Raw genomic sequence first — 72,089 nt, forward strand, 5'->3', positions numbered from 1 at the left:
TCATAAGTATTTTAAATTATTAATTATTATAAATTATAATATTTTTACATAATTTTATTATAAAAACCTTAAAGAATTTATAATTGAATACACTATCAAATTAAAAAAATTAACATTTGAACTGTAACATGAATTGGGACAGAAAAGAAAAAGTAGTAAATAAGAAAAAATTAAATTAAAATCAAAGTTTCTATTTATAAATATATGCTTGCGTTTACTCAAATCACCTTAGGATTTCTTCCTTTCACATTTGCCATTTTCACTCTCTTCAAATTTCTTCAACGTTCTCTCTCTAGAATGCCTCAGGTTGATTTAGAAACTCTAGTTTCAGCCTGTGCCGGCGGCGGAAATGACCGAAAAGTAGTATGTGAAACTTTGGCTGACAACGTCGGCGCCGGCGAAAAACCGGTGAAAGATGATTTAAACGCCGAGGAGAAGGAACCAGAAGTTCCGCCGGATTTTCCACCGGAATCATTCTGGCTTTCAAAAGATGCTGAGTTCGATTGGTTTGATCGGAACGCTTTTTTGGAACGTAAACAGTCCATGAAAGGTATCGGTCCAAATCCGACGAACTTAAATATTCCAGGTTCCAATTCGAATTCGCAGAGATTTTCGACGACTTTGAAAACTAAGGCTTCGATTATTGGACTACCGAAGACTCAGAAGGCTAGTTTCGTCGATTCGAAACGCCGAACTTGTAAACCGGCGAATATACGGCTTTTTCCGGCGAAGCGGTCTGAATCCACATTGAAATCAGCTTCAGTTACTGAACCATCGTCGCCGAAAGTATCTTGTATGGGAAGAGTAAGATCGAAACGAAGTCGCCGGCGATCATCTGAAAAAAAATCAAAAAAAAGGGAAAAATCACTCGAGAGATCACGAAGCAGTAGTGAGAAACGCAAAACCGGATTCTGTTCCAGATTACTATCGATATTTCGGTCTGGCCGGAATCACAAAAAACCGGCTAGGTCTAGTACGGAGAAAGCACTGGGTTCAAGGATTGAAGAACCGGTAAAACCTCTAAGAAAAAGCAAGAGCGTGGGCGTAGGGAAAACGCGCGGAGCTCCAGTTGGTGTTGAACCGGTTTCGGAGCTGGCCGGTTTAGGAGGGATGAAACGGTTCGCGTCGGGCCGGAGATCGGAATCATGGGGAGGCGACGAAATCAACGCAGTTGTTTAAAGTGTGGGTCCCAATGGAAGAAATTTGAAAAAGGCTAGCACGAAAAGTCAAGTTTTATATGGTAGTAGTTGGAAATTTTTTCGGAATATGGCGGTAAAATCAACGGCTTTTTCACTTACTCCGTTAAAATTAGTTTTTTTTTTTTTGAAATCCTTTTTTCCTTTTTTTCAAATTTAGAAATGTTTCCCTTTCTCCTTGCTTTTTGATTTTTGACCTTTTCAATACTAGGATAATGAATAGGTTTATATATTGTAAATAGATTTGGTTTTGGAGTGAAGGCTTGTAAATTTTACTATTTCTGGTAGTTAGGTTATAATGGATGATTTGGGAATATTATTACTCTGCTAGACCTCACTTGTGAGAAATTATTGCGTTTGTTGTTGTTATTTGGAAATAATATTTTCTTTGTCCTCACTTTATTGTCTTCTACTTACATTTTTAAATCCGTAAACATCGAACATGGCCAAGTTTGTCACGTGCCCGTCTATATTTCAAAACTCACAATCAAAAAAAAGTTATTTTTTTTGGTTTTCCACGCGGTATTCATATCGACTAAATCCAAAGTCACTCAGGAATCCGATATTGGGGTAAAACGTTTGCTAATAAAGACGACTTTATACCCATGACTCAAACCCAAAATCCTTAATTAAGAATAAAAGAGTACTTACCACTTCACCAAATCTTTATTTGTTTGGTTCAAATATACAATAAAGACACCTTCACTAATTTGATTTTCTTATAATTTTTACACATATCTTGTTTACTCACCGAAGAAATGAGGTTCAAATTTGCTCTTATATCATCTGAAATTATCTAATTTTGTCCGTAGTTAAATTTTTGATATATATATATATATATATATATATATATATATATTATATTATATTAAAAGTGAAAAGCCCTTAACTTAAAAGTCAAATTACATAAATACCCCTCTAAATAACTTAAATATTCTATTTATAAAAATAAAATTTAATTATAAAATTTATTAAGAAGAAAAAAAACTAATTTTATTTGACGTGTCCTTTCTAGAAGGTTGTGTGTAACTAAACGTCCTTTTTCAAATCTATTTAACCTCTAATTTAGTAGAAAATTATACTCCTATTTAAACATAAAGGTGCACATTCCCGTATAGAAGAGATAATTGGTTAATGAATTTATTCTCTTCAGTGAAGGTACATGCGTTTGTAATGCGTTAAAATGGTTAGACAACTACTATGCTTAATTCTTTTGTTATTACTAATTTTCTTGCTCATACCAAACTTTTTTTCGGTCTTTTATGTCATTTCTGGTTTGATTAATAGATATTTAATCATTTAATTTTTAAAGTGACATTATACTTTTTATCTTTTTCGCTAGAAAAACCCTTCCGCTATCACGATTATAGACACTATTCTGAAGACGTATTGATTTAATTGGGTTTGCTGGTTGATTTTCTATTAGTTATGATCTATCAGATTCATTATCGATTATATGATTTTCACATTATTTGAAGCGCTAGAGAGAAGATAATATTTTCCCTCCTTTTTTATTGGTTATGAATTGTTCTATGTGCATTTTAATTCGGGGAAAGGTCATGTCAAAAGATATGCTAAATTCTAAAATTTCATTCCTAATTTTTTATACTATATTAAAAGTTAAATTACTAAAATAACCTTTTCATAAAATTTATTTATATTTCGCAATAATAATTAAAAAAATACCTGAGAGATATTGATTTACATATTGTATCTTTTCTAAATAGTTGTGTTCTTTCATCAATAATTAACTTTAACGAAATTATTTGTCTAGAAGGGAAAAACTATAGTACTTATTATTAAAAACAACATAACTGATGTCTTGATTCGAAGGGTTGTGTTCCTTCATATTAGAATATATTTTCAAATATTTTACTTCACATTTATTTTATCGCGCGTGATAGTTGTTATTATTCTGTATTGCTGTAATAAACAAATAAACTTTCTGAAAAAACAAAACAGAAAGTTAGCAATACTTGTTTAACGAAATAAATTCTGGAAAATAAAAAATAGTATAGGAATAAATCGAGCCTACTGAATACACAGTGTGTCCTTAAGAAAATTATTCCCCTCAAGTACCCGAGGTACTAGAATATATCCTCCCAGGATAGAACGATTTAACTGACCAGTGTATTGGTACCAAAACTCTGATGAACTGCGAACCACTCAATGGTCGTAAAACACACTGAAAAATATTGTGCAGAAGAAGAAGAAGAAGAAGCTCAGAAAATTTCGTAAGGAAAGATTCTAAAATTCAAACTCTATTTATAGAGTTGCTGGCATTGTTTCTGAAAAGGTTTGCAACCTTTCAGAAACAGCCATGGCTGTTGGAAAAGGGGTGTTTGAAATATTGCGGGAAAAATATATTTAAAATAATCCGGAAAAGAAAACGGGCCTGACCGAACCGGGTTGCGGGTCATGGGTTATTTCGGATTGAATTTTTCGTTAATTATTTAATTAATTAATTAAATAATTAAAAAAAATTTTGTCCAAAAAAATTAATCAATCAATCGATCTTTGACCGAATCCGAATTCGAAGCCGAAGCCGAAGCCGAAGCAGAGCCGAGCGAACGACGACGGCGCGAGGCTTGCCTTTTTCTTAACTCTTTAAGAGCTAGAAGAAGAGCAATTATATATATACCCATCAAAAGCCTTTTCTTTCTCCGATATGGGATAATGTCCCTTTCCCAAGGGAAACTCAAATATTTTATTTTCCCTCCATTTCTCATTCACCTTCTTTAAGCTACACAAGCTTAAAATCCCAACAATTCCCCACATGAATGGGGAATGGCTATAAAATAAAGGAATGCACGTACGCGTGTGTGTTTTACATGCAAGAATTAATTGCATCTGGATAAGTAGGTTTCCCTTTGAACTTTCGGTAGTGAACTTATATCGGATATACTCGGTCGATCGGTAGATTTGATATCTTTGAACCGTCGAGCTTTGTTGTATACCTAGACAACATAAGTCACACAATCAATCCTTAACCATCTATGGTTCTCACGGTTGTGTTCGTTTCAGCCATGAACACCGCCTGGTTTCATGAGTGCTTTAGAGAATGGGCCTTTACTTTCATTCCCCTTGAAGCGGCTTACACTTCACACTCACATATGTGATTTATAAATGTGTAATCCTATAGACACACTATCTGGTCATATTCTACCAGACTTAGTAAATCATTAAAAAACCTTTAAGCTTTGTTGACTCATTAAAAAATCTTTAAGCTTTACCTCGATTTCTGAACATTGTCTTCATCACGAGAATGGGTTGAGTTATTTGACAATGTTGAACCGTCATTCATAAGTTAGTTTGATCTCCTTGAACCTAGCTCGTGGGATCCCCAGTCTGCTAGGTAGAGTTACCGTCATGATGACTTGTCCTAGACCTTAACCCCATTTCCTTTGATGATCTTTCAACTGCCTCTCTAGATAGGCCTTTTGTAAGTGGATCCGACACGTTATCTCTTGACTTTATGTAGTCAATTGTGATAACACCACTAGAGAGTAGTTGTCTAACGGTATTGTGTCTCCGTCGTATATGACGAGATTTTCCGTTATACATAACGCTCCCTGCCCTGCCTATTGCCGCTTGACTATCACAATGTATACAAATAGGTGCCAAAGGTTTGGGCCAAAATGGAATATCTTTCAAGAAATTCCGGAGCCATTCAGCTTCTTCATCGGCCTTATCTAAAGCTATGAATTCAGATTCCATTGTAGAACGGGCGATGCACGTTTGTTTGGATGATTTCCAAGACACTACTCCACCCCCAATTGTGAAAACATATCCACTCGTGGATTTAACTTCAGATGATCCAGTGATCCAATTTGCATCACTATATCCCTCGATCACGGAGGGATATTTGTTATAATGCAAAGCGTAATTTTGGGTATGTTTGAGATACCTCAAAACTCGTTTCATTGCCATCCAATATATGCGATTGGGATTACTTGTAAACCAACTCAGTTTACTAATAGCACATGCTATATCTGGTCGTGTACAATTCATGATATACATCAAACTTCCCAATACTCTTGCATAATCTAATTGTGAGTCACTTTCACCTTCATTCTTTTGAAGTGCATAACTCACGTCAATTGGAGTCTTGGCAATTTTGAAATCCAAATACTTGAACTTGTCAAGTACCTTTTCAATGTAGTGAGACTGTGATAATGCTAGACCTTGTGGAATCTTGTGAATTCTGATTCCTAAGATCACATCAGCCACTCCTAAGTCTTTCATATCGAATTTGCTAGCTAACATGTGCTTAGTAGAATTTATATCTGCCATGTTTTTGCTCATTATCAACATGTCATCAACATATAAACAAACAATGACTTCATGACCTGGAGTGTTTTTAATGTAAACACATTTGTCGCACTCGTTGATTTTAAACCCACTTGCCAACATTGTTTGGTCAAATTTGGCATGCCATTATTTGGGTGCTTGTTTAAGTCCATAAAGTGACTTAACAAGTTTGCACACTTTCTTTTCTTTACCAGTTACCACAAAACCCTCAGGTTGTTCCATGTAAATCTCTTTCTCTAATTCTCCATTTAAGAAAGCTGTTTTAACATCCATTTGATGGATTTCAAGACCATACACGGCCGCTATTGCCACTAACACCCTAATAGATGTTATCCTCGTTACTGGCGAGTAAGTGTCAAAGTAATCAAGGCCTTCCTTTTGTCTATAACCTTTGACAACAAGTCTTGCCTTATATTTGTCAATAGTGCCATCAGCTTTCACTTTCCGTTTAAAGATCCATTTCGAACCTAAAGGCTTATTTCCTGGAGGAAGATCTACCAATTCCCATGTATGGTTATCCAAAATTGATTGAATCTCACTATTGACTGCCTCTTTCCAAAATGCTGAATCAGAAGATGACATAGCTGCTTTAAAAGTTTGAGGCTCATTTTCAAGCAAGAATGTCATAAAATCTGGTCCAAAGGAAGTAGATGTTCTTTGACGTTTGCTACGCCTTGGATCTTCTATACTTGAAGTATTTTCCTTTGGTTCTTCCCGAGGCCGTTTAGGTCTTTCACTTAACGACTCATATTTAGTTTTATACAGATAGATGCTTTCAAAGAATTCAGCATTATCTGATTCCATTACCGTATTAATGTGAATTTTGGGATTATCAAATTTATGAACCAAAAACCGACATGCTTTACTGTTTGTAGCATATCCAATGAAAATGCAATCAATAATTTTTGGTCCGATTTTAACCCTTTTAGGTAAAGGAACTTGTACCTTTGCTAGACACCTCCACACTTTGAAATATTTCAAGTTGGGTTTTCTTCCTTTCCATTTTTCATATGGAATAGATTGCGTTTTGCTGTGGGGTACTCTGTTGAGTATTCGGTTAGCTGTAAGGATAGCTTCGCCCCACAAAATCTGCGGTAATCCAGAACTTATTAATAAAAAATTCATCATTTCCTTTAATGTCCGATTTTTCCTTTCCGCAATTCCATTGGATTGAGGTGTATAAGGTGCAGTAGTTTGATGGATAATTCCATATTCCGAATATATTTCTGCAAATGGAAATTCATATTCTCCACCCCTATCACTTCTAATCATTTTGATCTTTTTATTCAATTGATTCTCCACTTCATTCTTGTATTGCTTAAATGCTTCAATTGCTTAATCCTTACTATTAAGCAAATAAAAATAACAATATCGAGTGCAGTCGTTAATAAAAGTAATAAAATACTTTTTCCCACCTCGAGATGGTGTCGACTTCATATCACAAATGTCGGTATGAATTAAGTCTAAAGGATTTGAATTCCTTTCAATAGACTTATAAGGATGTTTTACAAACTTAAACTCAACACATATTTGATATTTTGATTTATTATACTCGAATTTAGGCAACACTTCTAAATTAATTAACTTCCGCAAGGTTTTATAATTGACATGTCCTAAACGAATTTGCCATAAATCATTTGACTCCAATAAATAAGAAGAAGCTGCAATTTTATTCATACTGTCAACAACCATTACATTTAGTTTGAAGAGGCCCTCTTTGAGGTAGCCCTTTCCAACATACATTTCATTCTTGCTTACAACAACTTTATCAGAAACAAATACACACTTGAATCCGTTCTTAACAAGCAAAGAAGTAGAAACTAAATTCTTCCTAATAGTAGGAACATGAAGAATGTTGTTGAGCGTTAACACTTTGCCGGAAGTCATTTTCAGGAATATCTTCCCATAACCTTCAATCTTGGCTGTTGCAGTATTTCCCATGGAAAGCTCTTCTTCGGGACCAGTAGTAGAGTAAGTCGCAAATGCTTCCTTGACAGCACAAACATGTCGAGTAGCGCCAGAGTCAATCCATCACTCATTCGGATTTCCAACTAGGTTGCATTCCGAAATTATTGCACACAAATCATCAATGTCATAATTCTTCTCCACTATGTTGGCCTATCCTTTCTTCTTATACTTTTTCGGGAGACGACAATCAGGGGCTTTGTGATCGATTTTTCTACAATTGTAGCAGCTGCCCTTGAATTTCTTTTTGTTCTGCTCCTTAGTCTGTCCAGAAGACCTCTTTCTCTTCTTACTTTTTGGAGCAGTCTGCTCAACGATATTAGCTCCCATGATCGTTGAATTTCCACGAGACTTCTTCTCGGCTATTTTGTTGTCTTCCTCAATCTTAAGACGAATCACAAGATCTTCCAACTTCATTTCTTTGCACTCGTGCTTAAGATAGTTCTTGAAATCTCTCCACGAAGGAGGCAATTTTTCAATTATTGCAGCCACTTGAAATGCTTCATTCACGACCATACCTTCAGCAATAAGGTCATGAAAAATAAGTTGAAGCTCCTGAACTTGGGTTCCAACAGTTTTACTGTCTATCATTTTATAGTCTAGAAACTTGGCAATCACGAACTTCTTCAAGCATGCATCTTCAGTCTTGTACTTCTTCTCAAGTGCGTCCCCATAATTCTTTCGAAGTATTCATCGCATTGTACACATTGTACAAGTCATCCTCTAAAGTGCTTAAGATATAGCCTTTGCAAAGAAAATCTGCCTGCTTCCACGCCTCAAAAATCATGAATTTTTCATTGTCCGGCATGTCTGCAGCAGGCACTGGAGGTTCTTCACTAGTGAATTTCTGCATACCAAGTGTGGTAAGCTAGAACAATACCCTTTGCTGCCATCCTTTGAAGTTGGCTCCGGAAAATTTCCCCGATTTCTCTGCCGGTGGAACATCAGTCCGGCTGGACGAGGCTATCGTCGTTGCCGCAATAGTCGCAGAAGAATTTCCGTTATCAATTGTCATTTCTCACTGTAAACAACAGAAGAGTTCAATTAATGGCAAAATCAGAACAGTACACAATACTGTTATTAACAAAAAAACAGTATGTATAATAAATAAAACCGAAGTTTTTATATACTGTTTTACAGAAAAACGATGAAGTTTTTATATTCTTCAAATCGTCTTACGAATTTCAATTCTTTGATGAAGTTTTTATATCTTCAAATCAGAATAGTAAATTTCAAAAGGAGTAGAAAACCACACAGGTTTTAATCTCCACAAATAAAATACAGAATATAAAAAAAAAATATTAATTTCCTTAAGATTGTTATTATTCTGTATTGCTGTAATAAACAATTAAACTTTCTGAAAAAATAAAACAGAAAGTTAGTAATACTTATTTAACGAAATAGATTTTGGAAAACAAAAAATAGTATAGGAATAAATCGAGCCCACTGAATACACAGTGTGTCCTTAAGAAAATTATTCCCCTCAAGTACCCGAGGTGCTGGAATATATCCTCCCAGGATAGAACGATTTAACTCACCAGTGTATTGGTACCAAAACTCTGATAACTGCGAACCACTAAATGGTCGTAAAACACACTGGAAAATATTGTGCAGAAGAAGAAGAAGAAGAAGCTTAAAAAATTTCGTAAGGAAAGATTCTGGGATTCAAACTCTATTTATAGAGTTGCTGGCATTGTTTCTGAAAAGGTTTGCAACCTTTCAGAAACAGCCATGGTTGTTGGAAAAAGGGTGTTTGAAATATTGTGGAAAAAATATATTTAAAATAATTCGGGAAAGAAAACGGGCCTGACCGAACCGGGTCGCGGGTCATGAGTTATTCCGGATTGAATTTTTCGTTAATTATTTAATTAATTAATTAAATAATTGAAAGGAATTTTGTTCAAAAAGATTAATCAATCCGGAGCCGAGCCGAGCGACGACGACGACGACGCGAGACTTGCCTTTTTTTTTAATTCTTTAAGAGTTAGAAGAAGAACAATTATATATATACCCATCAAAAGTTTTTTCTTTCTCCGATATGGGTCAATGTCCCTTTCCCAAGTGAAACTTAAATATTTCATTTTCTCTCCATTTCTCATTCACCTTCTTTAAGCTACATAAGCTTAAAATCCCAACAATAGTAACAATCTAAAATGAAAAATAAATACTTGAATCAATTATTAGATTGATTTCCTTGTGCTGATCTTTTTTCTTTCATTTGCACACGGATAGGTATGAATTTTTTTTACTACTTAACTGTCTGCAGCTTTTAACTCTCTTCTATGAAAAAAATGTGTATCCACAGACCACAATATTGGTACAATTGATATCATCGCAGACATTAATATGTAAACTGAAGGATACTACTGATTTTTAGCCTTCAGAACTAGCAATCAACACTCTGATGTTATAATTGTATTTACTTTAATAATTTAATTCACATTTGTTCAACCATTGCTGGATGATTAATTTTTATTTAAAGGCTTTCACTTGAAGTAAATAAAAGATATGAGAAAAATACTTCTTCTTAAAACACATTTTGTAATTCTTCATTCTACCAATGTTGAAGAATATCTTCATTCCTTTTTTTTAAATCTTTACTTCAATTCCATTTTTTTTCCTTGAGTTCTTGTGGTAGAAGAAATTAGTAAAGAATAGAAATTTAATTTTTTTGGTAGGAGTGGTAGAACCTGGTGAACCGGGCGTACTATTTCCCAACCTTCTGTGAACTTTTCTTCTCTTATGATTTTTGCTACTTTCTTTTTGATAGTATTGGTCTCGTTTAGAGTATCAGTCTAGTCACTCAACTAATCCACTCGTGGAGTGCGTTTGGTATAGTAGTAGTCTGGTAGTTGAGACTTCGCCCCTTCTTCTTCAGTAAAGCCGAGTAGGCATTATATCATGAGTATCGAATTTCTATTAAACTATTTTGCACATTGTAGAAATTGCTAACCTCAAAATAGTTTCATTGGAAAAGGTGTTGCCTACATTCCTTTAACATTTTAATTAAATTTTTTTGCACACTTTTACTTTTAGATAATTTTTAATATTTTTACAATATGCAAGTGGTGGTGAAAATATGGATATCGTTTTAATAGCCACATGTTGATAATGTTATCCACTAACCACTGCTCTTTTAATTCGGAAGAGGCATTACAACTTACGGAAGAAATATTTTATCTATATTTATAACTTTAAAAGTAATATACCTTTATTGACTTGATAAATAACTTTAAAGGCGAGTCATAAATTTATTTGTCCAAGTTGAAGGGGAGTGCGGCAATTCAATAGTCTTTAAATTTATTTATTTTTTTGGTCTTTTTTTGCCACAGAAATTTTGAATAATTAATTACTTGACAATATCTAGCATAATTTTATGGGTTCTATCTTTTGGGACAATATTTGATTAAAGTTTAAAAAATCAGTACCTGAAATTAAAGTTGAAGTTAAAAAGAAGTTTATAGTTTTGTTTGATATAAATTTCACTTGAATAGAAGTTAAACTTTTGTGAGTGATACGTTACTTCTTTTGAGATAATGAAACAAAATCTTTAGCTTCAAAATTTTCTATTTAAAAGTGAACCTAAAATAATAGATAAAATTTAGATATATATAGATTTGCAATTAATGTGTGTTCAAATACCTTTATAAATCAAATAAAAATTCTTAAAGTCTGCAATTTTACAATGATATGAGACACGTTCAGAGAGACTAATATATATAAAAGTATTTCTTACATCAAATTCCGACTGATTGAATAAAAAAGAACTAAGGAAAACACATCGCGAGAAAGAGACTTGGCACATGAGTTTGCTTCAGAAGCGCTGCTTCCACGTCGGTTTATTATTCTCCAAATAAATAATCAGTTAAAGTACTAATTGGAGATATATAGTATCTATGTAACTCATCTGAATTATTGGACAAATAATATTTATTGGAGTTAGATACAACTTGAGAATCAACTCAACTAATGTGATTCTTATTATTTTATTTGCCAAGCAAGCAATGGTTTCATCTCCCATATATGAAGTAATCCGAGGAACAAAATATTACTCGTATTAAATATTTATATTAAATCAATAAAAGGAAAGTAATATTTTCACGGAATTTAACATTTGGGACTTCGAAAAAATTGAGTTTTTATTCGTTTACTTGTATGAGCCAACACAAGAAGAATTTAAAAAAAAGGAGATAAAACAAGATTAACTTATTGGATAATAAAAGTTTGATGACCAAGAAATGTTGTTACAATAAAAGGACTTGGAGTTATTGGTAGATTTGATATAGAAGAAGAAAACAAGAAGCAAAGACAATTATTTAGTCGTACAAGCTTTTGACATAGACATTAAGTGATGATTAATGTCAAAAGCTTGTACAATTATCTAGTCCGCATAGATGGTTGAAATAACAAGTCTTACTCTTCTCAAATATTCTTGCATTTAATTGCTCTTTTCTCAATTTTTTTTTTTTTGGGTTTATTTAAAAATTATTTCAAGCATCTTGAAATTCTACTACATGCAATTATCTTCATGGAAAACTCTATTATTTCCTTTTCGGTCTTTCGTTTTCTTTCTCCTTCTTTTTAAGTAGGCGTTTGGACATAAGAATTGTAAAATTCAAAAAAATGATGAAAATATTTTTCAAGTAAAAATGATATTTGAAATTTAGAGTTAGTGTTTGAACATAAATTTTAGTTTAGGTTGTTTTTGAAGTTTTGTGAGTGATTTGAGTGAATTTTGAAAAACAGTTTTTTTGCAGTTTTTCAAATTTTCAAAAATTTCCAAAATGCATCTTCAAGTGAAAATTTTATGAACAAACACTGATTTCGAAAAAAAGTAAATTTTTTTTGAAAAAATCTTCAACCAGATTTTATGTCCAAACGGGCCCTAAGAGTATGCGCTTCAATTCACATTTTCCTTTACAGGGATTGGCCATATGATAAAACACAACCAGTGTTAGGGGTTGTTTGGTTACAGGGATTAGGGGTTATCCCAATATAAATTTGGGATTAAATTTGATCGTGAGTATTAGCTAAAATCAAAATAAAATTTATAACAAAATCATGGGATTATCTATCCCATATCGAATGTGGGATTATCTATCCTGGTTAGGATAACCTAGTTTTGAACCAAATGACGTATTGTACCTTTGTCTTTCTTGAGCTAATGCTTCATAGAAGTATGTGTTTATGTAATTAGGATTAGAATTTAGATAGAGAACTTAATTAACGAGCTTTTCATCGGGGGAATATATATAGAGAGAGATACATATATAAAATTATTGTTTCCCCTAGACATATAAAAAAACTAATTAACATTTGCTTGGACTTCATACATCTGAATTTGCCTTCCATTCAAGGGCTGTACTGGTCTTGCATTTCTCTTGCACCTCGAATCCAATGGAGCTCTCAAAGCTTCTACTTGCTCTCTTGATATTGATCTCACCTGCATTCACATTTTTTCCATCATTACATGAATACATTATTAGTGTAAATTAATTTGACAATGTGCACATGTAATTATTAAAAATTAGTTCTTCTTAACAACATCGGAAACAATCTCTCTGCCTTCCCAGGGTAGGGGTAAGACTGCGTACATCATACCCTCCACAGACCCAGTTGTGGGATTATACTGGGCGGTGGTTGATTGGTTAGTTCTTCTTAACTACGAACTATCTAGCTGTTCTTAATAACAACATACTCAGTGTGATCACAGAAGTAGGGTTTGGGAAGGATGGGGTGTATGTAGATCTTACCCTTACTTCATGTAAGGTAGAAGAGTTGTTTCCGATAGCCTATCTACCTTACACAATCTCATTAAAATATAATTTGTGTATTCTTACCTATAAAACTGTAACATGTTCAACCATCATGCCATTTCCTTGTGGTCTTGGTTCAACATTTTTCAATCAGTCCATATTTGATCTTATTCACTAATTCGGGTATGTTAAAAATAGCCATTTTTTATTCTTGTAATCATAAAATAGTCAGAGATTCAAAAGTTATTGAAAAACGGTCAATTTCTGAAATCCCATAAAAGTGTTACGGATTTCGAAAATCAGGACATTATCTTGAACTTTTTACTTGTTTAAGCTCGAAATTCATGACACTATCATGGTATTTCCGAATTAAAAGTGGCTACTTTTCAACCAATTTTTGGACACCGGCTATGTTAATAATCGATTCTAAAAGTGGCTAGTCCGTACAATCAGGCCTAAGATGTAGGGGCGGATCCAACGCATTATGTACGGGTTCACCAGAACATAATAGTTTTTCTCATACTTTATATATATATATATATATTAAATATCTATACATATTAAACACAGTGGCGGATCCAAGATTTTGTGCACGCGGGTTCAATCTTAAAAATACATAACTTTAGTCGTAAAATAATAATTGTCAAGTGGGTTCAAATAAAATATTTTTACAAAATTTATGCTGCTTTAATCGTAATTTATTCATATACACAGTATTATTTTTTGGTGAAGCGGGTTCAGCTGCACCACGTGCGTCCGCTACTGTTAAACTATATTTGAACCTAATTATCATTGTATATTAACTTGAGATCATTGTAAGTACCATATATAAACTTTAAATTCTAAATCTGTCTCTGCTAAGACGTGACACAATAATAACTTTGCTCATGTTACTAATTATTTACACTAACAAATGAAGCTCCAGTCTTTCAAGAAATAAAAAGAGAAAGGAAAATGTAGAAAGATAACTATACCTTGCCAAGGATGTGCCAAGAGACATTTTCAGAGCATGGAGGAGTAGTTAAAGAACCAGTATATGAGTAATATTTGTGTGTGTGTTTCCTTATTTCATGTGTGTCTATACTTCCCAGCTGAATCTGTGTTTCTTTCTGTGATGCCACGTCCCTTGCCAGCTCATTCAGTTTGTTTTGAAGCTAAACATAAATAGAAACAAACTCAACATATTAATCTTTTCTTTTTATTGTTTCCAATAGCATATATATTATTATGTATTTAAATATTTTAAACCATTAATTATTATGACTTATAATACTTTTAACATAATTTTTACTATATAAATTTTATTTTAAAAAATTTAACAATCCTGCATTCAAATAATAGTAGTCAAAATTATAAAATTTAAATCTCGAAAAATAAAAAGTATCACATAAATTAAAACAAATGAAATATTATATATGTTGTAGTACCTTGGTCATTAGGGGATCAGGATGGCCAATATGGAAGAGGGTTGCCAATACTGCTATACTATTATCTTCAGCAAAATGAACTAGATGAAGCTCCGCAGCATATCTGTAAAAACAATTTAACCTATTATTAAGATATATACTTCAGTCGACATATAATACTCCTTGAATTGCTATTGCACACACAAGACATCAAGCATCTTATTTTTTATATTTTATAAATTTAATTAGTGGTGTCGAGCCGTTTGACCTATAGGTCATATGTTCGGGCCGTGTAAGCAGCCACTAATGCTTACATTATGGTAGACTGTCTACATTATATTCTTTGGGTGCGGGACCGGTGATCCTTCTCTGGACCCTTTAATTAGTGGTGTCAAGGTCAAATTGTATGCGCCTTGACTATTCTACCGAATATTTACTACCTTTCACTAGTATATATATCGGATAACTCCGTCCACACTCAATTTTTTTTATCTTGATTGGGATTTTAACACCAATTTTCCAAATTTTTAACCACTTCATTAATCGTGAGGCCACACTCTTAATGCTTAATAACAAGAGAAAAAGTGCCTACTGAATCCCATCAAGTCGGTGTTCGGAAGGAGAATGCCAGTGCATTTGCTTCAAGTTGTAAGTTTTACCATCCACAACCAAAGTTCCTGCATTTTCCCCATATTTTATCTGCAACCATTGGTATCAATATCAGTCTCATAAGAAATTAGTAATAATGGAAAAAATTATCATGTCAATTATCCTAATAAGCACAAAAGATCAAAGATAGAAATAAAAGTAAAGAAAAACTAAAGAACATAGGGAAAAAAGTTCAAGGAAAAGAAGGGTAATTTCCTAATGAGACCTAAAAAAATGAACAAAAAGAAAAACAAGTTTCCTTTTTTGTTAGAGAAAAAGTGCTTTTAAATACTTATTTTTAAGCTAAAATGACAAAAACAAGGCAAAAGCCAAAAGTTAAAATTTCTAACTTATGACTTAAAAGTTATTTTGTCTTAAAAGTAATTTAAAATAAGGTTGTGCAAACAGGCTATTAGAAAACTAACCCCAACATTATAGCCATTATCAACCAAAGTAGCAACTTCAGAATGATTATATTGCATAATCAAGGGCTTCAAATTTTTGTTAATAACAAGATTAGCACTGTCAATATTTATTGGGGACTGAGATTTGCCAGTTGAGCAGGCCGAAAATGTTGGGTTCAACCTTCCCCAATTATTTGGGCCTATTGGGCCTGTGTAACCAAAATTGATTCTCAAAGCATCACCTAACCAAAAAAGAAAATTGTGTAAATTAATTAATACTAGAAGATTGCGCGACGGAAATGTTAAAAATAAAGCTCATATATTCTACGCAAAATACTAGTCCTTCGTCTTAATTTATGTGACATTGTTCGGATTTCGAGAATCAAACGAGTTTTTCATTGACCGTGAGCTTTTTCATATGATTTTTAAATATTTTTTGAATTGTTAAGTATTGTAACTTATAGTACTTATTACGTAGTTTTCAAATATGTAAATTTTATTTTAAAATATTTAAAGATTCTATGTCCGCATTCACAGTCAAAATTAAAAAGTTTAACTATCGAAAACCAAATTGTATCATATAAATTGGGACGACAGAGGGAGTAATTATGAAGAAATCAATAATCTTAATAGACCATGGTAGATTAATTATCAAAGAATGAGTATATATCAAAGATAAGGTGTCATTTAATTGTTTTTCAAGAATTGATTGGCCTTCATCTAAATTATGTACAATTCTTGGGGTCGCAGTATAAATGTTTTTGTCTAAATATTCTAAATATACAAGCAAAATTCTGTTATGGTAGAGGACAAAAACCTAAAGCAACGCTTTAGACAACTATGTCGTTTTGTTCTTTTAAAAGCATATCCTCATCACAAATTCGTCAAAGATTTTTCAACGATTAAAGCAAATAATAGTTTCCGAATAGGATGGTTTTATTACGTGTACTTCACTAATCTTTACTAAAATTTTAACAATACGGGAAATAGAAAGAAAAACAATCCTCAAGAAAATTAAGCACTTTATTTGATACTTTACTAGTTTAATAAAGCGGGGAAAAAACCCATTTTTATGAAGAATATATCCTACAAACTCTTTCTCCCTTGCTATCTCCTGAGTATTAAGAGTATCACTGTTAGCCTGTTTGATCAAGTTTCTCCAACGCCAAAACTAAAAAAATATTTTTTTATTTTTAAGTTGAAGTATTTATCTAAGTTTTTAAAAGAAAAAAAGTGTTTTTGATTAGTAGTAGAAGCAATTTTGGAGAAGCAGAAAAAGTAGCTGCTCCCCAAAAGCATTTTTTGAAAAACACTTTTGAGAAAAATACACTTAGAAGCATTTTTAAAAAGTTTGGCCAAATACACAATTGATGCTCAGAAATACTTTTCAAATTAACTAGTCAACAAATTATTTCTCACCAAAAGTACTTTTGAGAAAAAACACTTCTCAAAATAAACTGATTTTAGAAGTTTGGCCAAACGGGTTATATATATATATATATATATATATATATATATATATATCAAAAAGTGCAGTAAGACTTCTGTTTAAGAGCCGAGCTACATAGTCGTAAAGGGATTCAATTGAACCTCTTTTTACTTCAAAATTGTGCAAATATATAGGGCAAAAATGAATCTTTCTATGCATACAGATTGTTGAATACATAAGAAAAACTTTTAGTGTAATGATAATACATGTGGTTCAAAAATCAGTTTAAGTCAGAGTTCTGAAACTTTTAGTGAAGTGTATATTCTGGAGAGAAGACATGCATGCATATTGCATAAAGGGTTCAAGGAAGCACACATGAAAACCATCAAATATTAAAAACACAGAATACATTAAACGCCTCAAAAACTTGTCAAAAACTTTGATTTAAATACTTTAACTAAGGACCTGACCTATTGAACATTTCATCTACTACAAAAACAACAATAATATACTGTAGTACGATCTGGAAAAGGTATGCGGACCTTATTTTTATTTGGTGGAGTTAAAGAGACTATTTCCTATATACTCTCGACTCAAAAAAATATATTTTAAAGTAGGGTTAAAAAAGTGGCCATGTTGAAAGAAGTACAGTGAACTCTTATAGTAATATTTTTCTCTTCAAGAAAGAAGTACAGTGGACTTACCAGATGCAGTAGAGAATAGATTGAGCAGAAGAATTGCACATATATTGACCACCCAAACTAAAATTCCACCAACAGCAGCCATTGCTAATACAAAATTAAAAGACTTCTCTAAGATCAATTTCCTGAAAACCCAAAAACGAAGAATTTGAATGAAAAACCAAATCAAGAAAATTTTGTATGATTAAAGAGTTTTTTTGTAAGTTTCAAAGTGATTGCTTACAGAGTATGTCTGAGGCTAGAGATAACTCAATGTCTGTCCTTATTTATAAGCTCTACACAAACCTTTTACTATATCAGTAGTAGCCCATTATTTGCTTTTGCCTTTTTTGTTTGGAAATTCTTTTGTTTTTATTGAGGATATTATATTTCAACAAGTAAAAGCTTGACCTATTTTAACAAGTCATTTTAGAGTAGAATTTCTTGGATTATATCTTATCTTACTTTCGAAAACAACCTCTCTACCTTTATTGGGTAGGGTTAATGCTGCGTATACACTATTCTCCCAGACCCGTGGGTTTGCTGTTGTACTTGTATATCTTATCTGACTTAAATTACTCCATTTTTATCACCATTAACTAATTACATGATTATAGTTCGTTTCCTTCATCTCCTTCAACTAATAATAAATAAATAAATAATATGAAAAATCTTGGCGTAGCATGCAACATGGGCGAAGCTAGAAGACGGAAAGAGTTTCATCTGAAATCACTTTTTCGTAAAATTAGATGGTGTATATAAGGTCAAATCTGTTTTATGTATATATATTAGATATTAAATTCTCTTAGATTCTTCGTGTGTTTATTTTATTTATTTTTTAAATTTTTTTGGTAAAAATTCTGATATGCAATTGGCCAAACACCTAATATCACTTTGAAGAAGAGGGTCAACAAACCAATATTATCACAATCTTCAAGGGATTTTGTAAATTATTGAGAGGTGCATTTATCACTACTTGATTTGGAAATGTATATTAGAAGAAGGAATAAGAAATTTGTAAATTTCTGAGTTTTTATTTTTTTGGTAAATACAAGTATTGTTTTCTGAAAATTTGTTATCCATGACCCGTGACATTGAGCCAGTGAATTTTAAAACGGTATGTCTTTGGATAAAGAGAAATATTTTATTATTGTTACTGAGACAAACATTTCGAAAAAAATGTACATGTGATATCCCAATTGGCACTAATTAATATTGAATTTAATTTAAATATACTGATATTGTAAGAAATTTTTTCATATCAATATTTAACATGTAGCAAAACGTAACTTGCTTTATTTTTAAATTTACCAATCTCACTTTTAAGGACAATTACCAAATATGTAACCTTTTAGTATAAAATTTATTTATGTTGTCAATGTATAGACATTAAACTCATTAATAATTTGGTCGCCGACTTTCTTGGTTTACAAATACAACTAGAAAGAAAAAAAGGGAACGACGGAAAAGATGGATAAGGCGAGTGTTTTCGAAGAGAAAATCGTGAAGGAATATGATACGCGTATTATGATTTGAGTCTTGAAAATTATTTTAGAACTCAAAGGCCAAAAGAAAAATTAGTGGTTGCACCTTAAGAAAAGAAAGAAGAAGAAATAAGAAGGGTTAAGGAATTTGCCCTTTTGCCTTTTTTCTTTTAAAGTGGATAGTGACAACTACCTTCATCTTTGTTGCAGAAGCCACAAGTATCCACTATATAAAAAGTTGTGGCACATAGAAGACGTAAAAGGATTGGAATTGACAAGAAGAAATAGGCATCCAATTTCTTTTCTCATCGGAGAGGTTAATTTAATATTGGGCTAAATCAATGACATGATATTGTTCGCTTTAGGTTTTCAATCTTTTCAATTATCAATATGAGACTTTATTTGCATACCCAACAATCTTCCCGTCGAACTAAGTTCCATGTAGCCTATCACCACGATTCACGGGTCAATGTTTGAGATTTAGTGTGTCACCCACATTGTTAGAGTATTTGTGGCAAGCAAAGCCCGTAACTAGCTTTTTCTTGTGTGCGTGTCTCCAAGCTTGTAAGGGTAAGCAAACCGAGCCCCGCACCATCATCGTCATACTCGTTCCGCCGAACCTAGGCTATGATATCACTTGTATGGTTAAAACGGCCTAAAGTTGCTCTTAACATAGCGTAATATTGTCCGCTTTGGACCAAACCTGTACAGTTTCCCCCAAAAGGTCTCGCTATTAAGAAATCCCTACATCTTATATGTATGCCCCCAATCTTTTCAGTTACCAATGTAGAACCTTGTTCGCACACCCAACATTTAACTATTCATCATGATTTAAATTTTGCTTGATCTTTTTTTTTAATATCAAAATTAACTTTTCAATTGTTTTTTTAACAGTTTCACTTCTAAAACTACTAATATTACATACAATTAACTTAATATATTCTGTTATTGTGTTTTGCCAAATAGTGTCAAATAAAGATGGAGAGAGGGAGTACCAAATAATGTTTCTTTGAGAATCATATAGAACCTCCCTCGTGCTAGATCTATTTTTACTTACAGCAATGAATTACCAGTTCTTTTGTTGTTTATATGTTTTTAATTAAATATATTCTGTTTTTTTTCAGGAAAAAGTTAAGTGTGCGAAGAATCTAACCATTTCCCCCTCAGAATTTCTAAATTATAGTGCCAATTGGATAAGAAGGGTCCAAGATCTTCCAACTTGAATTTTGTTTTTGTGACAATTACAAATACAAATAATGCACCAACTAGAGATAGTTATAAGATATTATGTAGAGTTGGTCACGAGGATCCAAAGTTTCACATAAAATTCTTTTGGGTATATTGGACCTCATTTGTTTTTAAATGAGAAGGAAAATGGATCATAACCTAATTCGAACAAACTCGATCATAAACTTCAAGAATTAGCAAGTTTTAGTAAATAATTTGTTCACTCATTAATTCTTTTTCCCTTAAATAATGGTGGTGTACGGACTAACTTCTGCGTACAAAGTAGGGGTGAGTTATATATGCTTACAACCCACTCGTGAGATCACACCGACTATATTATTGTTACGTACTAACTTCTGCGCACCTCAATTATTAGATTAAGTACTTCCTCCGGTCCACTTTAATTGATTTTTGATCTTTTTTTGTGATTCACAATATTTAATTTTTTCATATATCAAGAAGGAATTAACTTCTTTTTCTCAAAGTTGCTCTTAGAGTAAAAAGCCTAGAAATATTTGTTGTATTTTCAATGAACATATTAAGGTTAATATAGTCAATTTAATTTATTAATTAATATTAAAAGTTGGATTTCTTAATATGTGTGATATAACAGTAAAAAAAAATCAATTAAAGTAGACCGGAGGAAGTACCTTCTATCTCCAACAAGCACAAGTTTCGAGTATATGTGTCCACTAAGTATAGGCAGAGGGAAAGAAATTATCTACTATATACATATTAAGTAATTCACCTTTCAACATTTAATAAATTTGACCATATTAAACTTAATTTGTTCATTGGAAATACAACAAAGACTCCTAGGCTCTTTACTCAAAGGATAACTTTATAAAAAATGAAGTTAATAACTTCTTGATATCTGAAAAAATCAAATATTGTGGACCGTAAAAAAAAGACCAAAAATCAATTAAAGTGGACGGAAAATAATCTCTTCGAAATTTGTACCGTAAGTTTTCACGTTTTCACTCACTACATAGACCGTTAGGCCACACTCTTAGGTGTAATTCACTGTGTTATTAAGTCGAGTACATCCACAACAACATTATTAGTATGTTATAAAAAAAAAAAGAAAGAACATTATTAGTATGTTATTAAGTCCGAGTTTTGGTTCTTAAAGGGGTTAAAACTTGTCTTCAGATGATTTTGTCAAGGCGACTGGACAAATCTTGAACGAGAAATAATCTAGGTTTCTGTAGCAGTTCATGGCCACAAATATTTCTATCTCAGCTGAAAGCCTGAAATTGACAACGAAAAGTTAGAACTGTGGGAGATGATGAAATCATAAGCCACTTCTTTATAGATAGGCTGACGGCACCAAGCATAAAAAAAATAAGAGACGTAACGTGCACCTAGAGGCTAATAGAATTCAATATATATTATATATGGAGTATATACATAAAAAAAAAAAAACTAATTTTGAGCGTGTATATATATATATATATATATATATAATATAACTTTTTCGACGAAGGGGTTTAAAACCTCTTTACACCCCTTAATTCTGCTCCTGAAAGGCATGTCAATTAATTTTGGCCCGAATTATATATAGAATTTAAAATATTTCAAAACATATAATGTATTAGATCTACACCATTGTTACAAAGAAATAGACAGTGCAATGGTGCTCCACTCGAAGATTTTGAATCCCGGATTTGCTAACTTTCTAGAATAATCAATCTAGTATATTATCAACCAGAGATGCTACCACTCAATAGCTGAAACAATATTAAACACCCATTCCATATAAGAAACCAAAGCAAATAAAGAACCAGTTGAGCACAATATTTGGATTTTACCAAAAATATTACTGAGAAGGGGAGTTTGGGCGTAACTGGTAAAGTTGTTGCCATGTGACCAGGAGGTCACGGTTTCAAACCGCGGAAACAGCCTCTTGCAAAAATACAGGATAAGGCTGCGTACAATAGACTCTTGTGGTTCGGCCCTTCCCTGGACCCGCGCATAGCGGGAGCTTAGTGCACCGGGTTGCCCATTTTTTACCAAAGTTATTATTGAATTATATGTATGTTGCGTACAATAGACCCTTGTGGTCCGGCCCTTCCCCGGACCCGCACATAGCGGGAGCTTAGTGCACCGAGTTGCCCATTTTTTACCAAAGTTATTATTGAATTATATGCATGTTGCAGTGGATTTCAGCATTGTTCACTCCACTGTTACTAGAAAGCTAAAATTAACTCAAACAAGATGCAATATATATTGCCATAGACACTTTTCGACCATTATTAATTTTTCTTTTTTTTAATTCTACTGTATCAATAAAAAAATATATCTAAAAGTTCTGGAGAACAAATGCAAGAAACTCAAAGTGACTAAGAGAATCCTAGAACAAACAAGAATAGAACAAAGTGTTGACAATGGTATCAGCTTGATCAGTAAGAAAGCAAAATGTAGGACCAGAAGGATTCAAAATGAGCATAAAAGTGCAAGCACTAAAAGCCACATTCTTAATCTTATAGCTACTCAAAGTGCAAGAACCATATCTTACCAAAAGATCACCATGCTTCAAAGTATAATACAGACTTTATGAATTGTGACAAAGTGGAGGAAGCCTGTCTTTGGACCATAGAACATGCTAGTCTCCCAACTTCCACGACAAATGGCTACTATTGACTTCCCTTTTTTCTTATGAGCTTCAAAATACTTTAGGAATCTCCATAGTCAACTAATGTTTTAACTTCAATACCACACAAGAGGGGTGATTTATGTGGTGTCCAATTTTTCACGTGCACAGATTATAAAAGGACCTGGTTTTTCTATGTGTTCCTTGTACTACTGTTGCGGAATAATAAATGCAGAAATTAAAGAACACAAGGATTTTTACATGAAAAATACCTGGCTCAAAAGGTGAAAAAAACCATGACCTACTTCCCAGTAGGATTTTTCCAAACTCTCTACTAAATCACTGAGCCAAAAACTGCATTTACAAAATACTTTTGTAAACCTAGGATTAACTCTAATCCCGTTGTGGCAACCAGCCTCTAACTGCTACAACAACTTTAAGTTAATTCTAACTTGAATACTCTGAGTACCTATTACAATTGCCTCTAGATAAAGTTGAAAGGTACAATCTGAAAACACCTACTACAATTGAACTAGAATAAAAGACAGACACTTGGAGCTGGTTCTTCTATCTGGTTCATATAGCTTCAGGTTTGCACACTTGAATCACACACAAACGGCTTACAAAATGCCTTGCTATTTTGCTCTAAATTCACGTTTAACTTCTGCTTTTGTGCGTTCCCTGTAGAGTGAGAACATCCTGTAATATATAGAGTTAATAGATGAAGAAATAACTAGAGTTCTAATGCTACTCTTCCTTGGTGGAAGAGTTCTAGTTAATCTCAACTCCTAACTCCTTCCTTATATTGGATAATGTTCTCGTTGAGTAAGGAGTCCTTCTCCTTATCAATTATGCAATCTTTTCGATCAGGAGATATCTATTATTATGCCAGATTTCGTTTATCTCCTGCATGTGCATCTCACGTGCTTTGAATCTTCCCGTGTCTATGCCTACCAGTGATGGACCTGGTTCATCCCTGAGTTCCTTTGTCAATCTTCAAAACTATCCTTTACTTGGGCCAACAAATTCCCCCTTTTTGATGATGACAATCTCTGTGCTTCCATAACCTTAGGGCCTGTTTCAACTTAGCCCAACATCAACACAATGTTAGAATAATTTTCACTTATCATCAAGGACCAGGTTCATCGGGTTATAAATATCACTGTTCAGAATACAAAGCATATTTTTTTCCCTTTTGGCATCATCGAAAAGTTGCATAAAAATGTGTGAAACCCAGATCTTAAAACTTACTCATGACCACTGAGGCTACTTCAAATGCATTCATGGATTAATTATCAATAATCAGGCTAAGAATTTAAACTATCAGAGAAATATAAACATACAGTTAGAGCAAAAACCAGCAGATTTCATGGATAGTCGATATGATTCTTCCACAAAACACAAAAAAAAAAATAAAAATACTGAAAACATGAGCAAAAACAAGAGATATCCCGAATCTGGGTCACTGAAATTTCGAGACTGGGCTAGGAAGTTAAGGCTTAGAAGAACTAGAGGCTTGATGTTTAGCTTGGAGAAGGTGCAACATGTTTTGAATAATTCCATCATTCTTTTCCTTTTCCTTTGCAAGTTCTGTTCGGAGAACATCTCTCTCAGATTCTACCTCAGCCAATCGTGTCTTTAGCCTTGCTATCTCAGCATCCTTTACCCCACTCTCATGCACCAAAGCTCCGACCTTGCTATTTACTGGTGTCCTTTTAGATGAACCAGGTTCATTGGGAGTGATATGGACTTCATAATCACAAGCGAGCAGGGTGTTAACCCCAAAATGGTCTTTGCTTGTAGCCATCTCCCACTTCTTCAGTGGCACCTTAAAATGAGCAAGAACAGCAGTGAGAATGAAGCCATAGGGAATTGCATGGGCTTTGGAGCCATTGATAACCCTATCAAGAAGTTGGATAATAAATTCAAGCCAATTGATCTGCCTCCCACTGTCCAGACATTCCATCAAAACCAAGTCCATGAAGTTGGCAATATGCCTCATTTCCTGCCTAGGCAGAATGCACTTGTTGATGAATTCAAACAATACCTTGTGTGTGTGTGGGGGGAGGGGGGGGGGGGGGGGGGCTTCATTTCACTTTTGTAGACAGCCTTGGGCTCACTTTCTTCTTCATTATCACAGAATTTTCTGGTGATGGTCAGGGCAGTAGGAAGGGTGTCTAGGCTTGGCCATTTCTGCCTTGTGTAATCATTGTACCCTTCAGAAGGTACAAGTAGCATGTCATCCAGCTCCTTTACATTAAAAGAAATATGTACCCCTTTCACCAGGCTGGTGACTCTTCCATCCTTTACCTCAGCATTGGCCATGAATTCAACAGTTTCATTCCTTGCCAGTCTTCCATCTATCTGAAGGACCATGTCCTTCCACCCTTGCACCTTTAATTTTTCCAGCAACATGACCATCCCTTCTTCCTCCAAATCCTTCAGGAGCCTACCCTTCAAGATAATTCGTTTGCCAAACTTGGCCAGTTTGTCCTTGTCACTGTCTGACTCATCCTCCTCTTCTTCACTACATTCTTTTTCTTCAGCAATTTTAACTTGTTTGGTTTTCACTGTAGACCTGGTACTTTTGGCCAAAGTAGATGGTTCATCAAGCTTGGGTACAGATGTAGACTTCTTAGAAGAAGTATTGGCTTTCTTGGGCTTAGGGGTCTAAACTTCTACCTCAATAGTCACTTGTTCACCTTGATGGACCAGGTCCATCTCATCCACATCAACAACCTCAACAGGCTCTACCACCTTTTCTTTCCCTTTGTCCATTCTTTTCTTCTTGCTTTCATCTAAAGCTTTCTGCAATTCCTCCTCACTCTACTTTAGTTGACTTCTGGTGGCTCTTCCTCGTGAGGGAGGACTCTCCACAGTGTTGGAAGGGGCAACTTTTCTTTTCTTGTTAGCCCTAGCAGTTCCATGGGTCTTAGCTTTGGAAGTTTTCTTCTTCTTGGGATTGTAACTGTCTCCTACTTTTTTCAATAGTTCTGCGAGGGTTTCTTCAACTGATGAACCAGGTTTATCTACATTTTGCCCAAGTTGAACCAGCCCTTCAGCGGCTTCTCCAGACACACTTCCCCCTATTTTATTGACACTTTCCTCCACTTTATCTACTCCAGAAATAACCATTCTACCTATATCAGAAGTGGGTGAAAAATCAACCACTCTTTTACCCATTCCCTTTTCGTCACTACAAGCACCCTCACTCTCTTTTTATTTTTTATTTTTTATTTTTACCACCTCTCCTTCTGGACTCAGAAATTTCTACATCCACCACAGATCCAACCAAAATAAACCTATTCTCCAGATTTTCAGCCAACTTAGAAATGACCACAGTAGTAATATTTGGGCTAGAGGTTACCTGTTCAGTATCAGAAGACCCAGTTTCTTCACCCACAGTCGCAGACTTGAAAGAGTCATCAGAGTTCTGGGGTTCTTGGTTTTGGCTAGCTGTTAGTTGTGCGTTTAATTTCTTTGATAACGCACTTCCAGCCACAGTCTTGCGAGCACGTATTTTTACTCTTCTTTTCTTAGGCTGAGGGGTGGTTGAAGATGAGGAGCCTGGTGGGGGTGTACCGGGGTTATCAGAAGGGTTAGTCATTATGTGCTTGGTTCTGGAAGAAGGAAGAGAGGTAGATTGAAAATTGGAGAATGAAATAAGATGGAAAGACTTTTCGACGGTTTGAGAATTATGAAGAGAAGGCAGAGAAGATGATGATCAATTTAATGAAAGGGGGTTAATTAATGGGTAGTGGTAGGCTCATCAGAACCAAGGGGGTAATTAGAACCAAGGTGGTAGGCTAAAATGTCAGTTTTGAATAGACAGTGGAGTCTTCCCCAGAATCTAGGTGTTTTAATTTGGTTAGGATTCTCTTGAACGGAACTGGTTCAATTTAATTGGATAAGTTTAAGAGAAATTTGAACTTGGGTATAACTCTGTTCATGATTCAAATATTATTATTTCAAATCAGCAGTAGATAAGGCCACTGAATTTTGCTTTTTGGTGGCCCAAGACGCAAGACATGAGCCAAGAAAGTGTGCCATACCTGAGGTGCTCTTTCTATCTACAAGAAAACCTGTATAATTAGCATCAGCATATCCCACAAGATTGAAATTACTACCTTTGGATACAAAAGACAAAGATCAGTGGTGCCTTTTAGATATCTCAAAATTCTCTTGACAACCGTCAAGTGAGACTCCTTCGGATTTGCCTGAAATCTTACACAAAAGTCTATACTGAAAACAATGTCAGGTCTACTAGCAGTGAGATACAACAACGAGCCAATCATTCCCCTATACAACTTTTGATCAACAGATGAACCAGGTTCATCTATATCCAACTTTGTAGTTATTGCAATAGAAGTGTCAATTTCTTTGGAGTCTTCCATTTTAAACCTTTTAAGCAACTCTTTTACATACTTTTGTTGATGGATCATAGTTCCATTTGAATTTTGTTTAATTTGTAAGCCTAAAAAGAAATTAAGCCCACCCATCATGCTCATTTCAAATTTACTCCCCATTAGTTTAGCAAATTCTTTACTTAACTTATTAGTAGTTGCTCCAAAGATTATATCATCAACATATATCTGAACTAGCAGGAGATCTTTACCTTTTTCCTTCAAGAACAAAGTATTGTCAATTTTACCTCTCTTGTAGTCATGCTCAAGCAAAAACTTTGATAATCTTTCATACCATGCTCTTGGCGCCTGCTTGAGCCCATAAAGTGCTTTGTCAAGTTTGTACACATGATCAGGACTCTCCTTGCTTTCAAACCCCGGAGGTTGCTTGACAAACATTTCTTCCTTTAGATAGCCATTGAGGAAAGGACTCTTGACATCCATCTGGTGGAGGGTGAATTCCATGTAAGCAGCAAAGGCTATAAGGAGTCTTATTTCTTCCAACTGGAGCAAAGGTTTCATCATAGTCTATGCCCTCCTCCTGGCTATATCCTTGAACCACCAATCTTGCCTTGTCCCTATTAACAGTACCATCTTCATCAAGTTTGTTTCTGAAGACCCATTTTGTGCCAATTACTGATCTGTCCAGGGGTCTTGGTACCAGATACCAAACTTGACTCCTTTCAAATTGGTTGAGTTCATCCTGCATTGCATTTACCCAGTCTGCATCTTGCAAAGCCTCAACAACATTTTTAGGTTCAATAAGGGATAAGAAAGCATCAAAAGCGCAAAGATTCTTTAATGAAGATTTAGTTTTGATTCCAGAGGTTGGATAAGTAATTATGTTCTCAATGGGATGTGAACTTTGATACTTGTAAGGTTTCACAACCAACTGGTTTCCTCTTGATGTTCCTTCAGTGTTTTGTTGTTGTGTAACAAGTTTATGGACAGGTTCCATTGAGGTTTGGGGATCATTTCCTCTTTGTTCTGTTCCCCCTGTCATGTTGCTTTGGGTGGAAGAACCTGTTCCATCACCTGTTCCTTCTTCCAGTGCAGCTTCAGTCTGGGTTGTAGTTTCATTTAAGTTTCTTACCAGCCCAATTGCTTCATCATCATGTTCCTGTCTCTCAGAAAGAATGTTAGTTTCATCAAAAATCACATGAACACTTTCTTCAACACACATAGTTCTTTTGTTATAGACTTTATAGGCTTTGATATGTGAAGAATATCCCAAAAATACTCCCTCATCACTTCTGGAATCAAACTTGCCTAGGGAGTATTTACTATTGTTGTGTACAAAGCACTTGCATCCGAATATCCTAAGATGTGATATATTTGGTTTCTCCCTTTAAGTAACTCATAGAGAGTCTTCTAAACAAGAGGTCTAGTCATGCATCTATTTATGATGTAGCATGCAGTATTTACAGCTTCTGCCCAGAAGCTATGTGGCAGTTTACTAGAAAGAAGCATAGTCCTAGCTATATCTTCAAGTGTCCTATTCTTTCTTTCAACTACTCCATTTTATTGTGGAGTCCTAGGAGCAGAAAAATTGTGATCTATGCCATGCTCATTACAAAATTCAGCAAATTTAGCATTTTCAAATTCAGTACCATGATCAGACCTTATTGATGCAAGTTGATTACCTAGTTGTTTCTGAGTTTTTCTAACAAAAAAAGTGAACATGTCAAATGCTTCATCTTTTGATGTTAAAAATAATGTCCAAGTAAACCTAGAGTAATCATCAACAAGTACCATCACGTATCTTTTACTACCTCTGCTTAATATTTTCATTAGACCACAGAGATCCATATGGACCAGTTCCATCATTCTGGTGGTACTTACCACTTTCTTGCATTTAAAGGAGGATCTTACTTGCTTCCCCCTTGCACAAGTCTCACAAAATTTTTCTTCCTTGAACTTGATGTTAGGCAGTCCGATCACCAATTCCTTGGAGACTAATTTGTTGAGTTGACTCAGACTTGCATGTCCAAGTCTCTTGTGCCAAAGTAGGGGATCATTGTCCAACACACTTAAGCAAGTGAGTTCATTTTCTGATAATGTGGACAGATCTACAATATATATATATATATATATATATATATATATATATATATATATATATATATATATATATATATATATATATATATATATATATATATATATATATATATTGTTCACTCTTTTTTCCTGTAAAACAATCTTGTCAGTGGTAAGATTAATCACAAAGCATTTAGTAGAGGTGAATGCTATCAAGTTACCTCTATCACACAGTTGTGATACACTAATTAGACTGTATTTTAGGCTGTTTATAAAATAGACATTCTCAATCGAGTGAGAGTCAGTCTTACCTACCTTATCAACCCCAATGATCTCACCTTTCTTCCCATTTCCAAAGGAGACATTACCTCCTTTGAGGTTCTCAAGTGAAAGGAACTGGTTCTTGCTTCCTGTCATGTGCTTTGAGCAGCCACTATCCATGTACCATATTTGGCTGCTCCCCTTCACTTGGACCTGCAAAAGGAAATCAGGGGTTAGTCTTAGCAACCCAAACTAGTTTGGGTCCCTTTCTATAGGCAAAAGGATGAATCAAATTCCTTTTAGCCCAACCTGACAGCCTATTTTTCCCTTGAAATAACTTTTTATTCTTTTGACTAGCCTTTTCTTTTGCAGTGAATTCACTTTTATAGTGACCAGTCTTACCACAATGTGTGCAAATTTTGTTCTCAGAAAGTATGAGATACTTGCTTTTGGGATCCCATTTAGGTAGCAGATTCCCAAAGCCAATTCCTCTTCTATTGCTACTGCGATGTTCCTGTAGCCATGACAGTGCATCGGAGGACCTATTCCATTTACAAGTTCTGTCTAGTTCATGCTTGACCTTGCCTTGATCCTCTGTCAAAATTCTTACCTGCTCATCTTTCTTATACAACTCATCTTTTAGTTTACCTATATTTTCTTCTAGAGTGAGTTGTGTGCAATCAGTTGTCTTCTTACTTGTTCCTAATTTCAGTTTTAGGTTTTCAGATCTAAGTTCTAAGACATTTGATTCAAATGCATGAACCTGATTCTTTAGTGCAGTATTTTCACTTACAGTCTCACTAACTCTAAGTTCCAGGTTCTTACACTTTGCTTTTAAAATCACACATTCCTTAGACAGCTGTTTCTTTTCATTGTTTATATCCTCAGATTCATCAATGAAATCTAGAAGTAACTCAGATAGCCTTTCTTTAGACAAAAACTTAATCTTGTCTTTTAGATGTATTATACTAACTTCAGATTCTTCATCGGATTCTCCAATTTCCATACGTGCTTGTTCATCTTCATCTTCATCATCTGAGTTCTCATCTGAGCTTTCTCCCCAAGCAGCAACCATAGCCTTTGTTGATCCTTTGTTCTTCTTGGGATGAACCTGTTCCTTCTTCCTGTTTCTTCGTTCAGCTCTTTCCTTCTTCCATTCAATTTCCCATTGAGGGCATTTTTTGATGTGGTGATCAGTCTTCCCACACTTATAGCAGCCCTCATTGGTCTGTTTTTCAGGAACCCTTGGTTTGCTGTAGCCTCCACTTATTGAAGAACCCTTTCCTCTCATTAGGTACTTTTTGAAGTTCTTTGTGATCATAGCCATTTCATCATCTTCTAGATCAGAACCTTCAGTGATTCTGAGTGCCAGACTCCTTTCCTTCTTGGGTACATCCATCTTTATGGTTTGCCCTCTAAGTTCATAAGCAATGAGATTTTCAATTAGCTCATCCAACCTAAGAGTGACAATGTTCTTTGATTCCTGAATGGCAATGATTTTGCTCTCCCAAGTAACTGGCAGAACCCTTGTCAGAGTCTTCTCAACTCTGTCTTCTTCAGAAATAATCCTTCCAAGAGACTTAAGTTCATTTGTCAGTGTGGTGAATTTTGTATACATCTCCTGGATGGTTTCCCCTTCCTTCATGGTGAAATTCTCATATTGAGAATATAGTAGTGTTCCTCTGGACCTCTTCACTTGAGGTGTTCCTTCATGGGCCACTTGCAAAGTGTCCCAGATTTCCTTAGCAGTGGTACAACTTTGGATTCTACTGTACTCATCTGGACCGAGTCCACAAATAAGCCATTTTTTGGCTTTATCATTCTTCTCCCATTTCCTCAAGTCATCAACAGTGCAGTCAACTCTTGTTTTTTTGGAACCTCTTCTCCTTCGGCATTTATCTTCATGGTAGCTAGTGGACCATCTGTGACAATGTCCCATAGCTCATAGTCTTCTTCTATGATGTGATCTCTCATCCTGTTTTTCCACCAAGAGTAATACTGGCCGTTGAAGAGTGGTGGCCTAGCAGTGGATTACCCTTCCCATTTTTCAGGTGGTGCACTCATCTTGATCTTCTCCTAAGGTGTTAGCCTCTTCAAGGATAACCTGCTCTGATACCAATTGATGTTTTAACTTCAATACCACACAGGGGGGGAGGGGGGAGATGATTTGTGTGGTGTATAATTTTTCGCGTGTACAGATTATAGAAGGACATGGTTCTTCTATGTGTTCCTTATACTACTGTTGCAGAATAATAAATGCAGAAATTAAAGAACATAAGGATTTTTACGTGGAAAATACCTGGCTCAAAAGGTGAAAAAAATCACGACCTACTTCCAGTAGGATTTTCCCAAACTCTCCACTAAATCACTGAGCCAAAAACTGCATTTACAAAATACTTTTGTAAATCTAGGATTAACTCTAATCCCATTGTGGCAACCAACCTTTAACTGTTGCGACAACTTCAAGTTAACTCTAACTTGAATACTCTGAGTACCTATTACAATTGCCTCTAGATAAAGCTGAAAGGTACAATATGAAAATACCTACTACAATTGAACTAGATAAAAGACAAACACTTGGAGCTGGTTCTTCTATCTGATTCATGTAGTTTCAGGTTCGCACACTTGAATCACACATAAACTGCTTGCAAAATGCCTTGCTATTTTGCTCTCAATTCACGTTTAACTTCTACTTTTGTGCATTCCCTATAGAATGAGAACATCCTGCAATATATAAAGTTAGTAGATGAAGAAATAACTAGAGTTCTAATGCTACTCTTCCTTGGTGCAAGAGTTCTAGTTAATCTCAACTCCTAACTCCTTCCTTATCTTGGATAATGTTCTCGTTGGGTAAGGAGTCATTCTCCTTATCAATTATGCAATCTTTTCGATCAGGAGATATCTATTATTATGCCATATTTTGTTTATCTCCTGCATGTGCATCTCACGTGCTTTGAATCTGCCCGTGTCTATGCCTACCAGTGATGGACCTGGTTCATCCCTGAGTTCCTTTGTCAATCTTCAAAACTATCCTTTACTTAGGCTAATATCAACTATGATAAGATTTTAACTATGTTGCGCCCAAAATGCTACCGTACCCGTGTCGGATCCTCCAAAAATGCACTACTTTTTGAGGATCCGCACGCACCCGGTGATATTTTTGGAGATTCTCACGAGCAATATAGCATTTTAAGCCCCCATCTCAAAGCAAGGTGCAATCAAGGATAATTGCAGTGCCACACACTCTTGTTATGAGAATCCTTAACTTAAAGGATTATAAAAGATAGTACTATAATGTGTTCCTACTTTTATCAATATTCCTTGTTTACCGGTTCATCAGCCTATGTTTCGAAGACACTAAAAAATTTCCTTCATAAAAAATAATTCTATAGTGCAAAAGTGTAAAATAGTGCTTTGGGCCAATATTCAATCAGAGTCGTATCAATCAGAGAAAAGACCCACCAAGAGAAGTGCTTTGCTTGTTCTGATACAATATTGGTCTCTTATACCTATGAAGCATCTCTCTATTTTCCTTTAATATAGGTAGGCACCAACAGATGAATAAACTACAAAAAGAACAACAACAAACCCAGTGTAATCTCATAAGTAAGGTATGAGCAGAGTAATGTGTACATAGACCTTACCCTACCTTGTGAATGTAGAGAGGTTGTTTCCGATAGACCCTTGGCTCAAGGAACAATGAAAAGGAAGCAACAAACAATAAAAACTACAAGAAATAACAAAGACACAACGTATAATAACAATGATCTAGAAATAAGAAATACAAAAATAGTACTAATACTGCTGGTGAAAATAAAGTATGTGAGAATATGAAAAAGGTCAAGAGAATTACAGAACAGGAAATTATATGTTGCATCAGTTATGTAGAATAACTATAATGCAAGCTCATAATCTTGGCTGATTGTAATTGATCACGCCTAACTATGCCTTATAAAAAGGATTAAGCGGTCGTTGCAAATATAATCCGGTTTACAAGTCCGAAGTCGAATCCCACAGAGAACTAAGGTTTAGCTATAGCTGTTCAATAATGCTAAGAAACACAAGCCCAAACAATTTCCTAATTATAGAGATTATAATATTTATTTCTAATTAATTAACTAACAACTATTATAAAGCAGTAAAATTATCAACTAACAAGGACGAAATTTGAGACAAGACTACAAATGTCTAGAGTTATGATTTTTCCAATTGTCGAAATCCTTCCCGCTATGCCTTCTAAAATTTAGCCTAAGTTTTCTTACCGATCATGAGCGCTCTGAGTGTCGTAATTCTCTTCCGAGTAACTACCATAATTTACTATACATATTCTTCCGAATTACGCTAGCTGGCACTAAGTACGGCTCGCTCGGAACCCACCAAAATTTTGTTATTACTAATCACACCTTTAAATCCTTCGTATTGATCCCTCATATACGTTAAGAGTGATGTTGTTCAACAACTACCTAAATATGCACTGTCTTCCGAGTAATAAACACTAAATAGGCATAATCGATTGAGATCTCTTCGACCAACCACAATAATAACGTAGTTGAACAAGTAGAGAAATCTAACGGCTCAATTATATAAAAATATAACGAGAATTTATCCTACAAAGGGTTCTATCAAAACTCTAGATAACAAATTAGCTATTCATAATAGTATGCAAAACTACAATACTAGAATTCATAACCAATAATGGAAATAGGAAGAAGGCAGTGAAAAACTCGTAGAAGAATTTCCCGCCTTGCTCCTAGTGTGTTCTTGCCTCCTTAGGTCAAAATTCCAGGTCTAATCTCGGTCCCCTCTCCGTCTCCTCTAAAAAAAAGTATTTTATAACTATTTATATGTATAGGGAAAAGGCCCAGACGAAATAACCCAGTTCAAAATAAAAAAGGAGACTAAATAAGTTTAAAACCCGGACCACGCGTTACCTCGCGACAGACCGCGCCTAGCCTGCTTTGCCGCGCGCCTCCAGCTCGCCTTACACCGTGCGTCGCCAACTTTTTAGCGAGCAAATATCCTCGCGTAGCCTGACTGCTTCCTCAATTCAATTCTGCTGCCTAACTCTTCAAATTAACGTTTTCTCTTCTTTTTCAAAAATCCTTTGCATTATTTCATTTTGTCTTCTTTTGTTTTGTCTTCAAACATTGCACAATTATACATAATAATATTTTCGGTCATCAAATAATCACGAACCACTCTTGTAATAAATAAAATACACATAAAATCTCTACTTTGCTTTCAAGTTTGTCTTCAACGTACCTACACATAAAATAAACTCAATTAAGCACAAATATAATATAGTTTAGCATTAAAGCACCAAAATGTAAGGTAAGTAATGCACTAAAAATATATAATTATAGCCAAACATCACTACTCCACACTTAAACATTGCTCGTCCTCGAGTCAACTAACAATTCACACTATCCTTGAGCACTTTGTTTTTAGACAATTGAGGCACACTACACCAATAACCATGGTTAATTGCAACAATTCAACTTTAGCATATGCAATCACATACACTTCCCTTTTCTTATGCCAAACTTCAAAAATATTCAAACAAAGACAACATGCTCATAACAATCCTAGCCTAAAAAACCGTCACAAAAGTCACAATGCACTCATGGCTTGAACACCCAATATCATAGACAGAAGTCTATCATCATCATCATCATCATCATCATCATATCATCATCATCATCATCATCATCATCATCATCATTGTCTTTTACAGTATTTTGAGTTATTCTGGGTTCTTAAAGAGGGGTTTATTCTTTGAATAAATCACTCCTTTTTTCCTTTATGTTACTCCATGAGTTTTGATTTATATGGTATAATTTGATTTAATATGTAGTTTAAGAATTTTTTTTTTTTTTTAAACTTGTAGTCTTAAATATGCCATAACATTTGTATGATTATAAAAGTTTATCGTGAGAAGTTCCAGTTAAATTGTGTCCATATTCAGAAAGGTATTCTGTTTGGAACGGACTAATATGGAAATAGTGTCAATTTTTTTTGGGACAAAGAGAGTATTTATTTCTTTTCCCCACAATTTAAATATATTTGCTTCTTCAACTTCAAAGCACCTTACTTGTGTCTGATCTACTTAATACAATGAGGAAAGAAGAGTACTAACTAGTACCACAGCAATTGTCAAAATGGAGATTGATAATCGGTCATGGGTTCCATTGGTAGAGGAGTTCACCTTTGCAGCTAATTCAGCCCCGTTCAATAATTGTCATGCTTCTACTATTGTTGAGGTTGTGATAAATGTTAGTTCAAGTTCAGTCATTAGGTAGATTGACTTTTATTTTTTCATTGACTGATGGACTGAGATTGTGACTGATTTGGTTTTTATAAAGGTGAATAAAGACATTCTTGGTTGCTTATTTTGGTGGTACAGTAGAGGGAGCTCCTGATGTGAAAATTTGGATACAAACTTTTAAGGTAATCACATCCTGTACAACTTAACTTGAGTTCTCTATCTTTTTGGTGGTATGCCGTGTTTTCTTTGTATAATATACATCAGCATTTTACTTGCAAACCAATATTTGAGCAGATGGTTTCAGTTTATAGTTCATTAATATCAGCTAAGTCGTTGCGGATCTTACTGTTAGAGTTACACGATACTGGACATATTACATATTGGGATAGTTTAGCTAGTTGGGCCTCAAGCTCATTATTTGTATTTATTTGTATTCTTTGTAAATAAGAGGCCCAGAACAGATGAAGGGGCTAAGAGAAGATTTTAGGGATAATGTTTTTCCAAATAAGAGAATACACAGTTTTTGCTCGTCTGTCTTCTCCCTTCTCTCTCTAAAAACCCTAAGCATGGCTTCATCAAATCCGGTCAATCTCTGAGTTTAATATGGTATCAGAGCCATAAAATTGTCGATCCTTTATCCTCTAATCTCAGTGGTGTTACCCCTGGAGGTTTTAGTTCCTTATTCACCAGAATTTCTCGTCTGTTCTTTGCCGGTCTTGAGGTCGGAACTTTCTTCTGATTTTCGTTTGTTCTACTGGTCTTTTGCTCGATTACGTTGGAACGTAGTCAATCTCTAGGAGACTTGTACGATTCATCCATTCATTGGAGTTTTTGGAGGTTTTCTTCGAAGCTAGGGTTTCAGATCTGAATAATCTTCAAGGCCTTTTACTTCTTCAGGTCGCGAAGAAGTTTTGGTACACTCTTTCCTGTTTTTACACATCTATTGATTTTGTTGTGTTAGGTGATTGTCTGTTATCAGAAATTAGTTGTTTGTTTTTTGAGAATTTTTTTGAAAATTATGGGTGATTCCAGTTCAAATATTGGTCCTTACATTCCTGAACCTACTAGTCCCTTGTTTCTCTTTCCTTCTGATGTCCCGGTCGTTTCTCTTGTTAGTGTGCCCTTCTCCGGGATAGGTTTTGGGGGTTGGAAGCATAATATGATAGTTTCTCTGTTCGCTAAAAGCAAAATAAGTTTTATAGATGGTTCGTGCACTAAACCTGCTGAGACCTCTCCACAGTATAGGCAATGGGATAGATGTAACAACATGGTTATATTATGGTTAACCAATTCCTTATCCCCGGACATTGCTAAGAGTGTACAATATTCAGAGAAAGCTGAGAGTATTTGCAAGCAACTAAATAACAGATATGGGACTGTTAGTGGGACTAAAGTCTTTGAGATTAAAAGAGAACTTTCTTCCACTTACCAAGGATCTCTAGATATTACCTCCTACTTTAATAAACTTAAGAAACTTTGGGATGAGCTGGAGATTATGCGCAGCAGTCATGCTAGTGCTTATTCTTGTGCTGCTAAAGAAGGTCTCCAAAAAGAAAAGGAAGAAGATAAGTTTCATCAATTTCTAATGGGTCTAAATGAAGTTTATGTAGGAGTTAGAAGCAATATCCTAATGATGCACCCATTGCCATCCCTTGATAATGTCTATAATATACTTCTCCAAGATGAAAAACAAAGACAAGTCCTTCCAAATGCACAGGCTTATTCTGAATGAGCCTCTTCCCATGCAAATTCTAACAAGTTTCCTCCTCAGTTTTCACCTCAACAACAATATCCACAAAAACTAAAATTTGATCAACCTAGTCAGAGTTTCAATTCTGATCACAACAAAGCTTTGCTGTTTTGTAAGTACTGTAAGAAGGCTGGTCATACAATTGAAAAATGCTATAAGTTGCATGGTTTTCCCCAGAACTTCAAGTTCACAAAGGGTAAGAAATTTGGTACTGCTGCTAATGTACAAGGGCAGTCTTCTAGGTTTCCTGATCATACTCCTTCACATGCTGAGGATCTACTGGTACCTGGTTTTACTAGAGATCAGTATACTCAATTGATGAGTCTTCTTCAACAATCTGGTCTCAATGAAGCATCATCACAACCTGCCATTATGGGCTCTGCAAATTTTGCTGGTAGTTCTTCTTCCTTGCTGTGTGTTTGAATGGTAATTCTAATATGCGCATGTTGACTAGTGTAGATGGAAGGATATGGATAGTGGATTCTGGTGCCACTGATCATATGACTTCAAATAAAACTCTTCTTTTCAACATTACCATGGACTATACAAATTCTACTTCAACCAATCTACTTCTGTTGCACACCTCATCTCTGATAATTTTGATTACTCTGCACCTATTTCTCATAATGCCATGGACAACATTAAATAGTCTACTCCTATTTCTGTTGTTTCTAATTCACTTGTTTCTAGCTTTAATACCATAGCAAAAGTAAATAATTTTCCATTGAATGCAAATGTAGATATTCTGGATTCTCTTCACAATCCTGTTTCTTTACCAACTTGTAATAGTCATCAACATATAAATAAAAATGATGTTCTTTGGCATCACAGATTAGGTCATGTTCCTTTTGCACAGATAAAAAATATACCTTCTATTTCCTCTAGTTTATCAGCAAAGTAGTCTTTCATTTGTCATGTTTGTCCTTTAGCAAGACAACCTAGATTGTCCTTTCCAAATAGCTCTTCTCATTCTACTGCTCAGTTTCAACTTATACATGTGGATACCTGGGGACCTTAACACACTCAATCCTATTCTGGGACAAGATATGTTTTGACGATAGTTGATGATTACAGCAAGGCAACCTGGACACACCTGTTGCACTTCAAAAGCTATGCCTTCACCTTGATTAAGGCATTTATAGCAATGGTCAAAACTCAATTTCAACTTTCCATAAAAGTCATTAGGAGTGACAATGCCTTAGAACGTGGGTCTTCCAATTCAGCTGTTTAATTCTTCTCTAAAATTGGAATAATCTATCAAACCACCTGTCCCCACACCCCCCAACAGAATGGGGTGGTAGAAAGAAAGCACACGCATCTTCTTGAAACTTCAAGAGCCTTATTGTTTCAATCCAAACTCCCCACCAAGTTTTGGAGTGATTGTGTATTAACAACAACCTATCTTATAAATAGGTTTCCCTCTTCAGTTTTGTCCAACAAGACACCATTTGAAGTTCTATATGGCAGTCCACCTTCATACTCCAACTTGAAATCTTTTGGTTGTTTATATTATGCCACTGTGCCCAAATGCCATAGGGACAAATTTCAACCAAGAGCTTCCCCTTGTGTTTTCATTGGGTACCCTTATGCTAAAAAGGGTTATAAGCTATATAACCTGCATACTAAATCAGTTTTGTTCTCTATAGATGTTATTTTCCATGAATCTGTGTTTCCTTATCAATTGGTATCTTCTTACTCTACTCCACCTCTTTCTATTCCCATATTCTCTTCTGATGTTCCTTCTGACTTTTCTATTTCTACTCCTACTGCATCATCTTCTTCTAATGTCATTATTTCAGCTGTTTCACCTGTACCTGCTCATACTACATCTGCCCCTGTTCAGCCAGCTTCCCCACTATATATTCCTGACCCTGCTCAGTCAGCACCTCTAATTCATCCTACTCCTGCACTTAGAAAGAGTTCTTGAACCCACCAAATACCATCTCATTTGAGTGAATTTGTTGTACAACTTCCTTCTTCCACTCATTCCTCCCTTTCTATTGAACCTAATTCCTACACTTAGGCTGTTGCCAGCCCTAACTGGCAGTAAGTTATGGTCAAAGAGTTTGAAACCTTAGAAGCCAATCAGACCTGGAAAATTGTGGAACTCCCCGTTGGAAAGAAGCCTATAGGTTGTAAATGAATTTATAAGATTTAATATAAAGCTGATGGTAGTGTGGAGATATTCAAGGCTAGATTGGTGGTTAGAAGGGACACTCAGGTAGAAGGGATTGATTTTAATGAAACCTTCTCCTATGTTGTCAAGATGTGCACCGTGAGATGCTTGATTGCTGTTGCAGTTAAAAAGTAATGGCCTTTGTTTCAACTAGATGTAAACAATGCCTTTTTGTATGGTGACCTAGACGAGGAGGTCTACATGAAGCTTTCTCCTGGGCTTTCTATTCCTTCCGACTCTTCTACTTCTTCCCCTTTGGTATGCAAACTTCAAAAATCTCTTTATGGGCTTAGACAAGCATCTAGACATTGGTATGCAAAGTTGTCACAAGCTCTTTGCTCTAGAGGCTACACTCACTCTTTGAATGATTATTCATTATTTGTTAAGAAGACTAAGACCTCTATTGTTTTCATTGCTGTTTATGTGGATGACATCATACTATCTGGAGATGATTTATTTGAGATTTCTACCCTTAAGTCTTTCTTAGATGCTCAATTCAAGATTATAGACTTGGGACTTCTTAATTACTTTTTGGGTATTGAGGTATTTTATCACAAATCAGGTGTTGTTTTGCATCAAAAGAAGTTTATTACTGATTTGCTTGCTGAATACCACTATTCTGATGTTTCTGAGGTTGTTAGTCCATTAGACAATTCATATAAGCTGCATTCTGGTCTTGGTGATCTGTTGCTCCAACCTGACAAATATAGGAGCTTGGTTGGGAAGCTGAATTACTTAACTCATACTAATCCAGACCTATCTTTCACTGTCCAACATCTAAGTCAATTTCTACAGGCTCCTAGACTTCCTCACATGACACTTGCCTTACATGTTTTGAGGTATTTGAAGGGTACTATTGATCATGGGGTGTTTCTTAACAACCCCTCTGATTTCTCTTTGTTAGCTAGCTGTGATAGTGATTGGGCTGCATGCCCAGCCTCTAGGAGGTCTGTTACTGGATTTTGCATTCATCTAGGGGGCAACCTCATTAGTTGAAAGTCTAAGAAGCAGCCTATTATTTCTTTATCCTCTGCTGAAGCTGAATACATAGCCATAAGTTAGGTGGTTGCAGAGTTGGCTTGGGTTGTCAGGTTGTTGGCTGATCTGAGTATTCCTTTTGCTACTCCAGTTCCTCTGTTGTATGACAGCCAGACTGCAATTCACATAGCCAAAAATCCTGTATTTCATGAGCATACTAAACATATCAAAGTAGACTGTCACTTCATTCGTACCAAGTTAGCTGATGGGCTCATTTCCTTGTCTCATGTTCCTACTTGTTCAAATGGCTGATATTTTTACTAAGTCTTTGACAGGATTGCAATATCGCACCTTATCGAGCAAGTTGGGCGTGTGTCCACCCTCCAACTTGAGGAGGGGTATTGGAGTTACATGACACTGGACATATTACATATTGGGCTAGTTTAACTAGTTGGGCCACATGCCTATTATCTGTATTTATTTGTATTCTTTGTAAATAAGAGGCCCAAAACAGATAAAGGGGCTAAGAGAAGATTCTAGGGATAATGTTTTTCCAAATAAGAGAATACACAGTTTTTGCTCATCTGTCTTCCCCCTTCCCTCTCTAAAAACCCTAAGCATGGCTTCATCAAATCCGGTCAATCTCTAAGTTTAACACTTACCAAATTGACCTTCCCTAAATATCATTTCAAACTTATTCACATGTGAAATCCTCAGATGACTTACCTTTTCAAACTGTTATAGGATAATTCAATTGAAAACATGGAACATTTTGAGCAGGATGACCATTGAAACGCTTCTGTAATTGCTGATGAGGAATTTAATGTCTCAATGTGGAACCCTGTATTGTTTAAGCTTCCTTCTAGTGAAATACTCTTATTCTATAAAATTGGGCAAGAGGTACAAAAGTAAGTATTCAGGCTTCCCTTTTAATCTAGTGGCTAATTATATTATGGAGATCTCTAACCAGACTCTAGATATACATAAGATGTTGGAGCTATTAGTTTCAAAGCTAACATTTTATAGTCAGATCTTTTTTCTACAATTAAGTTTCATTGAATGATACAATGTGATATTGTTCACCAGAAAACACCGATAACACAATAATTTACTACGAGGAGAGTACAGTTTATAGGCATGTATTTGTTAAACATTTTCAGCGTCTCACTGGAAAAATAAAACGACGTGTCTTGCTACTTACCTTCCATCAATACGTGAAACTTGAAGAGCTAAGATAATTTTTGTATTAGCATGAACTACTACAAGAGTGTTAAGAAAACTGTTAATGCATAGGACATGAAGTCACAATCAAATTTCAAAATAAACACAAATTTATTCACATACCTTGCTTTGTTTTGTGCATAAAGTCAAAGGTGTTGCATTTCATACCAAAGCTGTGTTTTGCGCACAAAGTCAATAGGAGTAATATTTTAAGTCTTTTTGCATTTCCTTACAACCTGATTAAAATCTTATTAATCATAACATAGTTGAAAAAATTTAATATTTTCTTCAAATGCATTGGCTTCTTGTTTTTATGCAATAATATTGAGCTAGATTTCATTCTTATGTATATGACTCCTTGGTCATGCATAGTATTCGAGTTACACTATCTTTTCTATTTTGTTGAATGCGATAATGACTTACCAGGTCCATGGGATTACGTTCAAACTTGCCTTTTACTAGGGACACAACTAATAAAACTCTTCAGCGCCAATACTTTATAGCTTCCTTCATTTCTTATATATTTTTCATTAAACAGTTATACTTAGTATTTGATATCACTGTTGTACTGCTCAAAACATGTACTAACATTGATGCCTTAGTTACTTTTCTCATTTCATCCCTTAATGCATTAATATGTTGTTTTCTGAGGTCAAGGTTCTCTAAGTTTTAGAGAGTCATCGAGCTTGTTAAATGCTTAACAGAATCTGCAATTTCTCGAAAGCTGACCTAGTCACAATTCCAAAGGTCAAAGAAAATTAGAAAAACAGATGACCTAGTCACCATTCCAAAAAAGGTCAACCAAATTATTTGGCTAAAATTTTCTAAAACGTTTTTTCTCACCATTTCTAAATTCTAAATTAATTCCAAAATTTATGGTTGATTATACTTATAATAATTCATAATTCAATTAAAAGAAATTTAGTCAATGAGCATGTTATATAACCAACTGAAATTGAAATTATTGAACTTGTCCACTATATTTTGTGCTCCCGATGCTTGCTGATGGTTTTTATACATTAGATGGAGTGGATGCTTGAAGCGATCTTATGATGGTGGTGTTACATGGACAGTAAGAGAACAATTTCCTCCGGATTATATTGGGGCCAATAAAAAATAAGGCACCGTGTGGTGTTTAATTTTCGCGTCCATTGATTATAGAAGGAAGTGTTCCTTATACTACTGTTGTAGAAATAGTAAATGCGGAAAGTAAAGAATACAAGTATTTTTACGTGAAAAACACCCGGCTCAAAAGGTGAAAACCTACTACTCAGTAGGATTTTTCTCAATACTTCACTAAATCAATGAGCCAAAACAGTATTTACAAAACTCTTTGTAAACCTAAGGATTAACTCTAATCTCATTGTGGCAGCCAAACTCTAACTGTTGCGATAATTTCAAGTTAACTCTAACTTGAATACTCAGAGTACCTAATACAATTCCTTCTAGATAAAGCTGAAAGGTACAACTAGAAAATACCTACTACAATTGAACTAGAATAAAAGACAGACGCTTGAAACTGGTTCTTCTATCTGGTTCATGTAGCCTCAGGTTCGCACACTTGAATCACACAAGAATTGTTTGCAAAATGCCTTGCTATTTTGCTCTCAACTCACGTTTAACTTCAGCTTTTGTGCGTGCCTGTAGAATGAGAACTTCCTGCAATATATAGAGTTAGTAGAATGAGAAATAACTAGAGTTCTAATGCTACTCTTCCTTGGTGAAAGAGTTCTAGTTATCCTCAACTTCTAACTTCTCCCTTATCTTGGATAGTGTTCTCTTTGAGTAAGGAATCCTTCTCCTTATCAATTATGCAACATTTTCGATCAGAGGATATCAGATATAACAAGTTAAGCTTATCTCCTTCACGTGCATCCCTTATACTCGAATCTGCCCGTGTTTGCGTACACAGGTGATGTACCTGGTTCATGCCTGAGTTCCTTTGTCATTCTTCAAAACAAACTTCACTTGGGCCAACACTTGCTTTGTGGATCATCTGTGGAGAGTTGGAACTCTTGGGGAGCATGGATGGAGGTAGTTAGTGACGAAACTAGGAATTTACTCAAGGGTATTCAAATTTGTAAGAAGTGAAAAATAAATCCCGACAAAAGGTATTCAATATGTGTTAGATACCTCTAAAACGTAATATTTTATCTATATACACAGTGCAATTTTTCGAAGAAGCTTGTAACCATGTGGCTTCGCCACTTGAGGCAGTACAAAATAGTTGGCAAAGGCTAAGTATCCATTTCTACTGTGTTCTAATGGAACTAAAGGGTGGATTCTGTTTCTTTACTACAGATGACTGCCGATTCAGGTAGGACATGGAGGAAGTACGGTCCAATATACATCGAGAATAAGATAACCCTCTTAGTGTGATTCAACCCGCCCCTTACCAGACTGCAAATGGGACGTTGCGTGGTCTTCTAAGATCATTCACTGGCATTAATAAGATCTGCATGTCGGAGTCCCATGACAGTGCTACAGTGGTTATACTTGGAGTTATGCAAAGCCTACTGAACTGCCGAATCCTAACTCAGGTAACTATTTAAGAAATGCAATTCATCTTTAGGGTGTTTGAAAATTATGTACCATGGTTACATTTTGTTTCTTCATAGGTTTCCTTAGCTACGAGATTTTACACAACGGCAGAGCTGGGATTTTTATTAAGTGGAGTCAAAATATAAAGAAACAAACTCACCAAGAAATCAATGGGTGTCTTTATATAGTATATATACATATTTTTTTAAAAAATTAGCGAGCTAAACAATGTAATTTTCCGACGAAGACACCCCTTGGGTGCATATAGCTCCGCCACTAATTTTACAGGTGATCAAACTTACATGCTTTCAGAAACTGTAGGTGTGAACATTAGTAATATGACTTTCCACAAGAGTATGAGAAGCAACTATTCATTCCAACATAGTTATGGCTTTTGTGATTACTTGCTAAGCAGGGATTGATGGAACAAAGCTGAAAGATGGTTGTTTTTTGCTCGCGTACAATACAATTTCTAGGGGTGTGCTAAAGGTAACACTCTCAGAAGATGATGGAGACTCGTGGCACGATGTTGTTACACTTGAGGAGACTGTGGGAGAGTTCTCTTATCCAGCTGTTATCCAATCTAGTGATGTATTAGTTCACATAACTTATACATACAACAGAACACAAATCAAGGTAACAACTTAATCTGGTGAATACCATAAATTTTGGTTAGGTTTTGTTGCTAATATATTTTAATAACTACTATCCACTTTTCTAACGGGCTTATGTTCGGTCAAAAATAAATATATTTACTCATTGTTGCCTTATATTTTAGTATTTTTAATCGTCTTTTGAGTATTAATTATATTATTTTATACTTAATATTAAATTTTAACTGTATAGGATTAATAAAGCGGTGTCAAGCTAAAGATATTTGGAGCAAAATTGAATAAAATACGGAAAAAAAAAGATAAATAAATAAGGAGACGGGGGACAACTTTTGGTGTTTGTCCCCCATGTGGAAGACAAAGGAAAATGAAACACAATTCAAAGAAAACCAAGGATTTAAGCGTGAAAAACTTACAGCCTGTAAGTTTTAAATCCTGTAAGTTACAGGATTTAGCGCGAGGCAGGAGCGGATTTATATGGACCCAAGCAGTGTCACGGGACACTGCTTCGTCGAAATTTTTTACTATATATATATATATAAAATAAGTAAAACAAAAATACGAGATACAAATACTAAAGGTGACACCACTTGCAACAGAGAACCTTACTAGCCTGATGGTTGTTAACTTTAGAAATTGGGTGAGAGGTCAAGGGTTCGAACTCCTCTTTTGACACGAGATTTACTTTCACTGCTTCTTTGGAGTTTGAAAAATGGGATTTACTATTCAGTGAAAGAAATACTGATTTTGCTTTTCCTTTTTATTTGTTTATGAACAGAACTATGAATTTATGATGTTAATTTTGAATTTATGATTAATTTTTGTTGGGTGTCTTTACTGATTTTGGAGGTTAATGAAATTTTGGGTTATTGCATTGTTGAAGACGAACAATTTTATAGTTACAATAAACTTATTTAGGGTTTATCTAAAGATTAAACTGGGTACTTGAATTTTTTATTCAGATTAAATTACAATGAAGAGATACTTTCCTACAATTTTCAAAATTTCAAAATCAAGTTCAACATTTCAAGATTTATCTAACTTGGAAGAAAGAGCTAATGAGTTGGAACAACATCAAAAAAGCGAAAGATTTAATTTAAGCTCCTTAGAGGTTGATCCTGGGGAAAGATTAGCAATTCGAAAATATCACCCAAATGACCATGATGCAATAAGAAGAAAGTATCTTCAAAGAGAGGTCCTTTCCAACCTCGAGAGCACAAATTTCCTCAAAGAAATTTTTATGGTAAATTGTGTCGCTTTATTCCTCAAATTTTACTCGTTCGTTCACTCTTTAAATAGTGAGACCGGCGAAAAATTCTGTGTACGCCATTGGCGCCAGGGCCAGCGCTAGGCGCTGCCCTGGACGCTCGAAGCAGGGACTTGTTCTATTTCACTTGAGACTTTGTTATTTCGGCCCTACACACCCCCAACTCGTATAAAAGGAGTCCTAAACCTATTTGGAAAAGGAAAAACGTTTTTGGGAGGAACTTTTGACAAGGAGAAAGTATAGAGCCGCCGTGGAGGCCGGGTTTCATCTTTCTTCCACCAAACTTAGTAATTTTTATATTTCTTTGTATGATTTGTTGTTTGACTACCATATTTATGTGGAGCTAAACTTTACGCTCTAGGGTTATGGTTCTTTTATGAATATTGTTATTCGAATATTGATTTTGATTTCTTGATTTGTCGTATTAGTTTATTTATTCAATCATGCACTTAATTATTTGATTGCTTGATCACCAATTGAACACTATCTACGAATCTAGCGTGGAACTCGAAAGTGAGAATTCTAGATTGCACATAGGATTGAGTAGAGCAAGTTCTTGACTCTGACATCGGGAAACGAATTCACGGTTAGGATAGACATATACCTAATTATCGGTTAGACAATACAATTTCTAGGGGTGTGCTAAAGGTAGCACTCTCAGAAGATGGAGACTCGTGGCACGATGTTGTTACACTTGAGGAGACTGTGGGAGAGTTCTCTTATCCAGTTGTTGTCCAATCTAGTTATATATTAGTTCACATAACTTATACATACAACAAACACAAATCAAGGTAGCAACTTAATCTGGTGAATACCATAAATTTTGGTTAGGTTTTGTTGCTAATATATTTTGATAACTACTGTCCACTTTTCGAAGGGCATTGATGTTCGGTCAAAAATACATATATTTACTCATTGTTGCCTCACATTTTAGTATTTTTAATCGTCTTTTGAGTATTAATTATATTACTTTATGCTTAATATTAAATTTTAACTGTGTAGGATTAATAAAGCGGTGTAAAACTAAAGAGATTTGGAGCAAAATTGAATAAAATGCGGAAGAAAAAAAAAGAAAAATGAATAAGGAGACAAATGGGGGACAACTTTTGGTGTTTGTCCCCCATATGGAAGACAAAGGAAAATGAAACACAATTCAAAGAAAACCAAGAATTTAAGCGTGGAAAACTTACTGGATTTAGCGCCAGGGCCAGCGCTAGGCGCTGCCCTGGACGTGAGGACTTGTCCTATTTCACCCGGAACTTTGTTATTTCGGTCCTACACACCTCAACTCGTATAAAAGAGGTCCTAAACCTATTTTAAAAAGGGAGAACATCTTTTGGAGGAACTTTTGACAAGGAGAAAGCATAGAGCCGCCGTGGAGGCCACGTTTCATCTTTCTTCTACCAAACTTAGTAATTTTTATATTTCTTTGTATAATTTATTGTTTGACTACCATATTTACGTGGAGCTAAAATTTACGCTCTAGGGTTATAGATATTTCATGAATATTGTTATTCGAATATTAATTTTGATTTCTTGATTTGTCGTATTAGTTTATTTATTCAATCCTGCACTTAATTATTTGATTGCTTGATCACCAATTGAATACTATCTACGAATCTAGCGTAGAACTCGAAAGTGGGAATTCTAGATTGCACATAGGATTGAGTAGAGCAAGTTCTTGACCCTGGGCATCGGGGAACGGATTTGCGGTTAGGATAGACATATACCTAATTGCCTTGCTTGGTTGATGTACATGAATTATAAATGCGTTCTTGTTAGTTCTATTTCCATAGACATATATGCGTTAGGTTAGCTTGAATAGGCGAGTAAAAACTCGACAGATTCTTATGAGCAATATTAACCATGTCAACCAATAAGCTAGATAAATTAGTTAGTCAATTCAATTGAAGAATACAATAAGAATGTTAGATAGCCCATAACTCTAGATCGTTTTCATCACATTGATAACATAAAAATCTGCTATCTTTTTATTCAGAGTTCACTATTTATTTTTCTTTATTTTGATTAGTTTAGAGTCAAATACTTCTAGGTTTAATTCTTGTTTAGATAGTTAGGATAGTCTAATTTAGTTAATAGTTAATCTTAAGTCCTTGTGGGTTTGACATCCGGCTTTTAGTCACTTTATTACTTGACGACCGCGTATACTTACATGTGCGTTTGGCCACAATAAATTTTTGGTACCGTTGCAGGGGACTTAATATTAACTATTTCTCTAGATTAGACATTTATATTTTATCTATTCAAGTTTTTTTATATTTTTAGTTTAGTTAGTATTTTATTTATTTATTTTAACATGGCATCTTGGAATGAAAATTGTTCGAATGATGGTTATTCTTATTTTGAAGATCCTTGTCCATATTGTGGAGGACCTCACTGGTGAAAAAATTGTCAGAATATTCCCGGGACCGAGTTGTGCGCACAATCTCAATCCTTCGAGTGGAATATTTATAATATGTGTGGTGGTCAAGATGGCCATTGGGATGGTTATTCTAATTCTTTTCATCCTTCTCTGAGCCCTTATTATGATCTTTCTAACAGTGTTTGTGAGTTTGATAGGGGTAATGAAGTGCAGGATATTGAACATGATGCATATATTAAGGATATTTTGAGGCAAGTAGCAGAGCAACAAGATGAACTCAAAAAAGATATGAAAAGAATGAGGGCAGCAATCACAAGAATGAAGGCCAATCTGGAAGAGTTAAATGAAGAGAGCGAGTACCAGCAAAAGGAAAATTTTGAAAAAGAGGAGACTTTAAGCCAAACTTGGCTGGTAGAACCAGCTAAAAGATTAGAAATATATGAGGCTCAACGTGAGGAAACTACAAATGAGATAAGATACTTTATAGAGGGAAGAGCCTAATTGGGATACGAGATCGATAAATTTGGCACTGCTATTCACAACTTGGAGACTCAATTGAATGCAAAGGTTGATGCGTCTAACGTCCAACAAAATAGTAATGAGTTGTGTGAAACTGAAAAGGAGCTTATATGCCAAATTGAGGAGCTAAAAGTGGATAGCCAATCATTTGAGCATATTTTTGTTGATGATTCCCATGTTGAGAAAAGTACACTAGAGCCATGTGAGAAAGCAATTAATGTTATATTTGAAGACTCTTGTGCATGTAAATATGAGGATGTAAAGAGTAATATAATTCCAGAGTTAGGGCATATTGGTCCTCATTCCATACATTTTTCAACATTGTGTTTGGATGATGACATGGAAATCGAGTCATCTGAGCCTTTAGAAGAGCCAATAGATCAGGAACAAGGTGCTTACATTCTTGAATTCGTCGTGTCAGAGAGACAGAATTACATACCTCATCCGAAGGCCAAGAAGTGTGGAATGCGATATTGGTTGTTTGGCCCAATTAAATTTGTTTCACCACCCCGGGAGTATAACAGAAAGCTTGAAGCCAAATTAGGGGCCCAATTCATAAGTTCGAGGTGGAGGCAAAAAGTGATTCACGTCGTGCCGCGACGTTAAATTAGGCGCTTGTTGGGAGACAACCCAGCTTTACTGCTTTCTTTTAGTTTTGATTTTTTTTTCTTATTGTATTATTTGTGTAGTGTTGTTTTATTTTGAAAGATTTTGAGCATAGGGAGCAAAGCCATAGGAAGTGTGCAAAAGTGAGCCAGAGGGTTGGAACTAGTGTGACGTATTTGCACAAAGGACCATCCTTGAGAGACGTCTGAGTACCCCGTGAGCTGCTATTGCTTCAGCCTTTGGCCTTTCAGGGAGTTTTTTGTCCACCCAAATTATTATTTTTTTGCTTTATTTGTGCATTGGGGACGCTACACTCTTTTAAGTGTGGGGTAGGAGAATTCCTTTAGATCATTAGTAGTATTATATTAGTATGTTAATTTTTTTTTATTTTTTTCAGTGTCGTATTTTTGTTTTTTATAGTAGTGTAGTATTTTATTGGACTTTTCATGACGATGGATCTCCTAGACAGTTTTCTTGAGGGACTAAAGTCTAGCAAAAATAATACAAATATATGTCTTTTTGTTTTATAGGTAGTAATAATCCCCCGTGATTTTTCTTTGTGCCTCGGTTCTTTTTCATGAGATGTTGTTTGAACCGGGTAGTAGTTTTTCAATTTTTAGAGTAGATTAGAATTTAGAAAATAATTGGAGGAAGAAAGATGAGATTCCTAGGCGCCCTTGACTTGTTTGATAGTAGCATATTTAGGCTTTGGCATGTGTAGTATCTTCCCTATATTTTGAAATTGTCTATGATGCCTGTAGAGACTGGATAGCATGTTATTGACGCCTATGTCTCATTTACTTGACTTATGTTCACTTTGTGCTTAATGCTTAATATCTCGTGGTTCCGTGAGTACTTGCATTTGTTGAGAGTCGGAATGGGACCATCCTTAGTGAGTCATGTGCCATGTATGGTGACGTTTTTGTGTAGTCCATGTACTGTACTTGTGTCTAGAACTTGCCCGGTATGTGTCACGACCCCAAAACCAACCGTCATGATGGCGCCTATCGTGGAACTAGGCAAGCTAACTACTCAACCAGATCTCCAAGTAAAAACTTTGAAAATAAAATGGAAGCAGTTAATATTCAAGAAACCATTTAAAAATCGAAATAAAACAACAACGCAATACAAATCTCTCAAAACAAATCGAGGTGTCACCGAGTACATGAGCATCTATATAAGGATACAGTCTACTAAAATGTTTGAGGAAATAAGAACTAAAATACAGATAAAGATAATGAAGGAGAGTCAAGGCGTGCGAACACCATGCAACTACCTCCATAGTCTCTGAGATCTCGACTCCTCACTCAGCAGCCGCCGTAACAAGAAGTACCTGGATCTGCATACGAGGTACAGAGTGTAGAATGAGTGCAACCAACTCAGTAAGTAACAAACCCAAACTATGGGTTGAAAGTAGTGACGAACTCAACCGGCACAGTTCAATATAGAAAATAACAATGCAGAAATATAGACATGCTTTCAAGTTTGATAGATATCTTAAAATAGTAAAATGGATCAAATCTGATTGATATGAAGAATATAACTCCTCTACTTCTACCATGCCAATGCACACGCTGTATGTGATGCACCATGTTGAGAGCATCATGTACTCACACTCTCAAATGCTCCATCACTCGGTACTGTATATGGCCCAAACGGACTAGGAAAGATCCATCCTGGAATATATACATCACTGACCATCAGTCACCCAGTACCGTGTAGGAAAAATCCAGCCCATGGAGAAGATCCATCTCCAGCTATAAAATGCTTCGGACAAGATCCATGTCCAGAGAAGATCCATCCCTCAATAATATCAACTGCGCTCACTGGGGGTGTGTGCAGACTCCGGAGGAGATCCTTCAACCCAAGCGCTATCATAAATCAGTATAACCACTGCGGTGTGTAGCCCAATCCCATAAATGTCACTCATAATCAGGCACTCGGCCTCACTCAGTTATCAATCACTCCAGTCTCTCTCTCCCGGGCTCACAGTGTCATGATACTAGCCCGAAATATGATGTATCAATAAATAACAACAGAGACTGAGATAAGATATGAAATGAATGAATATGACTGAGTATGAAATATCAATGAAATCAATAAGACAACAACAAGAAACGGCCACTATGGGTCCCAACAGTACCGACATAAAGCCTAAACATGATATCTAGCATGAGTGGCAGCTCAATTACTTTATCACATGATGAAAACACGGATATCAATAATATAGAACCACTATACAGTGCCATGGAGTCAACCAGGTCACAATTCACATGGTGCACGCCCGTACGCCCGTCACTTGGCATGTGCGTCACCTCAATACTAATCACATAACAAGTAATTCGGGGTTTCAAATCCCAGAACCAAGTTTGAAAGTGTTACTTACCTCAATCTGGGCTAAACTCTACTCCAAAATGCCCTTGTCCCTCAAATCGGTCTCCAAACGTCCCGGATCTAGCCACAATCAGTACAATACAATCAATATAGGGTAAAGGAATAAATTCCACAAGAAAAATACGAAATTATAGCTAAAATCCGAAATCGGCCCAAACCCGACCCCCTAGCCCATGTCTCGAAAACAGATAAAAGTCATAAAATCCGAAAGCCCATTCACTCACGAGTCTAACCATACCAAATTTATCAAAATCCAACCTCAAATGGCCATTCAAAATCCAAAAAATAACTCTCAAAATCCCTAGCCTCAAACCCCCAAATTACACCTTAAAAACACACCATCTAGGTGGGAAAATCAGTGGGAAAACATAATTATTGAAGAAAGATGAACACAAGGAACTTACCTTAAGAATCCCCTTGAAAATCCTCTCAAAAACCTCCAAAATCCGAGCTCAAAATGTTGAAATGAAGCAAAAATCGCGAAATTCTTATTTTTAACATTCTGCCCAGACCCTTTCTTATATGCGCCCCTATTCACGCACCTGCAGAACCGCTTTTTGGAGGAAACTCCGCTTATGCGGACATTACTTATGCCCAACTGCCTCCGCTTATGCGACACGTCAACCGCATCTGCGCAAACCGCAGAAGCGGAACATCCATCGCACCTGCACCATTTTCCGCATCTGTGCCCAAGTCTGCGCTTCTGCACGCGCATGTCCGCATCTGCGGCCTCTGCCCAAAGCCTCCCTGGCTGCTTTTGCGGTCCCTTTTCTCGCTCCTGCGAGCTCGCATCTGCGGTCCCCAATCCGCAGATGCGATTACACCAGCAGTCCTTAAACTTCAGCAGTTCTTCAACTTCAAACTTTGATCCGTTAACCATCCGAAATCAACTCGAGGCCCCTGGGACCTCAACCAAAAATTCCAACACGTCTTAAAACATTATACGAACTTAGTCAAATCCTCAAATCATCTCAAATAACATCGAAAACACGAATTACACATGGATTCAAGCCTAATAAACTTTGAAATTTCCAAATTCTACAAACGACGTCGAAACCTAACAAATCGCGTCCGATTGACCTCATATTTTGCACACAAGTCATAAATGATATAACAGACCTATTCAAATTTCCAGAATCGGGTTCTGACCCTGATATCAAAAAGTCAACCCCCGGTCAAACCTCCCAAAAATTTAACTTTTCTCCATTTCAAACCTAATTCCACTACGGACCTCCAAATAATTTTCCGGACACGCTTCTAAGTCCAAAATCACCATACGAAGCTACTAGAATCATCAGAATTTAAATCTGAGATCGTTTACACATAAATCAACATCCGATCGACTTTTATAGCTTAAACTTTCCATTATGAGACTAAATATTTCCATTCATTCCGAAATCTCTCCGGACCCGAACTAACTAACCCGATAGGTCATATAACAAATATAAAGTACAAATAGAGCAGTAAATGGGAAAAAAGGGATACAACTCTTGAAACGACCGATCGGGTCGTTACATCTTTCCCCTCTTAAACAAACATTCATCCTCGAACGGGTCTAGAAATATACCTGGAGTCTCAAATAGGTGTGGGTATCTGCTCCGCATCTCCCACTCGGTCTCCTAAGTAGCGTCCTCAACGGGCTGACCTTTCCACTGTACTTTCATTGAAGCTATGTCCTTTGACCTCAACTTCTGAACCTGCCGATCCAAAATAGCCACTGGCTCCACATCATAAGTCAAATCACCATCCAACTGAACCGTGATGAATTCCAAAACATGAGACGGATCGCCGATATACTTTCGGAGAATAGAAACATGAAATACTGGATGCACACTCGACAAGCTAGGTGGCAAGGCAAGCTTGTAAGCCACCTCCCCAATCCTCTGAAGTACCTCAAAAGGCCCAATGAACCGAGGGCTCAACTTGCCATTCTTCACGGACCTTATAACACCCTTCATGGGTGAAACCTTCAGCAGAACCTTCTCCCCCACCATGTAAGACACATCACGGACCTTCCTGTTGGCATAGCTCTTTTGTCTGGACAGCGCCGTGTGAAACCGCTCCTGAATCAATTTAACCTTGTCCAAAACATCCTGAACCAAGTCAGTACCCAGTAGTCTAGACTCCCCCGGCTCAAACCAACCCACATGAGATCTACATCGTCTCCCATAAAAAGCCTCATACGGAGCCATCTGAATGCTCGACTGGTAGCTGTTGTTGTAGGCAAACTCCGCGAGTGGCAGAAACTGATCCCAAGAACCCCCAAAATCAATAACACAAGCGCGTAGCATGTCCTCCAATATCTGAATAGTGCACCCAGACTGTCCGTCCGTCTGAGGGTGAAATGCTGTGCTCAACTCAACTTGAGTGCCCAACTCTCGCTACACAACTCTCCAAAATTGCAATGTAAACTGCGTGCCTCTATTTGAAATGATGGAAACTGGTACACCGTGAAGGCGAATAATCTCCCAGATGTAAATCTCAGCCAACCACTCCGAAGAATAGGTAGTACCCACTGGAATGAAGTGTGCGGACTTGGTCAGCCGATCCACAATCACCCAAATAACATCGAACTTCCTCGAAGTCCGTGGGAGCCTAACTACAAAATCCATGGTGATCCGCTCCCACTTCCACTCTGGAATATCTAACCTCTGAAGCAATCTGCCCGGTCTCTAATGCTCATACTTCACCTGCTGATAGTTAAGGCACCGAGCTACAAACCCCACTACATCCTTCTTCATTCTCCTCCACCAATAGTGCTGCCTCAAGTCCTGATATATCTTTGCGGCACCCGGATGAATGGAATACCGCTAACTCTGGGCCTCCTCAAGAATCAACTCATGTAACCCATCCACATTGGGAACACAAATCTGACCCTGCATCCTCAATACCCCATCATCCCCAATAGTCACATCTCTGGCATCACCATGTTGAACCGTGCCCTTAAGGACAAACAAATGGGGATCATCATACTGGTGCTCTCTGATGCGATCATATAAGGAAGACCGAGAAACCACACAAGCTAGAACCCGACTAGGCTCCGAAATATCCAATCTCACGAACTGGTTGGCTAAAGCCTGAACATCAACCGCAAGAGGTCTCTCCCCAACGGGAATGAATGCAAGACTACCCATACTCACCGCCTTTCTACTCAAGGCATCGGCCACCACATTGGCCTTTCCGAGATGATACAGAATGGTGATATCATAGTCTTTTAGCTGCTCCAACCATCTCTGCTATCTCAAATTTAGATCCTTTTGTTTGAACAAGTGCTGGAGACTCCGATGATCCGTAAACACCTCACAAGACACGTCATAGAGATAATGCCTCCAAATTTTCAATGCATGAACGATGGCAGCTAACTCCAAATCATTAACATGGTAGTTCTTCTCATGAGGCTTCAACTGGCGTGAAGCATAAGCAATCACTCTACCCTCCTGTATCAACATACCCAATGCCAATCCGACAACCATCACAATACACTGTATAAGATCCTGAAGATGATGGCAAAACTAGAACTGGAGATGTGTTCAAGGCAGTCTTGAGCTTCTCAAAGCTCTCCTCACACTCATCCAACCACCTGAAAGGAGCACCCTTTTAGGTCAGTTTGGTCAATGGCGATGCAATAGACGAGAAACCATATACAAAGCGGCGATAATAACCGGCCAAGCCGAGAAAGCTCTGAATCTCCGTAGCTGAGGATGGCCTAGGCCAATTCTAAACCGCCTCTATCTTCTTCGGATCCACCTAAATACCCTCACTAGATACCACATGCCCCAAGAATTCCATTGAACTGGGCCAAAACTCACACTTGGAGAACTTGGCATAAAACTTCTCCTCCCTCAACCGTTGCAACACAATCCTCAAATACTGGGCATGCTCCTCCTAGCTATGAGAGTACACCGGGATGTCCTCAATGAACACTATGACAAATGAGTCAAGATAAGGCTGAAACACACTGTTTATCAGATGCATGAACGCTGCTGGGGCGTTGGTCAGCCCAAAAGACATCACAAGAAGCTCATAATTACCATAACGGGTCCTGAATCCTGTCTTTAGAATATCCAAGTTTCGAATCTTCAACTGGTGATACCCAGACCTCAAATCAATCTTGGAGAACACCCTCACTCCCTGAAGTTGGTCAAACAGATCATCAATAAGCGAAAAAGGATACTTGTTCTTGATTGTATCTTTGTTCAACTTCCTGTAATCAATGCACATTCTCATAGTACCATCCTTCTTCTTCACAAACAATACTGGTGCACCCCAAGGTGACACACTAGGCCTAATAAATCCCTTATCAAGGAGTTCCTGAAGTTTCTCCTTCAATTCCTTCAACTCAGCTGGTGCCATGCGATATGGCGGGATAGAAATGGGCTGAGTGCCCGGCACCAAGTCAATGCCGATGTCAATATCCCTGTCGGGCAGCATGCCCGACAAGTCTGTAGGAAACATATCCAAAAATTCCTGGACCATCGGAACAGAATCAATAGTAGGAGCATCGGCACTAACATCCCTCACAAAGGCCAAATAATATAAACAACCCTTCCCAACCATCCGCTGGGCCTCCAAATATGAAACCACTTTACTAGGAACATAGTCTAGAGAAAATTTCCACTCAATCCTCGGCAACCTCGGCATCGCCAACGTCACAGTCTTAGCGTGACAATCTAGAACAGCATGACATGGAGACAACCAATCAATACCCAATATCACGTCAAAATCAACCATGCTAAGCAGTAAGAGATCAATTCTAGTATCCAGACTCCCAATGGTCACTACACACAACCGATATACACGGTCCACAATGATAGTATCATCCACCAGCGTAGAGACATGAACAAATGAAACTAAGGACTCACGGGGCATATCCAAATGATGAGAAAAGTATGATGATACATATGAATAAGTGTAACTAGGGTCAAATAGTACAGAGGCCTCTCTGTGGAAAATTGAGACAATACCACTGATCACTGCATCTGAAGCAACAATATCTGGTCTGGTAGGATTAACATAGAATCGAGCCTGACCGCCACTTGATCGGCCTCCCCCTATAGGGCGGCCCCTAACTGACTAAGCTCTACCCCGAGCTGGCTGAGCGGGTGGTGAAGTAACGAGAGCTGAAGTCATAGGCTGCCTCCTCTGCTGAGCTGGACCTCCCATAAAGCGGGGACAATACCTCTTGATGTGACCCATATCTCCACACTCAAAACAATCCTTCCCTGCTAATGACAGTGGGGACTGGAGGGAGCCCCGAGCACCAGAATACTTGCTAGAAGACCCCGGTGCCGATGAGCCCTAAACTAAAGGTGCATGGGATGAACTCTGAGCTGGTAGGGCACTGAGAGATGACAGGTCCTGATGATAACTATATGAACCATGGTTGGATGATTCACCACGGTGAACTGGACAACCCGTCTGAGCGTGCCTGTAAGGACGACCCCTGCCGCGGTAAAATTGACCCCCCCTGAAGGAACACCGCTGAAATCACCTGGTCCACGAGGCCTCTTGGCCTCCTTCTCTCCACGCTCCTCTCTACAGACCATCTCTATCTGCTGAGCGATGTCAACTACCTCATCAAAAGTAGCACCAGATACCCTCTCCCTAGTCATAAGCAACCGCAGCTAATACGTGAGGCCATCAATGAATCTCCTAATCCATTCCCTATCAGTGGGAACTAGCCAAACTGCATGACGAGCCAACTTAGAAAATCTCATCTCGTACTGCGTCACAAATATGCCATCTTGATGAAGCTGCTCAAACTGTCTGTGCAGCTCCTCTCTATGAGACTGCGACATGAACTTCTCCAAGAAGAGAACGGAGAACTCCAACCATGTAAGTGGTGTTGCACCGACCGGCCTGCGCCTCTCATAAGCCTTCCACCATTTGAAGGTAGCCCCAAAAAACTAAAAAGTAGTGAATGAGACCCGATTGGTCTCCAGAATACCCGTTGTCCGAAGCATCCGCTCGCACCTATCCAAAAAGCCCTGATCATCCTCTGACTCAGCACCACTAAATGATGGAGGTCGAAGCCTCCCAAATCTCTCAAGTCTCCTCTGATCATCATCTGCCATAATAGGGGTTACCAGGGCCTGAGCAGCTGTAACTGGCTGGGCTGGTAGTGCCCCCGGTATCTGAAGTCCCTGTACTACCTGATCTGGAGTACGGGCAACAGGGGTATGAGTACCTCCCCCGACCTGAGAAGTGGCAGGTGTGGCCTGAGCCGAAACCACCTGAGCAAGGCTAGTGCAAACTATCAATATCTGGGCCAAAGCCTCCTGAAGGCCTGAAATCACAATGGGCACAGCTGGTGCCTAAGCTGGTCCTGTCGGGTCAGCTATATCGGATACCTGCTCCTGAGCTGGAGTACCTGGTGGGTCTGTAGGTGCTGCCTTAGCTGATGTACGAGCTGCACCCCTGCCCCTACCGCAACCTCTACCGCAACCTTGGCCTCTCGCGGCCCTAGCTGGTGGTACTGGTGGCTGTCCATCCTGTCCGGTAGTACATGTCCTTACCATCCGTGAGAGAATAAAATAACAGAAGTTTAGTTACCGGAATCAACAAACCGCACGATAAGAATACAAGAATGTGAAATTTCTTAAGGGTTCGACAACCTCTTGAATATAAGTACAGACGTCTTTGTATCGATCCATAAGACTCTACTAAACCTGCTCATGACTTGTGAGACCTATACAACCTAGGCTCTGATACTAACTTGCCACGACCCCAAAACAAACCGCCGTGATGACGTCTATCGTGGAACTAGGCAAGCCAACTACTCAACCAGATCACCAAGTAAAAACTTTGAAAATAAAACGGAAGCAGTTAATATTTAAGAAACCATTTAAAAACTGAAATAAAACCACAACGCAATACAAATCTCTCAAAAAAACAAATCGGGGTGTCACCGAGTACATGAGTATCTATACAAGGATATAGCCTACTAAAATGTTTGAGGAAATAAGAACTGAAATACATATTAAGATAATGAAGGAGAGTCAAGGCCTGTGAACGCCATGCAGCTACCTCGATAGTCTCCGAGATCTAGACTCCTCACTCAGCAGCCGCCGTAACCAGACCTACCTGGATCTGCACATGATGTGCAGGGTGTAGCGTGAGTACAACCGACTCAGTAAGTAACAAACCCAAACTGTAGGCTGAAAGTAGTGATGAACTCGACCGTCACAGTTCAATACAGAAAATAACAGTGCATAAATATAGACATGCTTTCAAGTTCGACAGATATCTAAAAACAATAAAATGGATCAAATCTGAATGATATGAAGAATATAACTCCTCTACTTCTACCATGCCAATGCACACACTGTATGTGATGCACCATACTGACAGCCTCATGTGCTCACACTCTCAAATGCTCAATCACTCGGTACTGTATATGTCCCAAACGGCCCAGGGAAGATCTATCCCGGAATATATATATCACTGACCATCAGTCACCCAGTACCGAGTAGGGCAAATCCAGCGCGTGGAGAAGATCCATCTCCAGGTATAAAATGCTTCGGACAAGATCTATGTCCAGGGAAGATCCATCCCTCAATAATATCAATCGCGCTTACTGGGGGTGTGTGCAGACTCCGGGGGGGGGGGCTCCTTTAGCCCAAGCGCTATCATAAATCAGTATAACCACTGCGGCGTGCATCCTAATCCCATAAATGTCACTCAGAATCAAGCACTCGGTCTCACTCAGTTATTAATCTCTCCAGTCTCTCTCTCACGGGATCACAGTGTCATGATATTAGCCCGAAGACAATGATATGATGCATCAATAAATAACAACAGAGACTGAGATAAGATATGAAATGAATGAGTATGACTGAGTATGAAATATCAATAAAATCAATAAGACAACAACAAGAAATGACCACTCTGAGTCCCAACAGTACCGGCATAAAGCCTAAATATGATATCTAGCATGAGTGACAGCTCAATTTCTTTATCACATGATGAAAACACGGATATCAACAAGATAGAACCACTATACAGTGCCATGGAGTCAACCAGATCATAAATCTCATGGTGTACACCCGCACGCCCGTCACTTGGCATGTTCGTCACCTCAATACCAATCACATAACACGTAATTCGGGTTTCGAACCCTCAGAACCAAGTTTGAAAGTGTTATTTACCTCAATCCGGGCTAAACTCTACCCCAAAATGCCCTTGTCCCTTAAATCGGTCTCCAAGCATTCTGAATCTAGCCACAATCAGTACAATACAATCAATATAGGGTAAAGGAATAAATTCCACAAGCAAAATATGAAACTATAGCTAAAATCCGAAATCGGCCCAAACCCGGCCCCCAGGCCCATGTCTCGATAACCGATAAAAGTCACAAAATCCGAAAGCCCATTCACTTACGAGTCTAACCATACCAAATTTATCAAAATCCAACCTCAAATGGCCATTCAAAATCCAAAACATAACTCTCCAAATCCCTAGCCTCAAACCCCCAAATTATACCTAAAAAATGCACCATCAAGGTGGAACATCAGTGGGGAAACATAATTATTGAAGAAAGATGAACACAAGGAACTTACCTCAAAAACCTCCAAAATCCAAGCTCAAAATGTTGAAATGAAGCAAAAATCGCGAAACTCTCGTTTTTAACGTTCTGCCCAGCCCCCTTCATATCAGCGCCCCTATTCACGCACCTGTGGAACCGCTTTTGAGGAGGAAACTCTGCTTCTGCAGACAACACTTACCCCCAGCTGCCTCCGCTTATTCGACACATCAACTGCATCTGCGCAAACCGCAGGTGCGGAACAGCCATCGCACCTACGCCATTTTCCGCATCTGCGCTTCTGCACAAGCCGCTTCTGCGCGCGCATGTCCACATCTGCGGCCTCTGCCCAAAGCCTCCCTGGCCGCTTCTATGGTCCTTTTTATTGCTTCTGCGAGCTCGCATCTGCGGTCCCCAATCCGCAGATGTGATTACACCAGCAGTCCTCAAACTTCATCAGTTCTTCAACTTCAAACTTTGATCCGTTAACCACCCGAAATCAACTCGAGGCCCCCGGGACCTCAAACAAACATACCAACACATCTTAAAACATCATACAAACTTAGTCGAATCCTCAAATCACCTCAAATAACATCGAAAACATGAATTACACACGGATTCAAGCCAAATAAATTTTGAAATTTCCAAATTCTACAAACGACGTCGAAACCTAACAAATCGCGTCCGATTGACCTCAAATTTTGCACACAGGTCATAAATGATATAATAAACCTATTCAACTTTCCATAATCGGGTTCCTACTCCGATATTAAAAAGTTAACCCTCCGGTCAAACCTTCCAAAAATTTGACTTTTCGTCATTTCAAGCCTAATTCGACTACGGTCCTCGAAATAATTTTTTGGACATGCTCCTAAGTCCAAAATTACCATACGAAGCTACTGGAATCATTAGAATTTAAATTCGAGATTATTTACACATAAATCAATATCCGGTCGACGTTTCCAACTTAAGCTTTCCATTGTGAGACTAAGTATTTTCATTCATTCCAAAATCTCTCCGGACCCGAACTATCTAACCTGATAGGTCATATAACAGCTATAAAGTAAAAATAGAGCAGTAAATGGGAAAACGGAGCTACAACTCTCAAAACGACCGGCCGGGTCATTACAATATGTGAGTTGAAGCGAAATTTTAGGTGATGTTCAATTTAAAAAAATGATTTTAGGCTTTCTTTGATCATATTGAGCTTATTGCTTACCGTAAATAAAAAGTATCCCTAGTTAACCCCTCTGAGCCTATAGATTTTATTTGGCACCCATATTACAAGCCTATACTCTTTTTGTTCTTAATTGACATTGTTTTGATCCCTTTACCTTTTAAGGCACTTTAATTGTGAAATGAGTGCTAGAAGAAGTAATGAGGGAATATGTGGTGGCTTTTGAGTGGAACCAATAAAAGAAAGAAGGGTGCACTTTGTTTTGTAAAATAATATACCGCTACAGAAAATTGAAAAAGAAAAAAAAAGAAGAATAATAAATGTAGATGAATAAATATCTTGTTTTTGCTAGTGGAGTGTAAATGACGATAGTGCTTAAAGAAAAAGGGTATATTGTTTTGGGTGATATTGTTTGTGAAGTTGAAGTTGGATTGAGGAAATGTGCGTTTAAAGTTGATTTTGTGATGTGTTAAAGTGCTTAGAAGGGTGAACCACTATTCCTAAATATATCCTACCCGTCCCTTAGCCCACATTACAACCATGAAAAAGTCCTAATTGATTTTAGATCGAGAGAGCTTACATTAGTAGAGATTAACATTAAGGGCAAGCCTATAGTACCAATTTCATGCATGTGAATTTTTTGTGAGAGTGAGAGATTTATTTTATATACAAGTGAGTCCTTAAACTATATTTGATCATGAGATTTGGATGTGTGGATTCAACTTACTCTCTTTGCTTTTGTTGCGAGGGCACATGGTTTCACGAGGGATATATAACATTATTAGACTTCTCTAGAATGTTGGTGTTCAAGCCATGAGTGCATTGTGACATTGAGAAGAAGACTTACACAACTACACAATCTGTTTCTAAGCCTTTCTAGTTCTTAGTACAAACACTGTATTCTTGAGTCTACAAGTGTCACAAAAGATAGGAAGAGTTAGAACACAAAAAGAGAGTTGTGCCAACATTACAAAAATCAATGTTGATGTACATCGTTGATAGTGAACGTACTAAAACCATCACTACTGTAATCATTTATCAAAGATCTAAGAGAACCCGTGTGACCCAACGGAACTGGACGTAGGTACCATACCGGTACTGAACCAATATAAAAATTATTGTGCCTTCTTTACCTTTATGTTCATTTAGTTCATTCCTACTGAAATTATTCACTGTGAAAAGTTTAGTCGACTAAACTTATACTTAGTCAACCAAGAAGTCTGACCATGAAGAAATTGCAAATATGTGTTTCATGGTCATAAAAGAAGACAACAATGAGGAATCAGGTGAACTTGGACTCATGGTAGACGAAGGAATAGGTGAGGAAAAGCACTCAGGCGAACTTGGTCTTATGGCATACGAAAGAACTAGTGAGGTACGTCTTCCTACATGTCCTAATTGTTATGAACTCCAAGAATTTATTGATATTGCTCTTGTAGATATTGAGAGAGTTCTAAATGAACTCAGAAAAATCAAAAGAGAAAAGAAAGACTGGGCTTTGAAGTTGGAAGTCTGTGAAATTGAGCGAGATATGCTACAAGATAAAGTTAATGAACTTCAACTTCAACTGAATGGATTGCGAAAATCTACCAGTCACAGTTCTGTTAAATCAAATCAGACTGCTCCTTATATATCTTTGATTAGAACTAGAAATCCTACTGCATGCTCTTATTGTGGCAAAAATGGTCTCAACACTAACCAATGCAGCAATATAATCAGAGCAGAAAGAGGCTCTGAAAATCCCAATAATCCTTCTTGATTTTATTGCGAAAAACTTGGCCACAGTTCTAATCATTGCATGTACAAGAACAACAGGAGATGGGTCTGGCGACCTAAATCTTCTAGTCAAGCTAATACTCAGAGCTCTAACCATTCAGGACCCAACCAGGCTTGGGTACCTAAAAACAAGTAATTTGATTTTGCAAGAACACCGCAAGAAGAATCGAAAAGGAAAATGGTATCTTGACAGCGCGTGTTCTAGATATATGATTGGTGACTAATAATTATTTAAAACGGTCACCAAACTAGATGGAGGAACGATTATCTTTGGAGATAAATCAAAAGGAAATGTAATTGGAGTTGGAAAGGTTCCTCTCAGCTCAACATGTGCTGTAGATGAAGTATACCTGGTTGATGAACTTGGTTACAATCTTCTCAGTATCAGTCAATTATATGAAAATGACTATGATGTTCATTTTAAGAAACATGGTTGGTTTATTGAAGATAAATTAAGTAAAGTTATTCTTTCTGGTAATAGAGATAGGAATGTCTATACTATCAGTAATGTAGATAGTCTTGGTAATCAAATTTGTCTAGCATCTATGATTGATGATCCCTGAGTATGGCATAGAAAGCTTGGCCATGCTAGCATGCATACTATTCAAAAACTTTTCAAACACAATCTTGTCATTGGTCTTCCAAAACTAGATTTTTCAAAAGATCATATTTGTGATGCATGCCAATTAGGAAAACAAACTCGTTCATCTTTCAAAATCAAAAACATTGTTTCTACCTCTAAACCTCTTCAACTCTTGCATATGGATTTGTTTGGTCCAGCTAGAATTGCTAGTATTGGTGGTATAAAATATGCTTTTGCTATTATAGATGATTTTTCTCGTTTCACCTGGGTTATTTTTCTGAGTCATAAAGATGAAACTCTAAGGAATTTTGAAATCTTCTGTAAGAAGGTTCAACGTGAAAAAGGATACTTCATTTCCACTATCAGAAGTGACCACGGAGGAGAATTCGAGAGCAGAGCATTTGAAAATTTTTGCAATGATCAAGGAATCTCTCACAACTTATCTTTGCCAATATCACCTCAACAGAATAGAGTGGTAGAACGTAAAAATAGAACTTTGCAGGACATGGCAAGAACCATGATTGTGGAAAACTTTCTACCTCACCACTTCTGGGTAGAAGCTGTGAGCATAGCATGTCATATTATTAACATATGTCTGATTTGACCTATTCTTAAAGACTCTATATGAGATATGGAATGGTAAGAAATCCAACATCAGTTACTTCCATCCATTTGGATGTAAATGCTTCATCCACAATAATGGAAAAGATAATTTGGGTAAGTTTGATCCAAAAAGCGACGAAGTTATATTTCTTGGATATTCTCCCTCAAGTAGAGCATATAGAGTTTATAATAAAAGAACTTTATGCATTGAAGAATCAATTCATGTTGTTTTTGTGGATACTAACCCTCGCTCAAGGAAAGAAAAACTTCCTGAAGATGAGGAACTTTCTATTATCCCAAAGTCTGTTGTTGCAGGAAAAGACAGTCAAGATGAGTTGACCAGTCAGCAGAATCAGTCATCTAAGGAGCACATTGAAATCCAGGAATCTTCTTTTGTAGAGCAGTCAACCATTGAGGAAAAGGAGGCAATCACAAATGTTCCAAATGAATGGAAAAGTGAACCTGGATACCCCCAATCATTGGAAATCCACAGGAGGGTATCATTACCAGAAGATCTCAGAAAATCAACTCTCACGTGGCCTTAATATCATAACTTGAGCCAAAGAAGGTGGATGAAGCCCTCAAAGATGACTATTGGATCAAAGCTATGGAAGATGAACTTGATCAATTTGAAAGAAATAAAGTGTGGGATTTGGTTCCAAAACCATCAAATGCTTCCATTGAAGGAACTAAATGGATCTTCAGAAATAACTTGAATGAATCTGGTCAGGTGGTTCGTAACAAAGCACAAATAGTTGCTCAAGGTTACTCTCATCAAGAGGGAATCAACTAGGATGAAACATTTGCACCTGTAGCAAGATTGGAGTCTATTCGAATACTACTTGCTTTTGCTGCTCATAAAAGATTCAAACTATTTCAAATGGATGTAAAAAATGCCTTTCTAAATGGATACATTTCTGAAGAAGTATACGTGAAGCAACTTCCTGGCTTTGTAAGTGACATCTTCCCATATCATGTATTCAAGCTGTCTAAAGCTCTATACGGACTCAAGCAAGCCCCCCCGAGCCTGGTATGAAAGATTAAGTTCTTTTCTTCTAAATCAAGGTTTCAAACGAGGTAATATCGACACAACCTTGTTTATTAAGCACTCAAATTCAGGTAATCTTATTACTCAAATTTATGTTGACGATATTATTTTTGGAAGCCCTAACTCTGTACTATGTGAAGAATTCGCTCACACTATGAAAGAAGAATTCGAAATGAGCATGATGGGAGATCTAACTTTCTTTCTTGGACTACAAATCAAACAATCTCCCAAAGGTAATATTGTATTAGAATTCATTAATACTGAGTCTCAACTTGCTAATATTTTCACAAAACCTTTTTTGGAAGAAATATTTTGTTTACTGCGTAAAAAGATTGGCATTATGCCTATTTTGTAAAAAATCTTTCGTATCTATATAAAATATTTTACTTCCTTACTTTAGTTTGCTTAATTGATGAGTGTATTAATTTTGATGGGAGTGTAATTATTACACTTCCATTGGTTCCGCTGAAGCAACTCCTCAGAAGTTTCACTTCCTTATGAACCTGGCTTTTCCCTTAACCGATGCAATCCTTCAACCTTCCAAAAGCCTAGATAAGCACCCCCCTCTCCTTATAATTCTTCATCTATTCTCACAAAATTCCCTTACCATGGCAAAAAGAAACCTCTCATCTTTCACTGCCACAAGACGAAGCAGACGATTTTAGAAAACCCACAACCTCGAAGGAACTGTAGACCTGGAATCATCCCTCGACTCAGACTTCCTCAAAACCGATAATGAAAGCAGTGAATCAATGGAAGATCTACCTATTAGCCAGAAAAAGGCATGAAAAAGGCCTATAGAACAAGCCCCTAAAAAGCCTGCATGCAAGAAAGGGAAAGTGGAAAGCACAAATTTTGGGCCAGGGGACAAACTAAACTTCTATGGACTAAGTGAGAAATCTAGGTATGAGTCTTATAAGTCCAAATATATGGCCTATGGATGCTCTGTAAGTCTCTCTCTTATGAAACATTTTCACTGTGATGTGATTGCTATTTTCGACGTTCAACGTCTTTCTCCTATGTTTGATACTATTAGAAATTCTGTGTATGAAGAGCATGTGAGAATGTTTTATGCTAATCTGTTTGTTAATGACAAAGACGACTTGGAGTCCATGGTTTTAGGCACTCGGATTGTTCTTGATTCCTATCAATTTGAGAAGATACTTTCTGCTAAGTTTCATGGTTATAATATTTTTGTGCAAAACTCTTGGCCAAAAGATTTTGAAGTTTCCTTAGAAGAGGCAATAGCTTTTCTGTCCGATAACCCTCATGATATTGGTCCTAAAAATCTCAAGTTTGAACACCGGGTTTTATCCCACATAATAGCCATCACTTTACTTCCTATAACTGGGTCCCTCAGCACTTTAACTACTAGAGATATTTTTGTTCTTTACTGTTTTTTGAACAATAAAAGTCTTGACTGGTTTGTGTGGATTTGTCAGTATATGCTTGATAGTATCATGGATATATCCTTTTCTACTGCTTGTCTACCCTATGGTTTGCTCATCTCACATATTCTTGAAGTCATAAAGGTTATTTGGCACCTTTCTTGCCCAAGCACATTACCAGTACCTATGATAAGACAACCTTTGCTATGATAGGTTACACCTTAAGTGATGATAGATGGGTCAAGCGTGCCAAAGTTGAAAGTGCTCCAGTACAAGTTGAAGCACCTACTGAACCAACAGAGACTCAGTCGTCTGCCACTAACAACCTACAACAGATTTAGCAAACTCTAGATGGGATAACACTCCTGCTCATTACAATGAAAGAACAGGTGGACAAAATCAGGAAAGTCACGAAAGAAGCAGGTACAGATGTGGACAAGTTCAGGATGGACATGGGAGCCACGAAGAGTCAAGGAATCAGGGCATTCCACTCCATGACAGAAAATATGGACAAAATCACTAAATAAGTTGAAACCTCCTATGACTCTTTCTGCACCAAAGTGATCAATACCCTGAAGTACTTTCTGGGGAGAAACTAAGGCAGTGTGTGTGCGTTAAAAATAATTTTTTGATTGCTTTTATTTTGTGACTTATTTTTGCATAGGTCTGTAATAACCATCACTCTGTGCCTCTGCTGCCCTAACTACTCTGTCTATTATCTACTTTATTTTGTATGTTCTTTCTGCACTTATGTTTTTTTTCTTTTTGATTGATGTCAAAGGGGGAGAAAACCTGATGCGTAAACCAGAGCAACAACTCAGGGGGAGGGAGCGGTGATAAGTGAATCTAAGTACCAACTCAGGGGGAGTAGGCATCTTAACCTATGAAAGGGAAATATACTCTGTTTACTCACTTTTGATTGTCATCATAAAAAAGGGGGAGATTGTTACACCTAAGTTTCAATGATGACAATAATGCAAATCTAATTGTATCCATTTGATTTCAAGAAATTAGGAAATAGCACTACTTCAAATGAAGTCCTTCTGGTAATGACATCAGAAAGGAAACGAAATCAAAGGCAACATGAACGATGCTAAACCAAAGGAAGTCAAATCCATCAAAAAGGAAACAAAATCAAGTCCAGACTCTAAAGTTTCAATCAAAGGACATCGAGGCTCTCTCAATAAAGAAACATATCAAGTGCAGCTGCTAAAGAATATCAGGCCATAATTCAGGGACTAAATTAGAATCTAAAGATACTGAAGCTTGATCGACCAAATCAAAGTGACAAATCACTCCCTGAAATATGGATATGAAAGGGGAAGGATATAAACAAATCCAACCCATCACATGTGCAGGACTCGGAGGCACCCCTTGGGTCAAATCCCTTAGAGGATTCTGTGCCTCAATTACAGAGCAATCTGCAATGGCTATTCAAACTCTCCTATAAGAAGTCTGGCAAACTCAAGAAGAAGACTTACGCAACTACACAATCTATTTTTAAGTCTTTCTATGTAACGACCCGGCCAGTCGTTTTGAGTGTATTAGCCCCGATCCCCTATTTACTATTTTCCCTGTATCTGTTTCTACTTATGTGACTTGCCGGGAGGTCTTGTTTTTGGTTTCGGAGTGTTTTGGGACACTTAGTCCCTAAAACGGAAGCTTAAGTCTCAGGATTTTTACCGTAGTTGGAACTATGTGAAGACGACTCCAGAATGGAGTTTTCTCAGTTTCATTAGCTCTGTTGGGTGATTTTGGACTTAAGAGTGTGTCCTTACTGTGAATTTGAGGTATGTAGCTAATTTAGGCTTGAAATGGCGAAAGTCAAATTTTTGGGAAGTTTGACCGGGGGGTTAACTTTTTGATATTAGGGTCGGATTCCGATTCCGGAAGTTAGAATAGGTCCATAATGTTGAATATGACTTGTGTGCCAAATTGGAGGTCAATCAGACGTGGTTTGGTAGGTTTCGGTGTCGTTTGCGAAATTCGGAAGTTTAGAAGTTCTTTAGGCTTGAATCCGGGTGTAATCGGTGTTTTGATATTGTTTTGAGTGATTCGAAGGTTCGACTAAGTTTGTATTGGTTTATATGACTTTTTGTCATGTTTGGTTGTGGTCTCGGGGGCCTCGGGTTGATTTCGGGTGGTTAACGGACTTGATTTTCAGTTGATGAAGCAGCTGAAGTGCTGCTGCTACTGGTGTAACCGCACCTGCGGAGTGGGCACCACAGGTGCGAGACCGCAGAAGAGGGGAAGGAACCGCAAAATAGGCCAAAGATAAGTTGAGTAGAGGTCACAGGTGCGAAGATTTTACCGCAAATGCTATGGCCGCAGAAGCGGGCAGGTGGGTGCAGGAGCGAAATCGAGCTGTAGGTGCGATGGGTTTCCCGCAACTGCGATAGGCGCAGCTGCGATCTTGTAGCCGTAGGAGCGGAAGCTGAGATTTTAAGTGGGATCCACATCTACAATGGATTCTCCACTAGTGCGGCATCGCAGATGCGACAGTGGGTCCGCATATACGAAAAGTCTGGGCAGACGGTTTAAAAGCAAGGGTTCGCGAATTTTATCTTATTTCACCATTTGAGACTCGGACTTAGGCGATTTTGGAGAAGATTTTTGAGGGGATTATTGTGGTAAGCTTCTTGCACTCATTTTTTATCATAAAACTTAATTCCCCACTGATTTCCCCACCTAATTAGCGAGATTTTGAATTGAAATTTGGGGGTTTAGGGCTTGAAAATTGAAGAGTGGATTTTGGGGATTTGGAGGATCAAATGAGATCGGATTTTGATGAATTTAGTATGGTTAGACTCATGAGTAGATGGGTGTTCACATTTTGTGACTTTTGTCGGATTTCGAGGCATGGGCCCGGGGGTCGGGTTGAGCCTATTTCGAATTTTGGCTTTCAATTTCGTGTTTTTCTTGTGGAATTAATTCTTTTAGCCTATATTAATTATATCGTACTGCTTGTGGCTAGATTCGGGGCGTTTGGAGATTGATTCGAGGGGCAAAGGCATTGCAGAGTAGAATTTAGCGTGGTTTGAGGTAAGTAACAGTTTTAAATCTGGTCATGAGGGTATAAAACCTCGGATTATTGGATTATGTGAGTATTTTAGAGGTGACGCACATGCTAGGTGACATGCGTGTGGGCGTGCACCGTAGGAATTAGGACTTGGCCCATTCCGTGAAGCTGTAAAGTTGAATAACTTGTTGCTAGCTATATGCTCTCCCTGTGTTAAAGAAATTTGACTACAAATCATGTTAGAAATCATGCTTAGGCTATATGATGGTACTGTTGGGACCCGTAGAGGTCACGTGCTTGTTGAATTACTTTCTAATTGTTCTCTTGTACTCAGTCATGGTTTTACTTGCGTATCACATCTCAGCCTCTTCTTGATTCTTGTTGATACACTATGTTACCTTTGTTTAGGTCGATCTTTGTGATTTCCGAGAGCCCGAGAGACTAGAGAGGTTAATGACTGAGTGATGTCGAGGGCCTGTCTGTGAGGTATTGATACTATGGCACGTGAGTTGTCCGTGCAGCACGTGAGTTGTCTGTGCGGATCCACATATTGATATTATAGCATGTGAGTTGTCCGTGCAATACGTGACTTGCCCGTGCGGATATAGCGCTTGGGCTGAAAGGAGCCCCTCCGGAGTCTACACACCCCCAGTGAGCGCAGGTACCTATTGAGTGTGAGTACTGAGGACTGAGAGCCAAGTGATTTGAGCTGTTGTGACGAGTTGAGTGACTGTCCCCCTGAGAGGTTGTACTTGCCTTTTTTCGATTGTTGATGCACTTAGTTGCTATCTGTCATTGTTGTGAAATTCCAGAAAGATTCTATATATGGATTACGTAAACTTTAACTGTATAAAACGGATTGGACTTAAACTGCCGGATGTGAAAGCATGTCTATTCTTTGCTGGAATTATTGAAAATGAACTGTTATTGTATAGCTCGTCACTGCATCTCAGTTCCTTATTTATTTTTGTTACTTGCTGAGTTGGTTGTACTCATGCTACACCCTGCACTTCATGTGCAGATCTAGGTGTGTTTGATTACGGAGGTCGTTGAGTTCGTGCGCGATCGAGTACCGACAGACAACGAGGTAGTTGCCGGCGTCCGCAGACCTTATCTCTCCTTTTATGTTTTCTTTCTTTTCTGTATTGATACTTATACACTATTTTTATTAGACTGAATATCTAGATGCTCATGACTTGGTGACACCCCGATGTTTGGGGCTATCTTTCAGCATTTTATTTTAAATTCAACTCCGGTTTTTTTGTAAAAATTTCTGTTATGAAAAAGCTTTGAATTATCTTTTTTATAAAATATCGAAGTATTTTGAAAGGTCGACTTACCTAGTACCATCGATAGGCGCCTTCACGACAGGTTAGAGTTTTGGGTCATGAAAAATTGGTATCAGATCCTAGGTTACAAAGATCTCACGAGTCATGAGCAAGTTTAGTAAAGTCTTGCGG

At 37.0% G+C, this 72,089-nt stretch overlaps 2 protein-coding genes and 1 pseudogene across 3 annotated transcripts; 2 read left to right on the plus strand and 1 right to left on the minus strand.

The window, feature by feature from the left end:
* The first annotated feature begins 297 nt into the window (after positions 1-297).
* LOC107823947 (uncharacterized) lies at positions 298-1,179 on the plus strand. Its single transcript, XM_016650659.2, has one exon. It carries the CDS (start codon positions 298-300, stop codon positions 1,177-1,179), a length of 882 nt encoding a protein of 293 aa, XP_016506145.1.
* An 11,498-nt stretch (positions 1,180-12,677) lies between these two features.
* On the minus strand, positions 12,678-18,151 carry LOC107804047 (alpha carbonic anhydrase 1, chloroplastic). Of its 2 annotated transcripts, XM_016627862.2 has the most exons (7): positions 18,040-18,151; positions 17,820-17,941; positions 15,708-15,928; positions 15,227-15,333; positions 14,656-14,758; positions 14,203-14,382; positions 12,678-12,915 (listed from the first exon to the last, which is right to left on the minus strand). In XM_016627862.2, the coding sequence occupies exons 2-7, from the start codon at positions 17,899-17,901 to the stop codon at positions 12,778-12,780; spliced, it is 831 nt and encodes a 276-aa protein (XP_016483348.1). In that variant the 5' UTR covers positions 17,902-17,941; positions 18,040-18,151; the 3' UTR covers positions 12,678-12,777. The 2 variants fall into 2 exon arrangements, with proteins under 2 accessions (XP_016483348.1, XP_016483347.1); XM_016627861.2 differs by lacking the exon at positions 18,040-18,151 and having other exon boundaries at positions 17,820-18,033.
* A 17,810-nt stretch (positions 18,152-35,961) lies between these two features.
* LOC107793105 (uncharacterized) lies at positions 35,962-45,382 on the plus strand (annotated as a pseudogene).
* Positions 45,383-72,089: the final 26,707 nt, after the last annotated feature.

This window comes from Nicotiana tabacum, chromosome 10 (genome assembly GCF_000715075.1).
Source record: "Nicotiana tabacum cultivar K326 chromosome 10, ASM71507v2, whole genome shotgun sequence".
NCBI classification, from domain to species: domain Eukaryota; kingdom Viridiplantae; phylum Streptophyta; class Magnoliopsida; order Solanales; family Solanaceae; genus Nicotiana; species Nicotiana tabacum.

Bases quoted from the DNA above. Each gene is read 5' to 3' on its own strand.
- LOC107823947 (XM_016650659.2), top strand. From the start codon at position 298: ATGCCTCAGGTTGATTTAGAAACTCTAGTTTCAGCCTGTGCCGGCGGC.
- LOC107804047 (XM_016627862.2), bottom strand. From the start codon at position 17,901: ATGGCTGCTGTTGGTGGAATTTTAGTTTGGGTGGTCAATATATGTGCA. The intron at 15,334-15,707 runs GTTAGTTTTCTA...CAATGGTTGCAG, and splicing joins ATAATGGCTATAATGTTGGG to ATAAAATATGGGGAAAATGC. The intron at 14,759-15,226 runs GTAGGCACTTTT...TTGTTTTTACAG, and splicing joins CACCGACTTGATGGGATTCA to ATATGCTGCGGAGCTTCATC.